This window comes from Rattus norvegicus, chromosome 9, assembly GCF_021556685.1.
Source record: "Rattus norvegicus strain SHRSP/BbbUtx chromosome 9, alternate assembly SHRSP_T2T, whole genome shotgun sequence".
Lineage (NCBI taxonomy): Eukaryota > Metazoa > Chordata > Mammalia > Rodentia > Muridae > Rattus > Rattus norvegicus.
Window position 1 is genome coordinate 59669707 of NC_141542.1, and position 72089 is coordinate 59741795.

The 72089-nt window shown below is 41.5% G+C and overlaps 1 long non-coding RNA gene across 1 annotated transcript; it reads left to right on the forward strand.

Moving 5' to 3' along the window:
• Positions 1-18376: 18376 nt before the first annotated feature.
• On the forward strand, positions 18377-39600 carry LOC120094677 (uncharacterized). The gene is made up of 3 exons (XR_015629114.1): positions 18377-18448; positions 19798-19842; positions 39418-39600. It is a non-coding gene; the product is annotated as an uncharacterized LOC120094677 (long non-coding RNA).
• The last annotated feature ends 32489 nt before the right edge of the window (positions 39601-72089 follow it).

Consider the following 72089-nt stretch of genomic DNA (forward strand, 5'->3'; position numbering starts at 1 on the left):
AAAACCACAAACCTCCTTGGTCCTTGTCATTGAAAAGGAGATGGAGGGAGGGAGGGATGGAGGGAGGGATGGAGGGAGGGAGGGAGGGAGAGAGAGAGAGAGAGAGAGAGAGAGAGAGAGAGAGAGAGTCTGAGCCCTTTACTAATTGGAACAAAAAAGTCTTAAAACTTAGTAATTTGAGAAATTAGCCGATTTTTTTTTCTGTAGATGAATTGTCCTCATCTACGATATACATTTCGGAATGAAACTTAAATTAGCTCCTTAAAGTGGTCTTGTGACTTTAATTATTCACAAAGTACACAAATTTAATGAGTTTTTAAATATTAAAACTCGTCTCCATTGTCACTATGGTGAGCTCTTAATTTACAGAGCAATTAAGTCAGGACCCTCATTTATCAGGACATGTGCATTTGTGGAAAACGTCGTCAGTTTTTATTAATTGATGCTACGGAAAGACTGAGGTGAAATAAATGTGTGTCTTCAGAGGTCGGGCCTGTGATGGTGGGGAGCTGGCAAGGAGTAGGAAGTGAGCGAGCTGAGGAAGGAGCCACAGCTTGCTCACTTGCGCTAGATTGCTGAGTTATAAACAGCCAGCGCAATGGTTACCGCTCCCAGCCAAAATGCTCTCGAGAAAATGCCCCCTGAGTTTTTCTCTGGCAAACATCTGTCGTGGGTAGTAGCTGAGGAACAGGGAGACTTCAAAGTGGTACTTTCTGATTATTAGCAGAGTGTTGAGTGTAATGTTCTTACATTTTAATGCGAACCAAGTGTTGATGAGCTGAGAGGGTAGAATTAAAAAAGTAGCCCAAATTTCCTTTGTTCTTCAGAACGGGGCTGACAGGAACATTAGCAGTCAGGACTGCTCCTCCGCACTTAACCACTCGGAGCTACAGTAATTCTGAAGCCTGAGGTGGGTGCTGGGAGTGGAGCTGAGCCAGGACCTGTGTCTGGGTATCCATCTACCCATGATGCTTCAGTCCACGGTCAGGTGTCCGCTGCTCAGCATAAATTATTGATGGGCAACCTTGTTCTAGAATGTGGTTATAAAAATACTGAAAGCAAGACCCAGTCCAGGTGGGCTATCCCTGACCACTTAGCTAGAGGTAACCCCTTCCTCAAAGAATGAGTCTGCTGTGTAGAATGATGAATTCGCTGTCCGACTGGGGCTGTCAATATAAACAGAGAACAAGAGAGAAAGAGAGGTGTCGGGGTCATTTCAGGCTGTAGTCGGAATGATAGTTGTTCATGAGGAAACTAAATGTGAAGTTAAACTCATGGTGGTTAGGTAAATGCAGGCTATTTCAGTGTGTTCTTATGAAAAGATTTGACAGTTAAAAGCCCCACGAATTAATTTTTCTGGTTTTGTTTTGAGAGAGAGAAGTCTCTTCTCTAGATCACAAGCTAGCTTCGCATCCACCATTTAGGCCTGTCTTCCCTCAGCTCTACAAGCGTCCTGCATCAACCTCCATAACGTTGGAGGCATGTGTCAGATTTTCCAAACATGCTTTAAAATCTAGGAACTTTCACAAATGACCCTCAAAAAATATATATACACACACAAAAATATATCCATGATATGCCACAAATACTTCCCCTGCCTTTGAATCACACCACTCTCTTCTCGCAACTTTGTTTCTACCAAATTCTAATTTCTCACAACCAGACAGGGAGTCCTAGGCCTTTTCTGAAAGGGAACTGTAAGGGAGAGAGTTAATGCTTCCTCCTAGCTCCAGAACTCATGGCCTCCAGAGCAGCACAAGGTTTCCGGAGACTGTGCCAAGTGATTCCCTGTAAGCAGGGGTCGGTTAATACACTTCCATTCCTCCTTCAGACAGGCAGCAGAGGCAAGAGGAGGAAAAAAAAATAGCAGCAGGCAGCAAGCACTGTCTTCTGCAAATACTCAGTAATAAATTGTTCTTTCCACAGAGCGCAAGGCGGATTTTTCTTCCCTACGTTTCTTTCCTTCTTTGCCGGGGCGCCAATGGGAGGCCGGCTTTCCCACCTGGCCCTGGCTGCCTGTGCCCATAAATTTGCCTATGCAATGCCTGTTTACGGGTCGCTGATGGAACATGGAGCTGGTGCATTTTGCAAGCGCTGGGTAGATAATCATGGTAATTGATGTTTGGAGCTGTGTGCTCCTAGGAGCACAGGGTCTCTTTCTCCCAGTGAGGCCCTGCTCTCTGTTATCAGTCCAGCCCATAATTAAATATCACTCTTTTACAATATGTTTCAGGCTCCTTAATGAGTCTAAAGCAGAAAGAGTCACCTCTTTCCCCTCTGAGCTTTATTTGCTTGTCATTAAACAATGTTATTGAGCTGCCTTCTTTCCCTCTGTTACCAAACCCGCATCATTTCCGTTTTATAATTGCACAATTAGAGCCAAGGCTTCGCTTTCATACATCAGCAGGCCCTGCGTGTGCGTGCGTGCATGCGTGTGTGTGTGTGTGTGTGTGTGTGAACAAGACAGAGAGAAGGAAATCAGGTGTTCCTATAGACCACTCAAATGCATCTTATTTTCGGTAACTGCTATGTCTCTCAAAGCAGGAAGCAATCTGCAGCTAGTCATTTTCTTCTATCAGACACCTCCACCAACCAACACGCTGACTTTCGCAGTGACCTTGTGCTGTGGAGCCCAAGGTCCAACGTGCTCATTGTTACTGCCTTGCATAATCCCACGCCCCTCCCCCATGTCTTTTTTTTTTCTACCTACCCCAAGCAAAATCCAGTCATTTATATTCACAGGCTAAATGGCCTTCTTTTTGCCCCCAAAGCTGGCAAGCTGTATAACACCAGTAATTCCCTCTAACAAATTTCCAAAGAGTCCCTCCTTTTACACACGCATCCCCCCTCCTTACACACACACACACACACACACACACACACACTTCCCCAGGCACACACTGGTGTGCACCCCGCCCCCCACTCCCCCACCCCCAAGCGGCTCTAAGCAGTGCATTAAGAATCTGAAGAAAATCCATTCCCACTCTGCTGCGTCGCTTTCTTCTCAAGTCGTGAACCCATCACAGACTTTTCCTAGCTCTGGGTTGCCACGGTGAAGATTTACAATGCCGGTTATTCATACATCTGCCTTCTCTTCTCCCCCCCCCCACCCCCTCCCGCGTTCTCCGTAAATCCCTTGGGCGAGGGCAACCTTGATACTGAGACTCGTAAAATTCACGCAGGCTTATCATCCTTGGTGAAGGCTCCAGGCTGCCTTCCACATCCGTAGCCAGCTCTCGCCATGAAGGCTGTGTAGGCCACAGACTTTTATCTTACCAATAGCTGGGGGCTGGGGGAGCAGAGAGGGATCACTACATAAAACATAGAAGAAAGCACACAGAGATATGCTCTCCCACCCCACCCCCACAGACACACCTAAAATAAAAATCAGTGTTTCCTCAACCATTTATTAATTTTTAAGATTACATTTTGGTCTCTGGTGTCCACCATTCACTAATGTGGAAATGTTGAATTTAAAAATGACCCGAGTTTGAGTGCAGAACTCTTAGGGTGTCCACTGATGAGCAGCCCGGGCTGACAGCATAGACCATGTTCACTCTGCTCACAGAAGCCCAGAAATCTCACCACCTTCTTTTTCTCTTAATTTTGACCAAGTTAATTATCCCACCAGTGAATACAAAAAAGGGGAAAATATCTATTTTAAGAGTGAAGATGTGTTTGAGTGACTGCCTTAATCTAGACGAATGATGTTTTTATTTATGAGTTCAGTAAAAGTAAAAGATTTTTAGTTAAGAAATAAAATAAATGACTATTCTATCATTGAAAAAGAAATTTTAATCATAGAAAGTCTCTCCTCATCTAAAAGTAAATTACCCTTATGGTAACGTAGTATAGAACTCTGTCTTAATTATCACCAAAAATGTTTATGTGATGTCTTCTAAATGTTTGTAACACACTATAAAATAACAGGTTAAAACTGAGTAAGTGTTCCTCTGAAACCCTTTTTTGTTTTTATAAAGTTTACAACTTTACTTTTGGCAAATTTAAATACAATCTTGTCTTATAACTATGTTTTTTTTTAACTTTCTTTTAGCTTTTCAAGAATAAAAACCTATGATCTCCTATTTACGCTTTCTCATGCATGATCTAGATTTCTGCAAAATTTACCTATTCAAAATCAACAGCAATCCATGAATATTAAATTTGGAACAAAGAGTTCACAAACTTTGTATTGTGTGCCATTCTGAGTGGCATAGTAAAATCATGTCACTTCATCCCACCGCTGTCCCCAGAATGAGAATCTGTCCTTTCTCCGTGTTTCTACAGAGAATACACTACCCACCCATGAGTTGTTTACCATTCATGTTAATCATCAGTTCAACTAGCTCATTATCACAGTGCTCATAACATTGATTTTACTTATACAACGGTGCTAAATATGAGAGTAGTGACTCTGGTAAGTTCATCCAAAGGCATTGTCCTAAAAGTTCAGATTTATACTGTTATAGTTTTCACGGGTATAGGAGAAGAACTGAGCCAGGTACTTTTATGTTATACCCAACTTAGAAATTAAGGCCTAACCTAGGTAAACAAGATAGGAATCAGCATAGCCAATCTAGATGTTAGTACTATATATAATTGGGTTCCAGGGTTATAGCTATCTTTGATGGGGGGGGGGGACTTCTTTTTTCATAAGTTCTGTGGTTTTGGTTGTGAATTTATATTCAAGGTGTAAGGACTTTTGTGGGTATTTTCTTCACACCTGAATAAATGCTGCGTCTTCTGTTGTTTCTATAGGTCATCTATAAGCACTACAGGTGCACAATCCATGGAGCAGACAGACTGGGCCATCTAGAGGACTTCTCTGAGGCAGCCCATTAGAAAGATTACTTTCTAAACCATGTTAAATTCTGAGAGAAGCTGCAGACTTTTAGTTTCTTCAAATACTGGAAGCAATGTGCTAGGAAAGAGAAGTCCAGGCCAAACAAGGTGGTCCTGGCTTCTTGAATATGTGTGACTTTGAGCCTTTGTCCTTTTGGCCTACAGTTCTCCTGTGTTAAACACGTACAATATGCTGCCTCATCTTAAGGGAGCTGCTTTAAGGGACATGACCCAACCATAATCGAGTTAAATATTGACAACAGCTAGTTTAGAGCAAACACACTCCATTGCCATGGATATGGCTCAGCTGTGGTCTTCCTCGCCCTGTGCTCTGGACTCTTTGTCCCTCTTTAGAAGGCTGCAGAATTACTTAAGAAATGTCCACAGGAGCATAAGGTCCCCAAAGTGCTCAGAATGTCTAGCATTCTGAACCTGTTGTTTCCAGATGAACAGGGCACAATAAAAGCCTGGAAGTACTTTCAATTTATTTTGTCTTTCCTTTCTGGCTTTATCCAACTCTTTTAGGCAGAAATTTCCTCTTCCAAACCATCTCTTGCCCCACTCGCTTCCATGGCCCATGGTTACCATTGCTTCCCAGATTTAGTGTTTGAACGGCTGAGCCCAGACACCATCTTTGGCTCCTGTATCTCCATTTCCAACCATCTTATCTGAAGAAAACCGAGTAGATACTTTCACTGGACTCTTCCAGAGTCATCTGTGGCTGCTTCCAAATATTTTGCATTGACTATATATATATATATATATATATATATATATATATATATATATATATATATATTGGACAATTCCACTCACCTTTTTTTACTGGGTGTTAGGACTGTGGTAAACAGACTTACCAAATCACTACAATCATCCTCATGCAACTACCAAATACAGGTAGCCATCTCGATCAACTCCTCGAGGCTCCAATGACCACAAACATCAACATGCAGACGCTATAAGACACGCTCGGATGTACCATGTCGATTTATTATTCTCCTTGCTTATCATTTACAATCTGCTAATGACTAATGCAATAGATCTGGTGGCTTTCAAGAGTTTTTGGCCATGAGCTACAGAAATGTATGTCATGTAGTATAACAGGTCACACCTGTGTCATCTTAAGAGACTGAAAACAACACACCCTATCATCTGTGAAACAAGCTGGCATTCTCTGGCTTACTTTCCATTCCTCTGTAGATCCTGTTGAAGTATGAAGGTCATGGGCACGGGTTAGTAGAAAGCACATGAACTTCCTGCATCTCCTAGATTCCAGCCTATAGGTGGTACTACAGAAAAGGGCAGGGTTTCACCTCCTACTTGCACTCAGCCAGAGGCTATCGCAGAACTCTTTACCCACATCTGGCAGCACTAAAGCCTGGGGAAGGTAGGCTATGGAATAAAGAGACGCTGCACAAAACGTTGAAGAGTAAAGCCTGAGGGTGGCAGAGTGTTTTCAGTCTGCACTTACACAAGTCAAAGGAAGACTGCCATGCAGGTGTGGGAAGGCAGGGGGCAGATCAAAATGAGCTCGTTGGTTTTAAAACATGAGAAACTAAATGGAAATGGAGAAGAGGGTTGAAGGGTGTTTCAGCTGTTAAGATTGCATATTGCTCTTTAAGAAGGCTTGGGGGCTATTCCCATCACCTGAAGCAGACGACTCACAGCCACCTACAGCTCCAACTCCAGAGGGTTCAATGTCTCTAGGGTACCTATACTCCTGTGAACATATGCAGGCATATACAACAACTGCATATACACACGCCACATAATTAATAAAACCTTAAAAGCAAAGCTGACAGCAAAGAGTTATGCCTAAACAAAAACAGGTTGCCTTCCTATCCACAACGTAGTTTTGCAATGAGGACAGCAGCCATATCTTATCTCTGACTCTACCGAGAAAACGAAGGTCCATCTTGATCCATTCCCCAAAGCTCACCATCGCAGACTTCAAGAAATGATAACTGTGCAACCCGATAACCATGAAACCTCTGCAGTTTCCCCCCCTGAAGCACTCCATCTTGGCTGCCCTCATCCTGACTCTTCTATAAGGTAGGATGAGCACATGCTAAGGTCAGAGCCTCCCAAATCCTCTGTAGGCCTTACTCCCTGCGGAGTTCATTGGTCAGTCTGTCTGACTAGGGGCCCCGATGACGTGTGTTCTACTAGGCTAACAAGATAAAAATTATATTTACATAAATATTTCCATCTTTTTTCTCAGATCTCTCTGCCCTAGCATGTATGTAGGTAAGCATGTATGAGCGTGTGTGCGTGTGTGTGTGTGTGTGTGTGTGTGTGTGTGTGTGTGTGCATGCACGGGGAGAAAGAAAGAGAGAGAATAGATAGTAGGAAATTTTAGTGTGTGTAAAAGATTAAATTCAAACAGAAAAAATTTATTCTAAATAATTTTGTTAATCTGTATTATAATCTCATGATTTATTTGTCTCTTTTTTTTCTGTTTGTTTTATTTTTACTTGCTGTTTTTAAAAAAAAACAGAAAGTCTTCTTTAAAAATAGTGGACATTTTGATAAATATTGATTTCAAAGCATTTTACAGCTTTGCAAAAGAACTTTATTGAAATGGGTTTTAAAGTAGCTTTTGTAGATACCATTACCCTTTTATGATGGAATGTGGTCATATTTACAACTAAAGGTGGTTTTTTAAGAAGCCAAAACCCTTACGTTCCACTTGATGCAAACAAGTTAGAAAGACTAGACAAACATTTCAACTGACCAAATTGCTCAAGGAGATGAGAACCCTTAACAGGAACACAGGAACACAATGTATCTTCTTCACCCAATGTGTCTACTCATACTGGTCCCTTCCAGCTCCTGGACGTGTGTTTTCTGCCGTTCTCCAGTCTGTGAGCCCACTGAGATGGGGTAGTTACCATCAAAAGCAGCATCTTTGCTGCAGAACCTCAGGCTGTTTTAATTCTGAGGCTTCCTTGCCATGGCCCAACAGCAGCTCTCAGCACCGGACAACATGGTGCATGTAGCCTTATCATACTTTCAAGGCCTTGGGAGATTTTATCCAGAGCAGCACCAGGACCAGGGTTTTCCCATAGCTGTGGTCTTGCCTCTGCCTACAAACAACCTCTTTCAGGGGACTTTTCCATCTGCCTTCCTGTTTCTTCTGCCTAGCACCCAAATCCCCTAATTTTCTAAGCCTATGCTTCCCTTCCCAGCTTCCTTTATAAATTGTTAGGGGGAGGAAAGGAAGTCTATTCGGTAAGATAAAAAGAACTTAGATATCCACTCTGATATCAAGATAGCAATGGGCAGGGGAATACAGTTTCATGCTTGAGTGACACAGTACATGTAGGTTGCCCATTCTGTGGGTTGACACAGCTCAGAGTCTCTATACAACAGTACCACTTGCAACAGAGTAAGGGATGAGTTAAAAACTAGCATTGCTCACCTGTGGGGTTCTAACTATATGGAAGCAAAACCCAGCTCACTCATGTTCTGGGTCAGGTTCCAGACAGCAGCTTAGAGGCTAATCTTTCATCAAATATTCCCACCAAGGCCCCTGTAGGGAAAGCTGAACAGTCCTCTGAGAGGGTAGACACCATCTATGAGCTAGTCATGAGGTATGCTTCACCAATGTCTCTTCAGCCACTACGTAGGTACCATCCCTGTACCGTAGATGCTAACTCCTTGTTGCCTTCGTCACTCCTGTGTGGATGTCTATACTTTGATACTCAGAGCTTTGCCTGGGCCCCATCTTCTGGGTACGATTTTCTTAAGCAAAACTATCATTTTCATTCCTGGAAGCCCTTGCAGATGGCTTTCTCTCTAAACTTGACTGGCACCTACTCTGCCCATCTTCCTGATGCCTACCAGGAAGGCTGCCTTCTGTGACTTTAAAGCTGGAACCTCCTTAGGGATGTTCAGAGGGCTCCCTCTTCTGTGTGCCCACAGCTACACAGCTATAATTCTTAATTTATTTTCACTATATTACATTGTAAAAAAAATACTGATTGAATTTATTACAGTCCCTTTCACATGCCACGCAAAAATAAAAAGTGGGAGTGCTTCCTCTAGTCCTAGAAATAGATGTGTGGATGCTAATTATCTGAGTTGAATCCTTGTTTGTGTAATAACTGTAAGAACGGTGGAAAACTAAGCTGCCTGATTTACAAACTTTATGTGACCAGCTCCTGTGAAATGTTCAAATCCCCCCTCTGTGTCTAATCAACTATCTACCCAAAACTGACATAAACTCGATTATCATTTTTCCAATTTTAGAGAATATTCATTAAAGCAAATATAGATATAAATTCTAAATTTGGAGTCTCAGTCACTGAGAACACCTTGAATTTAACTTAATTGCTACACATTAAATGACCATGTCATATTACAGTGGACCAATTCATGTGGAAAGCCTGTAAGATGCTTACTGTTATTACAGGACAATTTATCTGAAATAGTTAAATAATAAATTAGTGAAAGATGTAAAGTCAAGAATAAAATGTGTACATTGTAAACTAATGAGGATACATATTTTATTTGCCTAGAATTCTCTTGCTGTTGAAAGAGACTTCTATTTATGTACAAAACACTAAGAAGTATTTTCTTATTTTGATATATTCCCTAAATTTTCCAACTCTTTCCAGCTCTATCACATCCCCTCCTCCTCCACCTCTTTCTCCTCCTCCTCCTCCTCCTCCTCCTCTTCCTCCTCCTCCCCCTCTTCCTCCCCCTCCTCCACGTAACTTTGTGTCATTATTATTAAATCATCAAGACCAATTTGTTGTTCTCAAAGATTCTTGGATCTTTGGGCATCCACTGGAGTGTAGTTAACTTACCAGTGGCTATTCTCTCTCTCTCTCTCTCTCTCTCTCTCTCTCTCTCTCTCTCTCTCTCTCTCTCTCTTCTCTCTCTCTCTTCCCCCTCTCTCTCTTTCTGTCTGTCCCTCTCTCTCTGTCTCTGTCTGTCTCTCTCTCTCTGCCTCTCTGTCTGTCTGTCTGTCTCTCTCTCTCTCTGTGTGTCTGTGTCTCCCTCTGTGTCTGTCTGTCTCTCTGTCACTCTCTCTCTCTCTCCCCCCTCCCCCCTTCTCCATGCTGGTATCTGGCTTGGCTTGAGGTCACATGGGTCTTATACGTGATGCCATAACTACTACGAGTTCATAGGTGCAGCTGCTCTATGTCTCCTCATAGCCATGCACCACCTCTGGATCCTACACTCCTTTCTTCCTCTCTGAAGTGATCCCTGCCTGAACCTTGGGAGGAGGGACTATGGTGTTTATGTTCCCTTTGGGGCTGATCATTTTTCAGTTGACTATTCTCTGCATCTTACCAAGCTCCAGGTCTCTGTGTGAACTGCCATTTACTTTAAATGAGACTCCACTGATGAATGCTGAGAGATGGATTAATCTATGAGGATGATGAAAAGTCATTAGGAATTGACTTAATGCCCTGTCCATTTAGCAAACAATAGTGGGTTCTCTGGGGTATATAACCTGGCTGGTTTAGCCATGGGTTCTTGGCCCTATAATGGCTCCATACATAGGTTTCATTTGTGGAGCTGCCTTAAACCCACTCAGAAGGTGTTTGCTTCCTCCTTGATGCTCATACCACCACAGTACCAGTGGCTGTGTTTTCCTTGGCCACCTATTTATTACTGTAGACAGGCTAGCTGCTGGCTAAGACTAATAATTACTTGTCTTTGGTGCTACAAAAGTCAGACGACAGGTATGAAGCTCCAGGTCGGTAGCTTCTTGGTTTTTCATCTTCTATAATTTAAGAATACAACAACTAGGGTCTTGCCAAGTTCTGCAGGGTAACCAGGGGTGCTGATAAATAGGTTGTACTGTTTGGGAGTCTATGGAACCTTTGACCAACAATTCCAAAAGAAGTACCCAATACTGACACTCACCCATTCATTTGTTAGTGTCTGGTGTCTTGTAGGGGCACTGAGAGCACCCTTCTATAGTAATTCTACTTTAATTCATTTTATGTCTGTGTATTCTACTACTGGAAAATCATTGTGTGTGTGCATGCATGTGTGTGTGTGCATGTGTATGTTCATGTGTGTGCATGTATGTATACATATGTGCATGTGTGTATGTGTGTGTATGTGTATGTATACATGTGTGTAATAGTCATTGGCTTCCTTATGACTTCTTCGAATACGAGGAAGTTTACTTTCATGGCTGAAGAAATAAAACTGCCATAGAACATTATGCCACTTCCTAGCCTCTGTCTGTCTGTTTGTTTTGTTTTGTTTTATAATTTCATGCTTTCTCTTGACCCTCTAGTCTAGTCATATTCTTTGCAATGCTACTGCTCTCCTTAGCAAGACAGGGCAATGCTATACGCTGTCAATAGGGATGTGTACAAGAGTTCTGGATTCTGCCAGGGACAAATGCTCTACTGGATGTTCTTCTCTGCAAGCAGACAGCAGAGACTTGACAGCTGCTCATAAGCAGCCATGTCCAGGCTACCCAGCTGAGGTGGCTAGAAGATGTTTGAATCAACACTGTTCTGTCTTCGTGCCACAGGCCTTGTCAAGGTCATTTAATAAACAACACCTCTGGCTTGGGAAGTGTCTCAGTAGGTAAAGGATTTGCCATGAGATCTTGGGAACCTGAATTCAGATCCCGGGTACCTTGGTAAGCCTGGGCGTGGCAATGCACATTTATAATCCTTGTTCTGATCCAGTGAGATGGGAAGTGGAATTGAGCTCCTGTTTTCAGACTTACCTCATCTGATACCCACTGATCCATCTTGCTGGCTCTCTGATTTTGTTTTTTGTTTTAATTCCTAATTCCATGCTTTTTTTTCCATGCTTTATTTTAATATATAGCAACACAACTCACATTTTAAATAACTCTAGATAGAATGATTAGTTTTTGTTTTGATTTGCTTTTTTCAAGGTAAGGCTTCTCTGTATGTAGCCCTGGCTGGCCCAGAACTCACTCTGTAAAAGAGACCAGCCTCAAACTCACAGATCTGATTGTCTCTGCCTCCTTACCACTGCCTGGCTGATAGAATGGTTTGAAACAGTTTTAAACAGAAAAAGGGGAGAATTATCAGATTACAAACCTCTCTGACCCCCCCATCCCAAAAATCATTTTTTTCTAAATGGGTCAGTGCCACAGGTGCATTTCAAGACTATTGGTCAATGGAATTAAAAAGAGCTTCATTCTTAACAAAATAAATAACATGATTCTGCAGTTTTGAGTTTCTTTATCGTCTTAGATCTTGCTTTGAATTTAAAGTTCCCATGGACCTCCAGGAGCAGAAGTCACAGGTATGCCAGAGTGGAGGGGCTCCTCAGAGGGCAACTCAAACCACACTTCCATGCACAACTGGAGGGCTCCAGGTCTCAGCCCACTGCTTTAACCCTAAATCACCTTACACTGTATCTGTGAGCATTTTAATTGATGAAGAACATGGGAGAAATCCCCAAGGAATTTAGATTCGCCCTTCAGAGAACAAAGAACCCACTTCTTCCCTTCCATATCGTTCATAAGGTCCCTGCATTCTAAAGCAGTTAGCTTTAGTAGTGCAGTCTGTCTTTTCTCCAAAGCATATACATGTGAGCTTTAAAAAATAGTTTGGATCAGACACATCTTCTGTAAATGAAGAAACTGAGGTAGAGAGTGACTAAGCAGTTTTCTTGGGACATTCATGACTAAGCACAGGCTCACATGGCCTTTGGGGTTTAATTTATTCCAGAGAAGGGCCAAGTTCCAGACTATGCAACTTGCACATGAAAAAGCCACCCAAACAAGACTACTTTCCTGAATTTTAAATAGAAGACTTAAATTGCTCACAAGTAAGCACAAATTTCCCAAGTTTGACTGTGTAAGATCCTTCAGAATAGGCACAAAATGGACAGAAAACGATAGAGTGGGAACAGAGGCGCACACCGAAAACCTCGCTTTTTAATAATATTACTGTTATATTGTGTAACACTTGGTACATACTGCAAGATGAAGCAATCTTTACCATATATATATATATATATATATATATATATATATATATATACACACACACATATATATATATATATATATATATATATATATATATATATATGTATATATATACTTTACTCGGGCATTGTTACCAATCATTAATGAAAACATAATTCAATACAAATATTTTCCTTTTGAAAATTTTAAGATCAAATCGTATAATTTAAAAGGGAAGTAATCCAGACTTACCCACGAGCCTTAAAATTTGTTTCCTAAAGACCACAGATCTGATCAAACACATCCCTCTGAGCTTGTTACATCGGAGCACTGTACACTTGAATGGGAAGTGATGGCTCAGTTATATTTTAAATTCTAGGTTGCCTCTTGCCAATAGAAACATATGCAACGTTTTACTAGGCCTGGATACTTGAAGGGTCCCAAAGATGTGGCCTCAGTAACTGAGATCCCAGTGACTGTCAGAAAGGTAACATACGCAGAACTAAGTCAGTGGTTGGAAATAAGAAAAGTTTAGAAACTACACACTGAGCAGAGACACAGATGAAAGAAAAGAGTCCCCAGCACGAAGGAAGGGTCAAAAGCTCTTTGTAGAAGGAAGGTACTGCATCGGCCACTTGTGAAGGGCTGGAAGCTAGATGGACAGTCTTCTAATGAGCCAGACGTGAGGAGAGTACGGGGAGGCTCTTACCAGCACAGAAGCGGAAGCTGCTCTGTCATAGTGCTCACTCTGTCGTAGTGCTCACTACATATCAGAGTCCATGGGTCACGTTGCGCTTTTAATTTTTATGTTGAGCTTTACATAGATGAGGTTATGATTTTGTATCTGTAGCAAATCCAACTGAAAACAGATTTGGATGTTTATGTAACGAGTGAAAAGATTAAAAGTTTCAAGGACTTTTTAATTGCTCCCCACTGGCTGTTACTATTTACCTACAAAGGGAGTTTAATTTCTGGTGCAGGCACTGTTATGACTTAATACATGTCATTTTATATTCGGTGTTGGTTTGTAACAAAAACATAGTTCTATATTTTTAAATTTTCTGAAAGATAAGTTAAGCACTATGAAAAGACAAATAGTCTACAAAAGCATAGAAATAAATGCAGCCAAATTGGGACAAATGAACTGAATGCATACGAAAGAGAATTGGACTCTGAAGTTGTGGTTCTACTGTGCACTCTTCCCGGATTTCAGAGAAGAAGGAAAACATGTTTTTCGAGCACTGACCTATCCACAAATTAAAAATTGTCAAGGTTTAACATAATTTTATATTACATGATGCCTTGAAAGGAAAAGAATATATGTATATATTTCCCCAAATAAATATATCACTGAAGGCATTATTAGCAATGGAAAGATTCTCTACCAAGAATTATTTCTTTCCAAAAAAAAATATAGATGAATTAACACCATCTGGTAATTTTATGTTAATCATTTCTACATTTCAGAAGGCATCAATGCTTTGGGGCATTGAGTATGTGTTCTTGTGTGTACGTGCATTTGTGCGTGTATGTGTGTGTGTGTGTGTGTGTGTGTGTGTGTGTGTGTGATGTGTTGCACTCACACGCGTGTGTACGGACATAAATGTTCTTTGTGTGTCTGCTTCTCATATACAGGCAGGGTTCATCTTAGCAAATTCCAAATGAAGAATTAAATGTTCCTGACATTCCGTCTAATAGACAGTGGGTGGCACCATCTTAAGCAGCACATGACGGAGGAGGTTTGAATTTGGCAGTATTTTCTCTATTTGGGCTACAAACTCTACCCAAATTTGAAGGACTTTCTACATTAGTAATTAATAGGGCCCCATTATGCTAACTATCATCCAACTTAGGACATCTTACAGGAAAGATAAGAGATGAATAATTTGAAGTAATTTTCTTGTAATCATGCCAATCACTTGAGCAAAGTAGTTATTAAAGGAAACGGTATTATGATGAATTATAGGACATCTCACATTGAATACCTTTTCTTATCAGCTACTTATAGTCTCTGATGCTTGAGAAAGGGCAAACAAGTAGAAGCCTATTCCGAATAACACTCCTGTTATTGTAAATAGAGGTTTGTTTAGTAAACCCTGCATTTTAATGAGGCACGAAAGGCAGCCTTTACCTTCCTTCTGCCCACCTCTCTGAGAAGAGCCGAAGTTCATGGGCTTCGCTCTCCCTTGGAAGGAACGCATATCAAGCATGAATCACCTTTGATGACAAGAAACCCATCCAGTTCAGATCTGCTGAAGTGATTAGACATTATTTATCTAATTAAATGTTCAAAACACATCATTATTGAAAGGAATAAATTTAGTACATTTGTTGAGCGGTGTTAACTGAAATGTAACTGCACATCATTTGACTTTTTAACATTTTATTATATCTATTAAGTCTTTCTGTGCTTAATTAAATCAACTTATTTTTTACAGTTAATTTAATGTGATTTCATTTTCGTTACAGAGTCTGAATCAGATATTACAGAGAAAGCCAACTGTATACACAAATTAAGCTTTGACTCCTCAGGTGTTCTCCTGCGTCTCATTCAAGTTTGCAGGTTCAGAACGTGCACCGTGATTTCAAATAGATGTTATTTTCCACGCAGAGGAAGGCGCCTTCCTGATCTCTGGCATCATTTTTTTTAAAAAGGCAACCGTTTTTTAAGAGTAAAGAACAATCACGTTAGCATTATTTTGTATCCTAGATCACAGCCACCTCCGGGATCTAGGCCAGGAAGGCACATTTTTAGTACTTGGGCAAGTAAATAAAGGCGAGAATATGAGACTGTGGTCGAGGCTTGCTGCCGCACCGGCCATTGGACTTCTTAGGTGTTCTTCTAGGAACTATGATGTTTAAAGATCAATGCCGCAGCTCCTCACAAGGAGTAGGTAATGAACCACAAAAAAACCACAAGGGCCAGCCACCTGGAGACACAGAGTGCACTGTTTCACCCTGACTACTGTATTCAAATGAGCAAACAGTCTGGGAAGGCATGAAACAGCACTCTCCCTGTCCCAGGAACCCTAAACTATGAAATGGGGCAAGGAGAGGATCAAGACTGAGTACAAGACTGAGGTGTCAATCAAGTACTGTGGATAGTGACACCCAGGGTGGAGGGCAGCATTTTGGAACATTTAAATCTGCATTTATAATCTCAGATGGAGGTTATGGCTGAAAATAAACAGGGAGGAACATTCAGAGGTTGTAAATTCTAATTAAGCATTGAGATCAGCTTGCAAAGCTTCTTATTTTTTCCTTCCCCAAATGTTGGGCTGTTTGGGATTCTGTCAGCTTTCTACTAAGAACACTGAAAAGGAAGGTTTTTGAAGTCACGTCTGACTACCCGGATGGAGAATTTAAAAGGTAGCCAGAGACGTGGTTAGGGGTTCTCTGTTCCTTGACAGAAAATAATGAGGAGTGAAAAAAGTTTTTTTAAAAAAGAGTGAGCTTGTCTGTGCCTAGGTACCCTTCCTCACCCCTACAAGGCCTGGGGGCATCACTGGCCATGAATGCCCCCCTGGACTCCAGGTGCCCATTCTGATTTTACCCCATGGCCACTTGGACTGGCTTTGATTCCCCAGGGTAAGTGTTCATGATCACAAATTTGGCCAAAAGATTTTTCATTACCCTCCAACATTTCTTTTCACCTCCAACCTCTAGGCAGGACCCTGGCTTTCCCTTTGGAGCCAGGAATATAAAGACACGGGGCCATCGGGCTGACCCAGAGGGCCCTGCTGTCAATCACAGTCTCGCCATCTCTGCTGCCTTTCACACCAGGCAGCTGGACCCATCGCTGTCAACCAGGTAACAACCCCCAGACAATAGCGGCCTGAAAGCCTGGTCTAGACACTCTTTTAGCCACTTACTCGCTGCTCTTGGCAGCTGTTGAAGCATAAATAAGCAGTTTGTAATCAGAAAGCTGACATCATCGCAGCGCGGCTGAGAGGGGAGATTGTTCCTGGGCACTGAGCGGGTTTTTGTGTGTGTGTGTGTGACAACAGATTCCGGGGTGGGGATGCAGATTTGTGCCACGCTAAGCTGGTCTTTCTTTGATTTACAGAAGACAATTGGATCAGGTCCCCAGCTCCAGGGAACACCAGAATTATTTTTTCACGTTCAGCCCCTGATGGCCAGTCACATCGAATAATAAACTGGGTACCAGTGGCCCATGAGCTCGGCAAAGGTGGAAACATAGCAGGGTTGGATTTGAAAGTTTGAACAGGGGAGGTTTGCTGGGTCACAGGGTAAACTCCTCAGCCCCTGGCAAGAGACTATGTTCTGGTTTTGGTGGGGGAACGCACAGGAGGGGTTGTTACTGCAGGAGAGTCTGCCAGCCCTGCAAGATGGATGGTTTCGTGAAAAGCAGCGGAGAAACAGAGCATACTTATTTCTGCTTCCTGTGTATGAGTGTGCCTGTGTGTGTTTCAGGATCAAGGTCTGCCTTTCAAAGTGAATGGCAGCTATCCTCAGGAAAGCAGGAGGTATGATCCATCTACCAGGAGCATTGACTCCCCGATCACCTCGACAGCTGAGCAGGACCTCTAGTAGATTTTCCTGTTTTCCCCAAGACTGGCTTTGCCACTAGAAAGAGGAGAGGTAGTCTATGTTATTTGCTTCTCATAACGGATTCCTTATCATTGTTTGAGTTGCTCCCAAAGGAACGAGGGCTTCTTGGGTTTCTTTTAGCACTCGGGTTCTGATTGCCCTGATGTCTGCTGGTGACACTAGACTCAAACTCCGTTGGTCCATAGTGACCGAATCCATGCCAGGACACTGTAGACCTTCCCACCTGAATAGTCCATTCAGATAGTTTTGCCCATCTCCAATTTCCTCTACGAAAGAAAAAGAAAGAAAGAAAAAAGTCCAGTTCTACAAAAATATTGCTGTCCTATCTCCCTGAGGGGCTCTGGTATTAGTTTGTTCTAAGTAGCTCATGATTTAGAATACAAAGGCATTTCCAGAGTGCATGTTTAACAAAATGACATAGCAGATAATTGAAATTTATTTGCAATTTTCAAACTACAATAAACACAATTCTCCTTTTCTTTCATTAATAATCGCACGGCTAATGCATAGCAATCCCTCTGCAGCTTTTACAAGCAAACTTGAGCTGCTGTGCTGTAATAGCTGGAAAAGTTAATGTAGCTTGAACGAGGTTTCTAATTGTCCCTGTCTCTGTCATATTTGTCTACTTGAATGGTCCTAAATACCACAGCGATTAATTACTACAGAGCAGGTATTACAAGATGTTATCATCTTTCCCCAACCGTCTGGGTGAATGGAGAGAAGGGGAGATTGTTACAGTGTTTCATCTCTGCTCTTTGCTGCAAGACACTTTAACCAGAAGATTTAACGTGTCAAAGTTAACAGCGTTTCTAGCAGATATTCACATTCTAATTAAAGATTAAGAACGTAGTACATTACACTGTGATTTGTCATACATGGCTTGTTAAATAGGAAACCTACCGGGATTCCCTAACATTTTATAAACATTATTCAGGGCTTTTAATGTGGGCAAAGTGAAAGATTGTTCGACTGCATTGCAGCACAGAAAGCAGGTCGCCCTCGGTCCCTCCCCCACCCAGCTCCCAATAAATAACTAGATGAGACAACTTAGGCTGTTGGGAGGCTGGCTTGCAGTGGAGGCTCTGTTCCAGCCATGAATCACCTCTGGTTAGTATTTGGTGGTAGAGGGAAGATCTTTATTATTAACCCTAGGCTTCCTTTTTTTCTTGTTCTTTTATTTTCTTTCTTCCTTCCTTCCTTCCTTCCTTCCTTCCTTCCTTCCTTTCTTTCTTTCTTTCTTGGTTCTCTCTCTCTCTCTCTCTCTCTTTTTTTTTTTCACTTTTGCTTTTGGCTGCCAGCTAAGTAGAGAAAGGTAAGAGTCTTTGTTTAAATTGGAGTGCCAAAGGACAGAATAAAGATGAAACAGTATTTCAATATGCAGCCAGGGCTTTCAGCTGCTTCCAAGGAGCCCTGATCGTACCATTTCCGGTACTAGTGGTACAGGACTGGTTCACATTCGATGATTGCCTGCGGAATAAATTAATGAGATACCGAGCATTTGCATATTCACGGATGCTTACTAGGTAGAAAGGGAAGGCCAGGTGTGCTGAATTTGGGGGTTAGAAGATTTGCTAAGAAGTCACATCTTTCTTTTCCTCAGAAACGGGGTGCCCTGACAGTAAAAACAATAGTCAGGCAAAACTCTTGCTTAATGAACACTCTGAGTAATTATAACAGCAAGGCAAAGCAAGGCAAGGAAGGTAAGGAGGATCCTTCTAGCCCACAAGCCCCAGTGAAGCCGACATACTGCCCTAGTTGTAGAGAGGCCTAGGTGCAATAGTTCAGGGGCATAGAGAGAACAAATCCCACTTGCTCTCTCTGGATTTTAGGTTTTAATTATGCTGGTGGTGTGCCATGGTACCTAATGCAAAATGATCAATTGAAGGAGACCTTCACGTTTGCAAACATTATTATTGACTGGTTGCCAATCTAAGTTGGAACAGGGGAAAGCTGTTCTAAGAAAATTACCCAAATGGGGGAGGGGGGGATCTGGGCTGTTCCAGTAAAGAGTTTGGGTCTCACCATTTCCTCTGCTAGTGGCTGCTGGCAGGATGTGGAGAAAGCATATTGTGTAAGGCATTTGTATCTCACTGTGGGGCTAAGTGTCTGTGCAGCTGTGGGTCCTGGCTTGGAGATTCACTCAGAGCTGAAGGGCACATAGCATCTCCTCAGGTCCCCAGGACGAGTATAAGGCAGAAGAGTGACCATCCATGTTTCTCGGAAACATGTACAGTGGGAAAGGCTGTCTCGAATTTTTCATATTTTGCTGTTATTTTAGACAGATAGATACTGTTCCTTTCAAAATCGCTTTTATTTTCTCTTTCAAGCAAACAAGTTGACAGCACTCAACCTCCAGGAACTGATTATCGAAATGAAAGTATAATACGCTATGTATTTTTTTTTAAATAATGATGCATATTTCCTAACTAGTCCCACTCTGTCCTCTTATTTCACAGGACCTCTTCCTGGCCAAGGCGGGCAGTAACCCTTCTTTAGAAACAGTAGGTATATACACTACACATGTACATGCAGCGTAAACAGATACCCACAGATTCCACAATGGGTGTCCTCTATACAGCTGAGCCCTTTTTACTTAATTTAAAAATATTATTGCTGCCATCTAAAGCTCTTTTTGAGGAAAAAAAAAGACTGTCTCCTCATATTTACAAATAGTCTCTGAATATGAATTATTTAAGTGCCTTCCCAGGGAAAAATCAGAGGCTCTTAGTACCTGTTTCAGTGCTGCTTAGAACTTAAGCTTTTAATTTATTTTATCAAGGCTCAGAGGATACAGTAATTGTCAGGACAAGCCCTCCACACCCCTCAAAATAATCTGCACATGTTTGAAAATTCAATTTCTTTTTTCACATCCAAATTCAGTGTGCTCACAAATACACAGAAATCAATTATTTCTGTGGTACAATTGCATCCAGGAAACTACATGTCCTCCTAAACCAAAGGAATATAGATTTATTAATACGTATCGATAATATCACTTAAGGATTTCTGAAAGTGTTTTTCACCTTGAAAGGACCTGCTTGAAGCCTACAAAGCAGCGAAATCACTGGAGTCCAGGGTTGCTTTTTTTTTTGACACACACACACACACACACACACACACACACACACACACACACACACAGAGCACAGATTTTTTTGATTATGTAGATTTCTTTTCCTACTGCAGTTTCATATGCAAAGCATGCATCGGCCACATCCATGCTATCTCCTAAAGCAGTCATTCTGAAACCCAATCTGGGGACAGTGCAGACTAAATAAAATTTCATTTTGATTTGGCCTCCCGCTGCGAACGGGACTGCTTTGTCTCAGCAGACAGAACCAGCAAGCCAGAAAGGTATGTGGTGCTTTGCGTGGCTGGTGGTGTGTCTGGAGGCTCAGGATCGCCTCTGCTCCTGGCTCAGCTCGCAGCTCTCCCACTTCCTGCTCCCCTTTTTCTCTCAGAGCTGGTTGCTTTCTACCTGCCGGGCAGAGCTGCTGCTAACCCGCATCAGTTGTTGACTTTGGCATACGTTTAATCGCTCCCGTGGCTGTTTGCATACCCCCACCCCACCCCCCACTGTCTTTGTTATTGTGCGCTTTGGTTTTTGTTTTGTTTTGTTTTCTCCTCTGCCTCTATTTTCTGGGTTTTTTTTTTTCTTCTTCACATGGTCTTCCATGTTTCTCAAGGTGTTGAATACTAAAATACTGAATGAAAAAGAAATTGTGTAAGTGCTGTGCTGATGCTCCAGAGATTTTACTGGAGAATTTGTCGGGCTGGATTTTATTGTAAATTTGAAGATGCGTTTAACAGCTTTGAAGGACTTTAGCATTCATGGCCCTTTGGAGTCGCCTTGGCAGAGAAGGAATGCCTCATTTTAGAAAAAGAGTGAGACTATAAAATAAAGAATATCTTCCAGGGGGACTGGATTGTTTACCATCTTGGTATGGTGTGTGTGTGTGTGTGTGTGTGTGTGTGTGTGTGTGTGTGTGTGTCCTCAAATACATTGTGGTGCTTGCCTGCGTCCCTTGCTCAATTTTGAACAATGACCTTCACTTGGAGTCATCTCAGGAGAGGCCTATTGTGTCAAAGCTCTTCTTAGGCTTGTCCCACCTTTCTGGAGAGTGGATTGGCGATCAAGGGACAACCTGCTGTGATGTTCTCAGAAGCTTTTCACACAGTGGCAGAGTGCCAGGGGCATAGCTATCCTGGGAACTCAGTTTTCAAGTCAGAAGGTCTCCTTGGAACTGTCACTGCCCTTGACCAATTCATAAGGTGCTGTGAGGGAAAGATGTGTTTCTCCCTGGTTTACATATTGGCATATCATTAATCTAAATTAGATTATAGCAAACTGGTTAAAATGGATACAGAGTAAATGGAAAATAAATTGCCTAAGAGGAGTCCAGGGAGTAACTTCATTGTGACTCAGGAGTTCTGCATAAGTAATTCCACCTAGGAGTTGGGTGAGTGGGTGAAAATACCAAATAGCTTCACAGGGACCTCACTCCCTAGCCTGAAGCAAACACAAAATAGGTCACGCCATATATAACTTTACACAGGGTCAGAATTAACTTTTAACAGCCCAAATATTGAATCGTTCCAGCCAAGGGCCTCCTGCCTCTACTTGATGTGGTATTGACATTCAAAGGTGAGCTCTTTGGCCCTGTAAGCAGATCATGTTTATGCTGTGGCACCTCCAGGCTTACTTCCTGCCTCTGCCAAGCAGGAGTCTTGGGTGCTGAGGAGACACACCCACAGCTGGGTCATTTGTTGTGAGGCTCCCTACTATGTTACTGTGTGCAACAAACAGAACAACAAAGTATAAGTTGAAGATGTTAGAGAAACAGTAGCAGGAATATGAAACCAGATGTGATTTGGTGTAGACATTACCATATATGAAGAAGAACATGGAGATGCTAGGCCTTACTTGAAGGTTTGGCTCCATAGATGTGTGGTGCCTAACACTAATGCGTGTCTTTCTCCTACAGCCTGACTACTACAGCTACATGGTTATTTCATAGCTGTTCATGATAACGGAAAACAAGTTTGGTTTTGTTTCTAAAGGCTGCTTATTTAGGCGCTATATAAGTTTTCTGTAAATTAACAACTACTAAGCAAGAGTGCCTTCTTGAGAAACCAGAATTTAAATAGATATAATTAAAAGATAAAGTATAAGACATGGAAACACAAGTGTTTATATTTTGAGCATGCATACATATATAAATATTGAGGAATAATGTAGCATATATGAATATGAAAAGAGACTGAATTATTTATTTAATGAGAGTCAGCAAGATCATATTGAAGATAAAAGTTAATAAATGCATCTAGTATATCTAAACTCTAGTTCACTGGGTATGTGTAATACGCACCAAGGGTTTGTACTAAGGAACAGAGTATTATTAATTGATATGTTCATTTTGGACTCATCTGGACTCACTCTTCTAGAGAAAATTATTATAATATGATTAAAGCAACCATGAAGTTTTTTTTCCGGGGGGGGGGGGGGATGTCTCAGTAAAGAAGCAGTCAGGGTGATATACCACACTTCCCTTTGTGATATCTGCCAAGCCTGAAGCACATCACCCCCTAAGTTCTTGTGCTCCATAAACGCAGCACTTCTGTGTGTCTGCCAGCCCTAAATATACTCACTGAAAGAAATGTTGACAACTGTAATGGAGTCTATTGTGGCACATTCCTGTTTGTTTTGGGAGGAGCATCATCCAGACTTGCACATTTCATTACCTGGCTCTGTTTTAATACAGAAGGACAGCTAACAAGAGTTCCACTAACAGTTTGGCCTAAGACAGAATTCAAGAAGTCATTTCTTGTACTGTCTGTCTTGGAAATAGTGGTGGTCAAGGATGTTCAGTGAAGGAATATCTGAATGGTACAGTGCTGAGAGAGAACACAGAGGGCACCTGCATCCCACAGTCCCTCTCTTCATACTACCTGGGAGTCATCATTTGTGGGAGAAAGAGATATAAAACTCACAGATCCTCACTTGTGGGCCCCAGAGACCACCTAGACCTGTGTGCTCCCCAAGGAAATTGATTACCATGGTCTGCTTAGACTGTCCAAAGAGAACATCCAATTCACAAGAACCTGTGCATTCTAAGAAGGTCAGATGTAGCACGCACACACACACACACACACACACACACACACACACACACACACACACACAGCCAAAGCAGCAGCAGGAGAATTATGACAGCCTCTGAAGCAGTCAATATGAAAACTATAATAGATGTTTGGCTGACTTACCTGCTGCCACTACTTCCAAGCTACAAAAGAAAACATCCCAGAACAGAAATTAGAGATAGACTGATTTTTTTTCAACCCACAACAGTTGCATAGAATTCATTTTTTTTATTCCATACACAAGACCAGTAAAAGTCAGTGACTAAAGAAAAAGCCAACTAAAATCCTGGTTCTGGGTTCTGGTAAGGCACCACTGAGAAGACACGCTCTATAGAAGTCTCCCTCAAAGCATCACCTGGTCTTACAATAAAGCAAAATACACTATTGTAATATAAATAATTATATTCAATCAAAGATCATTTACTATGACCACCATGACCATCTTGATCTGAAAAGGAACCACAGTGTTTACAAACATGTAATAAGAGAAAATCGTCTAGACTCATTAGCTCTGGGAAGAAGCATTCAGACATTTTCTTTCTTTTTTTTCTTCTTCAGACATTTTCTTTACATTTAGGCAACCTTGGAAAATTCCCACAGTTCAGGTGACTAGGGCGAGATGAGATAAAGCTATTCTCTGAACAATATCAAACTCAATTTTGCACTTGAAGATGGGACTTGTGCTTGATCAATCAGAACAAAAGTGTAGTGAGAGGTTCTGCAAACCACAGCTTAACTATGCCAGGAGATGATCCTAGACCACAGTATTTTATCTCATGGGAATAACCAGCAAATTTTAAAGTCTAAGAGACCCTAGAGATACATGGACATTCTCCACAGGATCTTCTCTAAGAATGGAAAAGTCATCTCTGTCTACATGGACTGAAGAGTGTTCTTACCTCATGGTTAAGTAAGAGAGAAGGCTTTGGTCTGAGTTTCATTGGCTACTCTTGGTTATGTAAAGCATAGGTACTGTTGTTGCCAGGCCAAATGGCCGTATATGAGCACAGTTATGCTGAAATCAGGGCGAGGAGTCAGAGTGCTGTAGGCAGAGGGATGGAGGCCGTGTGTATGAGAATAGTTGCTGGTTTTCCATGGTCAGTCTATCTAATCCCAAGTAAAGGGTCAGAGTCGTACCTACTTGCTACATGATACGCTTCTCTTTTGAACAATGACCTTCATTTGGAGTCATCTTATGACTGGCCATTTAGGTTACATAGCGATGAGAGACAGCTGGAGTTCAGAGATTAAAAACCCTGGCTGCTGGCTGCTCTCCCATAGGCCTTGGGCTCAATGGGTTCAACCTTCATCATTTACATGGTGGCTCACAGCCTGTTTATAATTCAAGTTCTAGGGAATCCAATACCCTCTTCTGGCCTCCTCAGACACCAAGTATGTATGTGGTGTGTGGTGTGATCCCAATATGTATGTATGTATATATATATATATATATATATATATATATATATATATATACACACACACACATACATATACTCAAAACATTCATACACATAAAATTAAAATACAGATTTAGTTTTTTAAAACAAATAAGATTGAGTGGCAAGATTTGAGGGTGGCACTAAGTGAATGGAGGAATCCCTATTTGTTCCTGTAGCCACCAGCATCCATAAACCGCGCACACGTTCCCCACCCTAAAGAACACTATCATAAAGAACAGAAGGAGCATAGGAGAAAAAACATGAGTCTAGGCATTTTATCCAAATGTTAAGAATGAGCACCAACTGAGAAAGACTGTTTAAATTATCAGGCATGACAGCTCGAAACTTGATTGGACATTTAATTAATTTTTCTCCCTATCCTCACTCATGACTGATTGAGAGCTTGGGAAGAAGCCTAGATGAGCTGCAACTAAAACACAGAAAGTCAATTATGTTTTCATCTTATGGACAAGTACTACCTTGACTGAGACTTTGAAGGTCAGGTACATCTGAAAGATTCCAGATTTTCACCTCCATGTCTTTGCTAAAGGACTCAAAAAAAAAAAAAAAAAAAAAAGAGTTAGAGACTGCATATGCCTACCTCAGAAAAAATCAGGAAAGGTGCATGGATAAAAATTGATTGCATAAGGCAAGTTAAACTTCTCAATAGCTCTGTGTAATGTAACTTTAAGTCCCAAGAATCAGATGTCTCTACTGTATGGATTTCTTCCAACAAGTTCCCCCTTCTCTGAAAGGGATACTTAGTGTACAAAAGTGGGGCCAAATGTATTGCCAATGTCTGGTCTCTAAATTCATGGTCCAGTTTATGCACCAGGTCAATGGGGACACAAACTGAGATTCTCTCTCCCTCTCTGTCTCTTTGTCTCTGTCTCTGTCTCTGTTTCTCTCTCTGTCTCTGTCTGTCTCTCTCTCTCTCTCTCTCTCTCTCTCTCTCTGGAATTTAAAACATAAACATAGAGTCTAGAGCTGGCTTGCTGGATTTGTTGGAAGAGGATACACTCGATGACATGGCAGAAGATGCATAATGCATACATTTTACATTTGTTCCAGGAAGCTGGAAACTGGCTGGCTTTCTTCCTCCATAGACCTGTTCGGTCAACTCATGTTGTGTTCTTTGAAATGCCAGAGCATGTCTCAGCCAATTCCCTCCCTTTTGCTTAAATTGGCTAAAGTTTATTTCAGTTGTTTTCAACTAAAAAGAGCCTTGTGGTACCAAAATACATGTGAACAAGAAATTCTTAGAAATTGCTGTAACATTCTAGACCTTCTAACACTTAGCCTAAGGGGGAAAAATAGAGATAGTGAATGGTCACTTAGACTTTGCTCATGCAGTAAGACTGAAGGTCTGTTGAATCTGATAATTGTAGCAAATGTTCCAGATTTCTAGCAGAAGTCTCTAGAAGGTGAAATAAACACCAGGAATGTCACTACCTTAGAACCAAAGGCCACTAAGTTATAGCACTGAATATTGACTTAAAACTGTGACAACAGGCAAAATAGCAGACAGTGTCACTTCGCCCAAGGACCCAGGCCAGCTCAACCCACTAATGAAAAGATTTGGATTGATCAGTGGGAGGGGGACTCATTATTTCTGAAATGACTGTCAGAGAGGAAGTCCAGGACTTTTGAAGGCAGTTGGATGGAAATCTCAATTTTTTTTAAAGCAACGTGAAGGCTTACACCGGAAGCAGTCTTTTTGATTGTAATGTTAAACCAAGCACATGAAATGGTCCAAACTTCAAAGAGAACAATCCATGCTGTTAATAAAGCATAAACCAAATGCATGAAGTGGTCTAAATGTTCAGAGGAACAGTTCAAGTAATCAATAAAGCATAAACTGGGGCTTAGTGCTCTTAAAGACCACCTCGCAATGTTGTATATAACCGCAGGCGATACATGTTTTAGTAGTATTTTATATTGTTATATTATATGTACTATATTATAGTATATTATATGTACTATAATATGCCTGTTAGGTATGTGGTTATTTAATATTATAGAGTACTAAATATATCTGTGCGATACAAGAAGGCATGTAAGATAGGCTACATTAGGGGACAAAAACTTTACCCAAATGGTTCAAGGGTTTGTTCATGTCTAAAGGACAGAGGAAGGTGACTCTAACTAGACCATTATCCCTCGGCCACATTAAGGACGCTTTTATCCCCCTCTAGCTCATTACAAACGGCTGTGCTTTCCATTTATAGACCTTTTCCCTTGTTTTGCCTATTGAGAAAAAAAACTTGAATCTTTGCACGTTAAGGAAACTATTTTAAGGAAAAAACGTGTATTATGAGAACTGACTTAAAAAAAAAACCTATCTGTGGCTTAGCTATGAGATGAATAAGAGCTCTTTCTTTCTTCCTTCCTTTCTTTTTCTTGCCAGCTATTTATAAGTATTTGGAGAGTGTGTAAACAGTAATGAGGGAGAGGAACTGGGTGGAACAAGGGATCAGGGTTGGAGTAATGGCATGAAATTAAGAAAAGGGAAATTTAGGTTGATTACCAATTACCAATTGAAAATCTTCTTAATGCCAAGGTCTATTAGACTGTAGGGTAATCTTGCGAGGGAAGTGGGGGAACTCCCATTGCTTGGATGTTTCGAATTAGAGTGGACAGAGCGCCATCAAGAGCACCCCGTGGCGAGCCATCTACCCCGTTGTGTGAATGAGTGAGTTCACCTTGGATGCCTTTATAGGCTCAAACTTCCATTCGACCTGGGGACAGAAGAAGAAACAAACAAGCCACATAGCTGGGGCTGCCCCCCTAGAGCTCAGAATTTACCCAAAAGATCACAGGGATCATCTGGAAATATTTTTTTCTGCTTCTCATCTGGGGCGGTCGCTGAACACTTTGATGAGAGCTCCAAAGAGACAGTTTTGTTGGCAAGAAACACCTTCCCAAGATATATGCTTTCCACCTGGGAAGCTGACATCTTTCTGAGATTCATAGAAACCAATATCTTGTGTCACGCAGCACTCTGCTTCTTGGTAAAGTAAAAATTAAAGCAACCAGGCAAGTGACATTTTAATAACATGGCTACTGGGGCATGGTGGGTGCGCGTATTCTCTCCTTCCTAAAAGACAAACAGATGAGAGGGAAAGACGATGAGACAGAAAGTTAGGAGGGGAAGGAGAACAGATTTGATTAGCAATTGATAAGCATCCTGCCATTCGTCAGCAGCCAAACAAAGTAGATGTACTTTAAAATGTGAAGAGAAAATGGCCCGTTCTCTTTGTACTTTGTCTGTGGGAACCCATCTTGTCATGTGGGAGATGATTTCAGAGAAAGGTCTTTCAGTCTGTATGGCTATCTGGAGAAGTTAATGTGTCTGTGTGAAGGTGGTTACATCTGCGGATTTTAACCATAGGGATTCTGTCACCCATAAAATATAAACAAATATTATGTGCCTGTGATACCAGTGTCTCTTTTAATGTTCTAGGTTAAATAAGCACCCAGATTCATGAAAACCAACACATACAGTGTGAGCTAATACATATCTTGCCATAGTTTGTCTTCATTCAAAATCACACATTGAAGTTTGGATGCCACGGTGGTGGTAGTGGTGGCAGTGGGAAAGTGCTTGTGTCATTGGGAGAGAGTGAGTTCCTACTCTCAGGAGACTACTTGAGCCACTGCATTGTAAGGCAGAAAGTCTGTGTTCACCTTTTCTACACAACCATTTATCTCACTTCCAATCCCCTCTATGCACTGAAGCAACAAAGGCCTTTGCCAGTACCATGCCTTGGACTTCCCAACCTGCAGCAGGGAGTCGGTAAACCTGGTAAACCTCTTTTGTTTGCAAGTTACCCAGGCTTAGGTTTTCTATTAGAAGAATAGAAAGCAGGTGATGGGTGAAGATTCACCTATGTGCTATGAACGGAGAGTACAGTAAGGGCACGTGATGGATCATAGTCTGGTATCCAGCACGCAAGGCCCTCGTGTAGAAGAGCCTCAGGTGTTGTGTGAATGCACAGTTCCTATTCTGAACATCTGTATTGAGTAGGTCATGTCTCTACCATGAAAATGACACCAGGTGCTCTCTCTCCTTCATCTCATCTCCTTCATCCCTTCATATTCTCCACCTTTCTTGTGGCAAGGCATTGCCTATGGACTACAGAGACAGTAATTAGAAGCAAAAAGAGTTCAAGAGCTGGCAGTGCTGTCTCTGTTCTGAAAAGTGTATATGTGTGGGTCTGTGTATCTCTAAGTGTATACGTTTGTCTCTGTGTGTATTTACCTGTGTGCCTGACTCTGTGTGTATGTATATCTGTTTGTGTTTGTGTGTGTGTGTGTGTGTCTGTGTGTGTCTGTGTCTGTGGGTCTGTGTGTCTGTGTCTGGGGAAGAGAGGGAGAGAATCTATTTGTGTGTGTGTGTGTGTGTGTGTGTGTGTATCTATGTATGTGTCTCTGAGTGTATGGATATATCTCTCTGTGCCTATGAGTATGTGCGTGTGTATCTAAGTGTGTGTACATGTCTCAGAGTTTATGTGTCTATGAATATATATGTGCGTGGGTATTTGCATATGTGTGAATGTGTATATGTTTATAGGTATGTCTCTGAGTGTATATATATATTTGTATATGTCTCTAAGTGTATGTATATCAGTGTGTGTGTTTGTGTATGTGTGTGGTGTGCATGCATGTATGTATGTTTAAGTGTCTGTGTATGCATACATGTGGGTATGTGTGTGTGTCTGAGTGTTTATGTGTACATGCATGTGTGTGCATATGTGTGCATACATGCATGTGTGTGTATCTTGGGTACCTCTTTTGTTCTTCTCAATTCTTTCACATTTTGTTTGACAAACTCTTTGAATGTCTGAGTTTAACATTCTTCATTGAGTTTAACATTCTTCGTAATACCACATGTCCATAGTCTGACTGAAGCAGTAAAATATCTCATTCCTCTGATTCCACATGTGAAATTAATATTTTCTAGAAAAGTATGCCTTTTCTCTCCTTGTGTGATGAACAATTCTTTGAAAACCCGTGTTTGTACACAAGTATGTGTGTATTTGAGACCAGACATTTATAGGCCTTGTCCCCTTACCCCTTTTTTCTGGGGCCAAGGTTTCAATCCAGGGCCTTGCCTGTGTCAGACAAGTTGTTCTTCTAATGAGCTACAGCCCCAGGCCAGTGTTCATGCAATATACTCTTAGCAACCTGCTGATAGAGAAAATGCTCTTATGGTATTGCTCAGGAAAGGTGTTGGGAGGGGCTGTTTTCTCTGCTGTGAGTTGAACTGATGAAAAGTTAGCAGTGTCCTGACTATGTCTGTCCCAACACCCAAAGAACTGACTTGGTCACAGTCAAACATGTAGCACACTTTCTACATCATAGGCCCAGGAGGAAATTAAAGGGGCAACTCACCAATGAGTCACACTGTCTCCATGGGGAAATAAGTGAGCTGATTTTCTAAATGTGAACTACCTTGGTCAAGAATCCACTCTTCCAAGCACATGCTCACAAAATCTCCAACTGCAAGTCAGAGAACTGTGAAGTCAGATTACAGACCCTGTGCACTAACTGTTGTCTATCTGAAACACAAGCCAAATGATTCTCTGCTGAAAGGGCAGCACCTCTGAGAATTTTCCTTCAGATTTACCCAGAAAACAGGACATTAAATTTTCTGGTAATTTTTACTTCTTGCATTTAGTTTAAGGGGATGGCTTTCCCCTTAACCCTGAACATTGCAACTTATATTTACAATGATGAGACTACTCTCTATATAAATGTACTTTTAAACGTTTCCATATATGGTGGTTCATCTGGTCATTTAAGAAATACTTAATTAGGGGTTGGGGATTTAGCTCAGTGGTAGAGCGCTTGCCTAGGAAGCGCAAGGCCCTGGGTTCGGTCCCCAGCTCCGAAAAAAAGAACAAAAAAAAAAAAAAGAAATACTTAATTACCAAAAGCTAAGTTAATTCCATGATAGCTTAGTTTTATTAACTAACTGCTAGGAGAAAAGTTGAGTTGAAGATATGAAATGATAAAATTCACAATAACCTTGATCATAAGAGATTACTGACAGTTATGACCACTTGAAGTATATCTATCATACTCTGGAAGTGTGCTTTCAAATGGGAATAAAATATTCACATTCCATAAAAATTATGACAGCCTCCTTGGAAACAGAGGTTAAATAACCATTCCTTTCCATTTTGCTTTGGTACCTGGAGCCATGTCTGGCGTCTATTTGGGGGGACATGGTTTGTGTGGCAGAGGGATCTTAAATTCTGACTCCTCCAATTGATTCCCCCATGCCCTCTGCAAACAATCCTGGCTGTACCTGGTGTATGTTTGTCCTTGATCTCAACCTAAAGTCAACTGCTAAAGCTTTTAAAGATGAAAACATGAGATCAAACTCAGGTTAAGAGGTCTCTAAAGGCTCTAGAAGCTTCTTTGCTCTTCCTTGGTGACAATGAAGTGTTACACAGTGCCCAGAATGCATCTATTCATAAAGCATAAACCCAGTGTGTTTACAATGGGATCTCTGTCTAACAAAGGTCTAGTGACTTTCTTCTGTGTTCTTAGGTATCGAGTGTGGGGACAGATGCGCCTGTGGAACCAGTGTGGGAACTCCACAAAGCCCCTGATTTGTCTTCACAATGTTCTAATTCCAAACATTTCTGAGAGCAAAAGCCAGATATGGGTACCTTCAGTTTACAAAACCCAAAGGTTAATATAGCTGTCAGTTTAAAAGGTCCTGAGAGACTAAGAAGTAGAAATGGGCTTTTTTTTTCTTTTTAGCTAAGTATCTAACTTCAAGTGGTTGCAGGCTTTTTTGTGATAGTCTATCATTCTACTTTTGATTAACAAGGCAGAGTTTGAATTATTTTTTCAAAAGTAAGGGAGATAGAGGCTGGGTAATGCTGAAGGCCAGAGACAATACCTTACTGAAGTTTTGCATTGCTTCTCTATACTTTCCTAACTGGATGAAGAAAAAATGGTGGCCAAAGGAAAAAAAGAAAACACATAGAAGCCTAAAAAATCCACTTTGGAAATAAAACCCAAAAAGAGTGTGCTTTTAGATGGCCAGATATACATACAGCAACATCATGAATGCTTCCCATCTAAAAATTAGGTAAAATTTTTCAATCAGTCTGCCAACTGTAAAACAGAGCTTCAGTTATGATCAATCGAAAATTCTAAAACGCAACCCAAAATGAAATGGAAACCCCTTGTTGGCAGTTTGCTTTTTGGATTTTAGGTTATTTTGTTGTTGTTTTTGTCATTTTGCAATTTGACACAAAGTTGAGGTCATGTGGAAAGAGAGAACCTCAACTGAGGAAATTACCCCATCAGATTGGCACATAGGCAAGTGTGTAGGGCACTTCCTCCATTGTTGATTGATGCAGAGAATCCAGTCCACTGGGTGAGATAACAGCCCTGGGTGGGTGGTCCTGAGTTATGTAAGAAAGCAAGGCAAGCAAGTCATCAGCAAGCCAGAGAGCAGTGGTCCTCCTTGCCTTCTCCAGCTCCTTCCTCCAGCTTCCTGCCTTGAGCCTTTGCCCTAATTCCCTGAGTCATGAGGTATGACCTGGGAGTTGACAGATACAATTAACTCTTCTTCCCCACGTTAAGTTTGGTTGTAGCCTTTTATCAAACAAAAGAAACCAAACTAGAACACTTTGTTACACAAAGAAGAAAGGCCAAGACCTAACAACCAAGGCACTGAACCAAGCCTGAGCCTGTATTAGTCAGTACACAGTCCCCAGTCCAGAGAGTGGCATTGCCTGGCCTGGTTTTTCCTGTGCCTTGCCTGGTTTTACCTCAGTTATCTGATGTCAAGGGAGACTGCCTCAAGAGCTGCTCACAGAGAGAACAGACTGGTTTTCTTCCAGTGTCCTGGTCATCCAGGGAGGCTCGCCTTGAGTCTGGCAGGTTTTCTGTCAAGTACAGGGAAGGGTGGACGGATACACTCATTAGGGCAGAGCTTGAGTTGTCTTGAGAATTTCCTCCATAGACCAAGCCTGTGAGAATCAGCTTCGAAAGCGGCATCATTCATTAATGTTGGGAATGGAGTCCAGCATACTTCATTTTAAGTGGATGCCCTTACCCTTTGGCACTGATCATTCACACTTGGCATTGGGACCATTTATTAGGATATTATTTAGTATCATGCTATGATACTAATTAATAAACCTCAAAGGCAACTAAGGGGGTTTGGACATTCTCTAGATGTAGATCCCTCATGCCCCTGCTGTTGTTCTAATATAGATACAGGTCGCATCACCAAAGAATTCACATCATCTCTGAGCACGTGTATTTTCATGGATCTATGATGTTACTGAATATGGAGACCAATGTAAGGCAATCTACTAGGAAACAGTTAGCAGTGTCTGTCAGGGCCATAAGGCAAAATGCAAATTAGGGTGGTGGTACTCCTATTACAAGTGGCAGGCCTCGTGAAATTGATCAGAAAAAACAACAATAAAAACAAAACAAAAAAAAAAAAAAACCTTACACACAGCTGATCAGGGCGCCTAGATTCTAAAACCAAAAGCAACAAGAGAGAAGGTGAATCTACATCTTATGTTACTTACATCGTAGTGCTTACTAAGGGAGAAGCAGCACTATCAACTCCAGCATCTTCTAGTCTCATGGAGTGCCTCTGTTTGAGGCGTATCTCTGTGAGCCAAATGTCCCGAGCAGCAGTTATGTTGGTGTGGCCCCTGCTTCCACACAGTTCCATCCCGTCATTCACTAACATTTGCCTTTGCCATTTTGTCAATAAAATAAGGACAGCCTTGGTTTCTAGCATCCTGGGTTTTTGTTGAGCAAAGCAGCACTGTGGCTCATGAAAGGCATGTCAAGAGATCTGACGTAAATGAAAGTCATTGCAGCTTCCTAAGTGCACATAACAGGTGCACAACATAGATGTTCAAAATGCTCTCTATTATTTGGCTTTTTTGGAATCAAATCAGAAACAAGAACAATAGTGGCCATTTCAGATAAATTACTTCTGCGCATTTTTGCAGACTGAGCAGCTGTAAAGAAGGGGAGGGGGGAGCTGGGGGTGCTAGCCATCCAGAAGGTGGATGCAAGTCCATCTGTACTATGTACACGGTATACCCCATATGTTAGACTCTTGCCATTTGTGTGCTGTGATATAATGAGTTCTCCTTCCACGATTGCATGATTCATTAATACCACACTTTAATAATTAAAGAGCAAAACTCTGGAGGTAAAAAAAAAAAACATAGCCAAGATAAAAGTTTGTAGACAATCCATTATTTCTCAGACAGTCCCTCTGAACACTCCGTGGAGATGTGGTTTAATGATTTAAGTTCTAAGACGGGCTGTTTAACTTGCTCTGCAGTCCTCAGGTGCTGTGTTGCTAACAACAGGAGGTGAGTGACTGGCAGCCCTTCCTTGTCCATTATCCTGGACTCTCTGACCATCTTCATGTCTTAGTACTCCTCTTAGCAAATTCTAATGTTTGGCAGGGAAAGGTTTGTTGTTTTAGTCCTGTCTGTTAGCACGTTCTATTTTATTAGACATTCCTAGTAGAAAAAGAGAGGGAGGCAGGTCCTAGTTAAAGGAGACATATAATTGGGTATAGTGGGATTAACCTATTATTAGAGTACACACACTCTCTCATATATTTGTGTGTGTGTGTGTGTATGTGTGTGTGTGTCCCATAAAGAACTTATAGCAAATGCATTAAGAATCAGGAGGAAGAGGAGAAAGAAGAAGAGGAGAAGGAAGAGGAAGAGGAGGAGGAGGAGGAGGCAGAACACCATTTCCATTACTGTAGTTCAACTTAGGTACAAACTGTTTAGCAGACACTTGAAAGGAGCATCAGACTATAAGCACATACGCTGTCCTGGTTCCCCATGTTCCTGTGCCCCCTCTAAGTCTCAAACTTCTCCTCAGTGGGGTTTTTCTTACATTTCTATTGCGATATTTAGTGTTGCTACAACCTCAAGGCTTGGGTCAAATAAATTCTCTCAAAATTTTAGATCTCACATAGAAACAGATATATGTTTATCCAAAATGACCACTTCCTCGGATCTTTTTTCAAAGCAGGATCTCTGGACGCCAATGTCCACAGGTGGTGGGAATAGGAAATAAAGTTAGAAAGCCTATATTTAGGCATAAATCTGCCAAGTTAAAAAAATACATTAAATTCAAAAATTATAATGTGCTTTTATGTTGAAAAGTAAAGCCATGTCCTCCTGCTGAGACCCAGCCTGCTGCTGCTGCAGGTGAAGAAGGGAGGCTCACACTGTGGAGGACAGCACATGTGCTGATCACGGCTGGGACCGGATGTTGAATGGGCTTCTCTTTGGCACGAGCAAACTATCTGACTGATTGCTTGCCACTTGAACTGTGTAAATACACACAGCAAATCCTCTCTTCCAAGGATCCTTCCCCAGTGTTCTCCCTTTTACAGTAAAGCAGAATTTCCCCCCCCTTAAAAAAATAAAACAACAAAACAAAACAAAACACAGTTCAGATCTGACAAACAGAAAATGATGTCATAAGTTTGGGCCACTCCTCTGTTTTGATTTTCAATTCCTATTCTGATCACTTCTTCCCCGATCCCATTTTCTTGGAATTTAATATCGCACCACTCTCATAAACAACATCCTCAGTCCCCGAAGCCATTCTGATTCCCGGGCCTGTTTATCTTAACCGTGTGTGTTAGTGCTGGACATCCTGTCCAACGGTGAAGTTTTAAATACTATTCCTTTATTCAAGTGACAGGTTTACAAACCATTGAAATCCCCCAGCAGGCTGTGTGTTCCTCCCAGTCGCCTCTCTAGCAACTATGTGGAGCTTTTTTTAACTGGAATGAGCAAACTAAAACCAGTGCAGGCCTGGTGGCTGACTGAGCTGCTCCCTTGAAGTAACCAGAGGAAGGGACTCTACAGGGAACTCACCATGAAGGCAGTAGGGTGATGCAGGATTTAACTTGCAAAGATGCAGTTTCTTCTATGTTTGATCTATCTTTTCCCTTGTATAAAATGGGCTTCAGTTCTCATGCATAAACCACTAGGTAGAGAAATGAGAAATCTTTTGCATGAAAAACGGTGAATCTGAAGGTGGATAAGCACTTGATGTTGGAAGTGAATTTTTACTTTCTTTCCATTCGTTTTTATTGCTTTGCAGAATAGAAATTCCACAGCCTCAGAAGCCAAGGGGCCTGCGGGGAGGGAGGGGAGAAACCCTTCACCACTGCCACTCTGGGATCTCAGCTCCAGCCTCAGATATACAGACCAGGGAGGGTCTGTGGAGACAGTTGCTTGCTGCCAGATACAATGTTTCCACTTTTGTTTCCTCTGGAAACCGACACAGGACAAATTGAAAGGGTGATTATTTGAAGGCTCCACAGTCTTCCGTGATCTAACATGGCCATGATTTTCACTGAAACCTGGAGTAGGGAGCGCAGGGAGACGTCAGGCTTGTCAGTGTCTGCTGGGCTCCCTGTCAGGGAGCTCAAAGTTTGAGCTTTTCAAATGAGCTGAAGAATTCTCTGTTCTTTCTACCTCTGAAGCGGAAATGTTAGTTGCCTTTACCTGTCCCTTCCTTGACTTCTTTTTGCTGTGTGATTTTTTTTAAAGGGAGGAACTAAAGAGTAACACGCTAGTTGCATAGGTGGTTATGTGGGGAAATTCAAACTTTGTTCTGTAAATTAACCCTTGAACAATGGATTCCCTCCGAACTCTCTGATTGGTGACTGGCTTATCCAGCTGGAGATTTAGTCCAGTCCTTTTATAAATCTATTGTTTTTTTCTTATGGATTTTCTAAAAATAATCTCTGCTTTTTATGAGTTGTGGATGGGGAGATTGGACTGCAATAGACACAGTTGGGCAAAGCTAACAGACAAACAAACAACAACATGAATTATTATTGGTGGTTAAATACTGAAACTAAAATCTAGCATTATCTTTACATGGAAAAAACTTATTCTGTTTTGCATTGCTAGCATACTTCAGTAGGAAAATGCCTAAAAATCACCTTATTTAAAATTTTAGACTTTGATCATTCAATGCAAGGCAATCCATGGTGTTATTATTTCACGCGAATACATTTTAAAAGACTAGACTACAGCATTAAGCAAGGAAAGGTGATTTCCCAGTTTAGTAAAAACGGAATTCCGTGGTATCCATAGTACCCAGCATCACTATGTTCCATTCTGGATCTTGCATGCTTCCACCCAGTGAATGTCCTCACAGTATTTGGGGGTGCATCTCCCATCCTTATCTTGTAGATGAGAACATTGAAGCTGGGCTATGTAACTGCTGTGTCAGACAGTAATGGTCTGGATGGAATTGATTGCAAACCCAGGGTATCTGACTCGAGAGCACGTGTCCCTAAAAGTGACATCTTTCAGACCCTAACTCACTAGCTCCCAGAGACACAAGGTGGGAAATGGCAAAATGTCATTCATTTCCTGATTGTCATTGTAGGCAAAAGGAAGGTCCCAACCTTCCAAAGGACACAGTGATCTGTGAATAGAGGCACTTGTTACACTGTGGCTAGGTGTTTAGTAGGACAAAGTGCTGCTCACAAAATCCTGCTCCAAAGAAACAAAGCTTTGGTGTGGCTTCTCAGGCCTTGGATCAGCAGCTAGAAGAAAGAGAAGGGGTCTGAGCTGGGCAAGGACAAAGGGGGAGAGGAACCTTTGAAAAAGCTTTCTAAGCTTTTCAAAAGCTAAATCTAATTTTTCTTAAAAACCGGATTTAGTCTACAAATTGTAATCATGATGGTACACACACAATATATACCTATGTCTATACAGTTATACCTTATCTATGAAAAATATGTTCCCAAGCCTCTAGCAGATAGCTCAAAGTATGGTTAGAGTCAAACCTTTCACATTGTGGTTTTTCTCTCCTATATTATACATCTATAATATCTAATCTTTTCAATTAGGCACAGTAAAAGGTTAACCAGAACCACCATGACTCTTTTGTTTGGTGTCATTATTAATTGAAAAAAAATGATTAGATAACAAGAACACACAAACACGGTGAGCCAACTTGATGACCCCTAAGTACTAAGGACATAGCTAGTTGATGAGGTATAATAGGAAAAAAAGATGGTTTATGTTCCTGGAAGGATGGGGGTGGGTGGTGTTAGATGTTGCCCTACTTCTTGGAATGGCACAATGTTTAAAAGGTATGCACTAGTTCAGGAGTTTCCCATTTAACATTTTCAGAATTTGTTTAGGCTCTGAGGACCAAAAGTGAAGCAAGAAAAGCTTCAACAGGGATGGCACAGACATAAGTGTGCCTTGCAGGGGATGGTGTGAGTAGCAGAGGCTGTGATGGTGTGAGTAGCAGAGACTGTGGTGGTATGAGTAGCAGAGACTGTGATGGTGTGAGTAGCAGAGGCCATGATGGTGTGAGTAGCAGAGGCTGTGATGGTGTGAGTAGCAGAGACTGTGGTGGTGTGAGTAGCAGAGACTGTGATGGTGTGAGTAGCAGAGGCCATGATGGTGTGAGGAGCAGAGGCTGTGATGGTGTGAGGAGCAGAGGCTGTGATGGTGTGAGTAGCAGAGGCTGTGATGGTGTGAGTAGCAGAGACTGTGATGGTGTGAGATAGCAGAGACTGTGATGGTGTGAGTAGTACAGACTATGGTGGTGTGAGTAGCAGAGGCAATGATGGTGAGTAGCAAGGCTATGGTGGTGTGAGTAGCAGAGGCTGTGATGGTGTGAGTAGCAGAGGCTATGGTGGTGTGAGTAGCAGAGGCCATGATGGTGTGAGTAGCACAGGCTGTCATAGTGTGAGCAGCGAGGCTGTGGCCTGAGGCAGTACCCTGGCTTTGGGAGACACCATTGTCTAGCTGCAGGAGCTTTGCTGATCTCAGGCTCCCTGAAGCTTGGTCTTGGAAAAAGAACAACAGGAACAAGACTCAAGTTCATTGTACAGTATGAAGCACTGTGGACGGACTTGTCTGCTCATGACAATCTGACAGTGTCTGTGTTGCATCCTCAGTCAACCTGATGAAGCAGGTCAGGTCATTACACTTAGCAGGCTGATGATTCTAGTCCACCTGATCCTAAAGGCCGTGCTCTTCCCACAAAGGAGCAACACCTTTCTTTAGAGGAGTAAATAGATTTTCTTTTATGTGCATATATTATTTTTTCTACTTGAAGGTATTCATCACATATTGGGATGTTGATTATTACTAGTGAGAGAGGAGCATTAGTGTACACATACCCAAGCATGCACAAATGAACACGTGCAGTCACACATCGCAATGCACACACACACACACACACACACACACATGCACACATACACAGGAGCATCTGTGTACATACATACACAAGCATATTCAAATGAGCAGGTGCACACACACACACACACACACACACGTGCGCGCGCGCACTGAGTTAAAAGCTGCTGTGTCTCAACTGGGATACCAAATAAGGAAAGAAATGATAGACTTGTCAATGAACTACTAGGAAGAAAAATGTATCAAAAGTTAAAATTAGATCTCTACCTCATAGAGTTTCAAGAATATCCTGGAGGCAGAAGCGTCTTAAATATGAAAATCAACGCAGACACTTCAGAAGGAGGTGCAGCTTCAGCACGAGTGCGAAGAGTTTCCTGAGGACTGACCACAGAGGAGACACCACCTAAGACACAGGCAACAACTCTATTAAACGCGATCTCTGAGAGACTCGTCTGTATCCCGGTCATCCGTATCCATTTGTCTGTCTTCCTTCCTTCCTTATACTCCCTTAATCCTGTTGGCTTTGTCTGCCTTGTTTTCCATTCCCTTTCTCAGGCATCCACTTCCAGATAACTTTACTGAGCTACCCTCCTGCAGCAACACTACTTAGAGAAAGGCAATCAGGGCAGGAGAGATGGCTCAGCGGTTAAGAGCACTGACTGCTCTTCCAGAGGACCTGAGTTCAATCCCAGCAACCACATGGTTGGTGGCTCACAACCATCTGTACTGGGATCCGGTGCCCTCTTCTGATGTGTCTGAAGACAGCTACAGTGTATTCATATGAAAGAGAGAGGGGCGGGGCAATCAGACTCTGGTCCTCACAATTATAATTCTGTTGCCCAGCAACTACCTATATTTGAACTTTTTCACTTGTGGTTTAACTGTGTTCTCCACACTGCTTGACATATTATTCCATTGACTTTCTTTATTTTGGGCAGCAGAGGAATTTCTGCTCTAGAATTCTAGAATTCGACTACATGTAGAAAAACATATTCAGGGGGAGACAAGAGTGTCTCAGCCATAAGAAAGACTCCCTGGCTAATGACTGAGGTTAGGTTCCCAGCACTTACAAGGTGGCTCATAACCACTGACCGCTACAATTCTGAAGAACCCAATGTCTTCCATTCCATAGGCTCCCGCATGCGTGTGGTACCCATTAACTCATTCAAGCACAAACACACACGTACACATAGAAACAACAAACATATTTGTTTTTATAAATTTTTAAAGTATTCGAGAGGTTACATGAGTGAATTCTAGTGTATGAGTCAGGTAGACAGCATTGCTGTGTCCTTCATACAATAAGAACCAAGGTTGCGAACATCCTAGCTGACCGCAGCCGAGGCAATGTCTCAGAGCACATTATGCAGATTTCAGAGGCTAAGGTAGCCTGCTATCTTAGAATTCCACTTCTATACTCAATGGCACATTTTGGGTATGCTTTATTGGCATATATGCCATATCAATTTCTAGATATTTTGTCTTAGAAATCAGCTGATTTTGCACAGCACTGAGAGGTTACAAAGTAGGACATTGGAGGATCAGAGGTTCTTCTGTCCTGTGCTGTGTCTCCCACACGGGCAATCCATATAGGAGTCCTCCTGCTGCTCCTGCTGGGTATGAGGATAAGGATGGTTCTGGTGGTGGTAGTGGTGGTGATGATAATGATGGTGATGATGGTGGTGATGGCTGTGGTAATGATGCCAGAGATGCTGCTGCTGCTGCTGCTGCTGCTGCTGCTGCTGCTGCTGCTGCTGCTGCTGCTGCTGCTGGAGATGATAATGGAGATGATGATGATGATGACAACAATGGTGTTGATGATATTGAAGGTTTTTTCACTGCAGTGGACCACTTGCTGTTTTTATAATCTATTACTGGGACATATATGATTTTGAATGTTGGTTGGAGAAATGGTTAAATCAACACTGATTCCACAGCACAAATCAACCAAGGATTGGTGAAAACAGTGTGAACACGCACATACAAGCACACACACACACACACACACACACACACACACACACACACTAAACTAAAAGTCATTTACATGCAATGCCACTTCTCATTAGAAAGCTAACAGGGCAATGAAACCAAGGCATTTGTTTTGCTCACTATGAAATTGCAATGCCCATGACCAAGGATGTGTTTGGGAGCTTATATCTTGAGGAGAAAGAAAAATAAAATCTAGAAAGTATTAGAGAAAAGAATTTGTTGAGAAGAGGGAGCCCTTCCAGACTGGAAAGAACAATCCTGATTCTCACACAGGGAATAATCATCAAGAGAGCAAGAGTTTAACTCTCAGGATGTTGTCAGCATCTCAGGCGTAGGTGTGACTTGATATGAGGCATGAACGGTGAATACAACTATGAGGGCATTGTCCCCAGCGTTGTGTGTTCTCGGAGCCTGTTACCTCTCATTCCCACTGAATGTCTTACTGCATGCCCAGACTACAGTTTATACATTCATGGAAGTGGGGTGCAAATGTTCAGGTCATTTCCAGCCTGGGGCTGCTGGGGATAAACTCGGATGGACTTTGACGTAAAAGCTGTGCGTGTAGCTGTTTCCACTGTCCTTTTAATCCATAAATCCTGACTGGTAAGTCTGTGCTATAAATCAGATGGTTTGCCTCTTTGAAGAGGGCCGACAATTCACCCTTCTGGGTCATTTTAACCGTAGCTACCCTCGTGATCATGGAGTCTGCATCTTTGTAGACGGCTGTTGAATGAAGGCCTATGCATGAAAGAGTGTAAAAACACACACTTTGAAGTGCTTAGATTTCTTATTATATTTGGGGATTAATATTCTAGAAATATTTCAGGATGTGAGTCTTTTTTTCTGATACATGCTTCAGGGATATTTTCTGCCAATTCACAGGAGTTTGTACCAACTCGAAGTGTCTTTGAGGAGCCGGAGATTTTAATTTGATGAACTCCAAGTTTGTGGCTGTGTTGTAGCTAAGACATCGAATTATTCCAATGCCTTTTATAAATGTTCCCTTGCTTCGATGCATCCCCGAACATCGTGTAGAGAAAACCCACAAGCAATTGATTGCAAAAGATTCCAAAGCTGCATCTTAACCTCTAAAAACCTCGAGATCAGAGAGACTTGAGGCCCCAGGGAAGGGGGAGGCCTGGTGGCTGGGGAGCACCCTCGTGGAGACAAGGAAGAGGAGGAATGGTTTGAGGGACTGTGGGAGTGGGGACTGACTGGGAGAAAGAGCCAACAACTGGAATGTAAATAAATAAAATAATTTAAAAAAAGAAAAAAGAAAACACATCGAGATCACTGTAGACTCAGGCTAAATCATGAGAAATTGTACAGAATAGTAGCAGAAATATTTGCCTAGTTTTCCCAGGGTAGCGTGTCAGATCAGTGTTAACACATGTGGGAAACTCACTTTGAACAGAGGATAATTTCAGGAACGTGGGTACACTGTCACTGTCTTCAGACACAACAGAAGAGGGCCTCGGATCCCATTGCAGATGGTTGTGAGTCACCATGTGGTTGCTGGGAATTGAACTCAGGGCCTCTGGAAGAGCAGTCAGGGCTCTTAACCTCAGAGCCATCTCTCCAGCCCCTCCCTGCATCTTCTAATACTCACTGTTCTCGCTCATTACGTTCTTGCTTATGGTTCATTTTTTACTTCATTTTTGTAACAAGTCAAAAACACAGGTGAAACTCCATTATTTTGCACTTTTCTACCCAATCAGCCCTATGAACATGTATCTGCGTTTAGTAAGATGTCTCCTCCTCCTCTGAACTGTTGTGAACTAGGTACTTTCTGGCAAATAGAGAACCAGTTTTCCCCAGTGAACTGTCACTGTGTAGCGACCACACTTCAGGACAAGCCCAATGCCTGGTAGTTGGCCAGGAGAAAACAAACAGCATGCTTTGTGTATGTGATGGGGTTTTTGGTCTTACTGGGTTTTGGTTTGTTTTGATTTTCCTGTTTGCTTTGTTTTATTTTGGAAACACATACACAGGGTACCTGAAATCTGGTGGGGAGAATCTAGAAGTTGAGAGAGAGGAAATTATTAAAATATATTATATAAAAAATTAAAGTAAAAACAATAAAGAATCAGTCGGGCACGCACGCATGGGACTATCTTGTGGTTTCTCTGCCTTATTCTATTATGTGTCTTTCCCTGTATTGATTGATACCATATTGTCTGCAATTACTTCAGTAATATTCTCCCATTTTGTTCATCTAAAGAATTTCCTTTAGGTTAGGACCCTGAGTTTCCATGTGAATTAAAATTGTCCATATTTGTAGAAACCACTGCATGAGTTTGATATGAATTACTTTACCCGACAGAACAAATTGAGAATTAATATCTAATAGGTTGGGTCTTCCATTCCCTGAAATACTGCATATGTCTTCATTTAGTCAGGTCTTTGATTTAGCTCACCCGCAATGAATAATTTTCAGCTTTGAAATCGTATATGCACCATGTTAGATTCATAACCATTTCATTTTCTCTGTAATAATTACATATTGTGTTTTTAAGGTTTCCACTCATTTGTCACTATTTCATAAAGTTATGACTTTTTTCTCTATGTTGACTTTGTACCCTAGAAACTTTCTGAACTTGTTAGTCCTGAAAAATACTATTGAAATTACTTTTGCTTTTTATTTAGAAAGTTATGTCAGCTAGAATTAGGGGGTTTTGCCCTGTATTGCCAGGCTACAACCCTCAGTATCACATTCCTTAGGGGTGGTACAGACCAGCAAACAATGCTTCTCATTTCTGACCTTAGTAGGAAGAATCCAGACTTTCACGTTCTACATAATGGCGGCTATAGGATGTCTCATAGTTGGTCCTTACAAAATTGAAACTCCCCACCACGCCCATTTCTAAGTTTTAATAATGACTTACATTGGTATTGGTCAAGTGACTTCCTGCTCTAATAGATATAACCATTATTCTCTTTTCAACTTACTAATGTGATGGACTGCATTGATTGTTTATCGAATGCCAAATTGAATTTGAACATCGAGAAGAAATGCTGTCTGGTTACTGTACATAATTCTTTGAGTTCAAGTCATCAATGTTTTGTTAGAGCTGACTGAGAGACGGTCTGTCAGGTCCTGTGTACCTGACATTAATTAATGATAATGATGATGTTAAAGTAGTGATTGTGTTGTAGAACTCCTGTGTAACTTCTGAGAAGAAGTAGTGAGTTGGTGTTTCTTCTGCTTTGAACGTTTGGTCAGGTTCACAGAGATTTCTTTACTGGGAAATCTTTTAATTTACCAATGCAAAATCTTTAGAACTTCGTGCCTATTTTGCATTTGTTGATTTTTCTTAGCTGGTTGTTCTGAAGAGTTAGGTTTCTTTTTCTTCTACATCACTGACGCCGTAACATATCAGAGACTTTTCACTTATGTCTCCTCATTTTTTACTTTTTCCTTTCCTTTTTTCTCTCTTTTCATTTGTTTGCAGTGCCAAAGAAAGAATCAGCAACTCTGTGTCCTACGTAAGAACTCTCCCACTGAGGTGTACTGTACCTCAGACCCTTGCTCCCTTGTACGCCACTACAGACTCTCTCACAGTGTACGCCACTACAGACTCTCTCACAGTGCTGCCCATTTCAGTCTTGGAGCTGATGGATGGCGTCTGTCCAACCATCTTTCTCAGGATTTCAGAGCTGACTTTTTATCACACCTTTCTTTAGCTTTCTGAGCTTATGACATTTACTTCTGATTTGTAATCTTATGGCATTTTCTCAACTTTATTGTAACTTTCTTCTTGCTTTTCTTGATCCTGTGTGTGGGAATTATGTCTACTAACCTGGGATTTTTGTTTTCTTTTCTAATGCAAGCATTAATTCTATGAACATTTTTCTCAGCAATACTTTACTGATACCTCACAAAGCTTTATATCTTTAATTTTTTCCATTTTGTTTTATTTCTTAGGTTCTTTTCCTACATTCTTTATAAATTGTGATTTATCAATATGCTGGACAATTTTCAGGACCATGGAGTATTATAGGATGGAGAACATATCTGCAGTTTCATTTTCAAAACAGTAGGCATGTTTGTGACCCAGAATTTGGCTAAAGTCTAGAAAAACTCTCTGGGCTCTTCTCAGTCTATAGAGTTAGTTATTCATTAATTCCACATCCAGGCAGATTTTTCTATCTCATGGACCCAGTGATTGTTCATTGAGTCCAAAATTATGATGGTGTATTAATCTTCTCTTTGTAGCTCCATCCATGTGGATGAGGTTGCATGTGACTGATACTTAAGTGTTTAGTGTGATTATGACTTATTTCTGCATTGATTCTTATTTTGGTGTGTGTGTGTGTGTGTTTGTGTGTGTGTACACGCACATGTGAGTGAGGAATATGTGTGTAGACATATGTGCCTATGTCTGTGAAGGTGTGCTATGGACATTTGGGCTTGTGTGTGGAGACCAAAGCAATGCTTCATGTGTCTTCTTAGCATTCTTCATATTAATTTGATGTGTGATTGGGGTTTTCCTCTGAACCTGTAACTTGAAATTTTTCAATTAGAGTAGCAGTCACTCTGAGGAGCCTTCCTACCTCCACTGACTTAAATACCAATCACATGCAATTTCATCTACATATTAGAATTGATGGAGCTACTAAAAGAAGATTAACATATCATAATTTCATGCCTCAAAAGCTCTCTGAACAATCACTGGATCTCTGAGATAGAAAAATCTGCCTGGATATGGAACTAACGAATAACTCTATAGACTGAAAAGAGCCCAGAGAGTTTTTCTAGAGATCTGCCAGATTCTGGGTCACAGACTTGCACAGGACCACATTGGGCTTGCTACCTGGGTGCTGGGATCTGAATCTCTACCCTCATACCTCAAGCAGCACTCTAAACCATGGAGCCATCCCTCTAAATCCCATATACTTTACCTTTTGTTACTGTAGTCACACTTGTTTTCCAAACTAATACTTTCACCCTATCCTTTACAATTCATTTGCTGTACCCTCTCATATATGCTTTTGTATCTAAAATGGGTTTCTTGCAGGTAGTGTAATGTTGGATCCTTTTTGAAAAAAATTCACAGTACCAAGTTTTATCATTTGATTGATAGCTACAGCCAAGAAATTATCATCACTAAAGTAGATATTGATATGCAGTTATAAATCCCTAAAGTTATTATTTTTCAAGTTCTCCTTTGCTTCTTTTAATATTCTCAAGATTCCATCATGAGTTATTAACAATATTATTAACTATATAATTTTCAGAATTTTTAGTGGAGGTTGTTTTACCAAAATTAAGTTTTAATGCATGCTTACCATTTGAATGGATCAAAGAAAAATTAAAATTTTATCAATTTATAGCAGTAATATTTCATGACTAAAGGATGAAATATGGTAAGAAATAGTTTTCTGCACTAAAAACATTAGAAGAAAATATGAACTTCATAGTAAAAAATAAAATTTCAGCAAACAAAATGACAAATTATTTAAAAAGAATCCATTAAAACTTTAGCAATAATGTGCAAAGAGGCAGTGGTATATACAATGAGTTTGATTGAAAGACTGTAAATCATACTTCTCAAGTCAAATAACACATGTACATGTCAATAAAATTTATAACTATATAAAATTGTTCTATAATAATAAAAGCATAAGAATAACCAAACCTATTCAGAATCAGCAAGATAATGAAAGGGGCCTAAATGGCTTCTCCACTTATCTTAAAAATTATAACAATTAAAATATGATCCTCTTCCCTGAACAGCAATATACACTAATAATAAAGATAAATACTCCAGAAAAAAATACAAAAAAGAAGGTAGATTTGTTATATAGACAATCTTACCATTTAATTGAAATTTTCAAAATTATTATCAGAATGGTACATTTTATTTTTATAAATTTAATTTTGAATCTGGTAGCACATATCCCTATTTTGTTTTACCCTCTAGCATTTGGCATGTTTTATCCATGTGCTTTATTTATTTAAAGATACAGTTTTATATTTGTTCACACCTAAACCATTGATTTTTTTTAAAGTCAATAACTTCATTTTCAGAGATTATATTGCAATACATCTTAAAAGGATTATTCTCTGTAGGACACACCCAAAGGTATAATTCATTTTTCTTCTGGGATAGATTATCTAAAAATTTTCATGTTTCATCTTTGTCTAGAACTCCAATGATCATTAAATAATACATAGTATAACATTAGTTGAAACTCTCAGGTATCCCAAGGGCATAACAGTTCTCATCAAGGAATGGTATTAAAAAATTGCATATTATTAAAACTGGACATTTTTGACCCTACAAGAATTTTACATTGTGTTTAACATTAACTGCCCATTTTGTTCTTTCTTTTTATTACTTATTCTTCTCTCATACATTTCATCCGGACCTTAGTTTCCCCTCTCTTCACTCCTCCCAGTCCTCTTCCAACCTCCCTTCTCCTTCCTTTCCCTTCAGAAAAGAACAGGCCTCACAGAGATACCAACAAATGTAAGTTAAAATAAGACTAGGCACAAACCTGCATATCAAGGATGGATAAGGAAAACCAATAGGAGGAAAAGGGTCCTAAGAGCAGGCAAAAGAGTCAGAAACATCCCATTCCCAGTGTTGGAAGTCCCACAAGAACAGCAAGCTACACAACCATAAGGCATATGCAGAAGACCTAGCTCAGATCCATTCATGTTCCCTGATTATCACTTAAGGGTCTGTGAGCCTCTATGAGCCCTACTTAGTTAATTCTCTGGACTACTGTATTATTGTATTCTTGACCTCTCTGGCTCCTACGGCCTTTCCTCCCCCTCTTCCATGGGGTCCTTCTCTTCCATGCTATCTCCTAAGCTCCACCTAAGGTTTGGCTATGGGTGTCTATATCTGCTCCCATTGCAGGATGAAATCTCTATGGTGAAGATCAGACTGTCCTTGATCTCTGAGTATAGTAGAATACCACTAGGAATCATTTCATTGGCTACTTTTGCCAGTCATGTTTGGTTGTACCCTAGGTCTTTGGGCTATCCAAGCCTCTGGTTCCTGGACATCAGGTGTGGGCTCCCTCTTATGGGGTGGACCTCAAGTTGGATATGTCATCAGTTGGCCATACCCACAAGTTCTGTGCAGCTCATTTTGCAAGCAGGGTAGATTCTAAGTTTTGTGCTTGGGTTGGTGTTCCATTACAAGGGAACCATGAGATCTTTCTGTGGGAAGAATATTGACATTTGCTTTGTTCTTAGTATAACCATATCACATTGTTACTAGGTGTGGGACCAAAGAGGTTTGGGACCAGAGGAGAGCAGGCCTGGAGAAAGAGTGGGGTTGAATTGTATCCAAACCCCTGAAATCTCCATCCTGAGATCAGCAGAAGCAATATAGATCCCCTTCTGCCCGAGACCTGCATGTCTAGGTTCATGTAACTCTGCACCCCACCTTTGCCCACTGGAGGAGTCATGTAGTCCTACAACCTGATTAAACTTCCTCTCCCCCTTTAAGATCATATTTGGCAGCACTTGGGATTCCTCCTTATGCAAGTGATGCATCCCCAGAACCCTGCCCCCCCGCCAATGGCCAATGATGTACACTCACCCTGATAGCTCCTACTCACCACCCCCAAAGGTTTAAATAGCATTTTCCCCTCCCCAGTAAATGAGCTGAGCTATCTATCTCACTGAAGCTCTTCCAGAGACTGTTCTCACCGTGCACACTCACTGAGGTCTCTGGCTGAACCTCTTAGCTTTCCCTCCTAGGATCTGTGGGTTCCAAACACAGGTCAATCACACTGTCATGGGTGAGGAGGGAGGCAGAGCCTGAGCTTCAACTGGGCAAATGGTATATGTGATATAATATCTATCTATATATTTAGATATTACATTAGCATTAATTCAGTCAGATCTGACACATGAAAGACTGATAATGTGTATCCAGTTCACTTCATTCTGTGGATTCTCATTCACCTTTTTCTAGTCGCCAGAGGTATCCATTTATGTAATACAAAGTAGATAACTTTGAAATAAACTATTAAAAGCATTATGTTCTTGTGAATATGTGAGTAATATTTAAAAGTCCCTCTCGATTTTGTCATATGCCATTTTGCAGATGTACATTTTCAAAGGTACTCAGAATGGCTGGTGGGACCAGGGAACTTTGACCTATTTTGCTCTTGTGATATACTTGGCCCCTTTGGTAACTTTTTTATCGTGACATTTTCTTTTTATTTGTATCTTTTATTCTTTCTTTTTCCTTTTTGATAATGCAAGCAAGCTGCTGCATTAGTTTTCTTCTTGTAATTTCGAAGGTGAAGATCCTGTTTTAACTGTAGTATTCTGCACACCTCCACCCCTCTCCTCTTCTCCAGTACAAGAGATTGACCTTATACCTGGGATGCACTCTACCACTGAGCTATACAACAGGCTTGCCTATAAGGTTCCTTTAAGACACAGAAGGCTTTGGAATAAGGTCTTGCTATTGACTCCTTCAGGCACCAAGAAATTCCTCTGCTCCTCCGTTCTTCAGCCAAGAGAATTTAGGTGTTATTACTGTAAAGCTGCAGAAACAGATGCTGTGTTTGTAACCTGTTCTCAGTCTGCTGAACGGGGACAATAAGTGTCCAAGTTCTCTACCTACCATCCAATGTAGCATAGTCCTCTTTTCAGAACATGGGATGAGAATTTTCTGTTAACATCTTTTTTAGATAGCTCAACAGCAGGATACCTAACTTGAGGTTTTAAAGAGTCATCTAATGCAATTTAAATTTCCAGAATAATATTTTTCTTCACTTTACTTCCTTGTAGTCTGTTTGCTTGTATTCATTGCTGTTGTTTCTGTCTTTTGCACATCTTAATGAGACTCTGTGGACAGAAAATTGGTGTCTGAGTTCAAGGTTGTTCTTTACCCCGCTGACACTAATTGTCATGGAAGGAAAGCTACAAGGTATTTTTGAAATGGAAAAAAAAAACAGAACAAAAACATCGACTTCTCAAATTACGGAGTTTAAACCAACAACATGCATCTTTGTGTGTATAAACCGAATATGGGATCAACCTAAGAAGATGGATTTTATATGCTGAATATGGACCTAGTTTGTTAATTGTCAGATTTTAAATCTGATATTTAAATATGTGTGGAAGTATTTATTTATTCAGCTTCCTCAGGAAAGTATTCAAACACACAATGGCCTACCCTAAAGGTGTAAACGCTATAGTACGACAGTATAGTCAAGAGTGATACTTCTAGACCATCACAAATATAAATGCCGTTACAATGTTTACAGTTCAACTCTCTAGAACCATTTCAGTGATCCTGTTTCCTACAATTTTTGAGGTCTTTCAGAGGACATGAATACATCTTAACTTTAGAATATTCCTGACTTACGACCTATGTAGTTTACAAAGATAAAGTATCTGGAACCTGGAGGGACCAATGTAGTGATCTTTCAAAATGTCAACTGTTGCAAAAGTTCTTCCTTGTTCTGACAATTTCCTGAATGTGAGTCATAGTGTGGCAGACCAAGGATCCATTGGGGAGTAGATTTTTTTTAAAGAAATGATTAGAATTATTTGAGTTGTTTTTAATAACTACTTCTAAACATCACCTAAATAAAATGTCCATGGTTTTTTTCCGTGCTTACAGCTGAAGCTTAATTTATAGTAGTGCTTTGAACTGAAAAGTAGGAGTTTGAATCCCTTGTTATAATTAAAAGTTTACTTTCCTATCATTAATTCATTCTATAATGGCATGCACCAAATAATACAATAGTAGTAAACCTTGGAAGGAAATTTAGATAATATTAGCCAAATCTTATTATTTAATAAATCTTATTATTTAATTAATCTTATTATTTAATTAATCTTATTGTTAATCATTATTTATTAATTATCATTTAATTTATAATCTTATTATTTAATCTTATTAGTCTTATTTACAGATGAGGAATCAGGTCCCATAGACACAGCATCAATGATTTGTGTAGGCAAAGAATCACAATGTCTCTAGCTTTTGTATTTCCCAACCAAAACAGGATGAAGGCAGAAATTTGGAGTGCCTGATCAAATCTGAAGGTCTGATCAAAGGAATTGGAGGTATCTGAGTTCAACAAATCTTACTGGATGCTTGTCCTTAAGTAATGGAACAAATTCCATACATTCACGCTACTTGCATGCCCTCTCTTTAAATGTCTAATGGATGGTGACTATGTAAGTGTATGAAATACAATATTCCTTTTGCTAACACATCATCTATTTATTATGTATGGACACTGTGGCGAGTAAACTACATATGCCTATAAAAATTCTTAGCTCTTCTCTGTAAATTTAAGTACCATATGCAAGTCTACAAATGTAAAGAGAAAATTTGACCATGAGGAATAATTTGTACATCTAATTGCAAATGGTATCCACCAGGCTTTGTGTAGACCATCGCTAACAGATTTCTCAGACTCTTTGCAGGGTTGTGTGATATTGTCCATCTCTCTTCCTTGCTTGCCATGCATACACAGGGACCTCTCCAATAGGAGAGTGGCTGTGGTTCTTCTTTCATATGCATGTGCAACTCCATTTTTCCTCTAAGTGAGCACATGAAGTCTGACTCACCCTCCAAAGCTCCTAGTGGCTCTGTAATGTCTTTACCTTCTGTTCTCTCCTGGTCCACTCTCCCTCTCTCCAGTCAGGTATTCTTGGGACACCCTCCCATGTACACAGCTTCCCATGCCCTACATCCCATCCATTTCCCAAGAACCTATCTAGAGTTGTCTATGTATCCAATCTGGGTACAGGGAAAATGGATCTGAGTGGAAAGCAATCTAGTCAGCTGCTTTTACTTTCATTGGTCACCTCTCCTTCCTTTGGCCTTCAGAGAAGCTTCCTAATGTTGCCAGTAAATAGTTTGCTGAGAACTTTGGTTCTTTAATCTCCACAGACTAGGAGGCTTATTTGTGTAATATTTTGCAAAGAAACGGTTACATATTGTTCTTCTTCGTCTTTGCTCAGTGAAAGAGATTCCTTATTGATTCACAACATAATTATTTCTGCCATCACTGGAGATAAAACTAGTATTCTTGTTTCCTTTTAGACCAAAGCCCCTCTGAACAGCAGGTACTGGGAATCTCAGGCTATTGCTGCAACAGGAAATGTGTAGGCTCATCCAGCTTATATCTTTCCAAATTTCAGCGGTCCTGAACATGGTTCTATGTCTTGCCATTTCCTGCAGCTGCCCAGACTCTGGGACAAGAACACATTTCTATCTGTGGGTGAGTGATGCTCTCCTGAGCCCTGTCTCCACTTAAGTGTCTGGATTCATCTCTGCTTTGCATTGAATCTTCCTGTCTTCCCCTATTTCAACAGCTTTTCCATGACCTCAGCCAACTGAAAGAGATTTCCTTCCAGGCCAATCTCACCACAGTCACAGAAGAGAATAATTTAGTGTTGTGTTGTAATTCCACAGGAAACCCATTTCCTCCACTGAGAGAACTGAGTCCTGAGCAATCTTCTCCCTTGAGGTGTCTAAATGTCAATCTAAATGTCCAAACTCTATTTAGGGAGAATGGGTAAGCTCTGGATGGACGCTCCCTTTTACTTCGGCCAGAAGAATCTCAAGATCCTGCGGTCAGAAGCCACAGTGTTTCCCTCTAGAAAGAAACCAACCACTCCAATAGCTACTCACTCATATCTGAGTATCTATAACACGCATGGTATCCCTGACTAGGCACAGTCTAATGGCTGGAGTCAGAGGGGAGCTTACCCTTCATAGCCTGGTCCAGCCTGTCCTTGCCTGATAGATGAGCAAACTGAGACCTGAGACTTGGGGAGCCCCTAGGGAGGCCTCTTGTCTTTCTGAGGCATGGACTGGGGACATGAGCAAGGGAACAAATGAGAACAGGAACGGACAGCGCAGCTGATGTTAGAGATGATTAAACCATCGTTCTGTACATAGGACTGCTAATCATCTGATTCTGAGTCAGGCTGAGGAATATATCCCTGCCGAGTTGTGTTGTTATGCCTATGCTTTCTTAAGAAATCATTCGACTACATCTTTTATGAAAACTTAGTTGAAATATCAGCTCTCCAGTTTGAAATGAGGAGGTAAAGTATGTGAATATTGTCCCTGCCCTGCCCTGCCCCAGAGCTACACTGACATTGACATTTAATCAGAATGGGAAACCAGACAGGCCAAGATTTAAAAGCAAATCGTAGAGAGAATAGACAGGAATATAGTAGCTGTTGGTATGGTTGGAGGTGCCGTGGAGCCAAGACCACTGAGTGTAGAGAGGCACCCATTGGTACATTCCAGAATGAGCTCCTATAAGTCACATGTCCACTGGATTTGTTTATGATCTCCTAATAAACAGTTACAACTGCTGGGAGGTGACATAGCTCCTGTGATAAAACCTGGTGTCTTAGTCATGGCCAAGAAGCAAGTTGGGGAGGAAAGGGTTTAATCAGCTTACACTTCTACATTTCTGTTCATCACCAAATGAAGTCAGGAAGGAGAACTTGGGGTCATGAAGGGATGTTACTGGCTTGCTCAGCTTGCTTTCTTATAGAACCCAGGAGCACCAGCCCAGGGATGGCACAGTCCACAATGGACTCTCCTACCCTTGATCACTAATTGAGAAAATGCCTTAGAGCTGGATCTCGTGAAGGCATTTCCCCAAGGGAAGCTCCTTTCTCTGTGGTAACTCCAGCTTGTGTCAAATTGACACACAAAACCAGCCATTTACACCTGGTAGCCACAACATGCCTGGAATTTGGTGTTGAAGCAAAGACTAGTACATTCTGGAATGGTTTTCACCATGCAGGCTCTGATTGTCTGCATATTTTGCATGTACTTGAGACCCTGAGGCAAAGACAACACATGGGTTGCAGAAGACTCCTTCAATACCCTTCTGTACTCAAGTCAGCAGTCTTGCAAGAGAGGTAGATACTGGAACTTCCTCATTTGTAACTCATGACTATCAAGGTTTAGTGGTAAGCATCCCAAGAAAATGAGGACAGGAGAGAAGTCAGAATTCTCCGTGTGCAACAGCATGGCTTTTAGAGCAGGTATCTACACCCTACCTGTGGAGGCACCGTGAGAAGAAAAAGCCAGAAGATGCAGACAGGTGCCACAAGAGCCAGAGGCCTCAGGACACAGGATGGAAAAACCAGCTTCTTCATGCTCAGAGTGTGCCTTGTGCGTGAACAACATAATCCCACAGCTTAGAAAAGTGGATTTCCAGTAACCCTTTACCCTGGTGCATTCAAAAGTGTCGATATGAATTTCTATTCTGTCCAGATAGATCACCAAGGCATGAAAATTAATTTACTAAGGTACAAGTGGTGGATGGGCATTCTTTAGCTGGTAGACTTGGTGGCAGTTGTTTAAAGTGTTAATACTTTGACTTTGGAGCATTGGGCTTGGTAAGGAATTACAAAATAGGTATTTTCAATAATGAAACAAAAGAAGGCTCATACTGATAGGCACCACGCGACCTGTCCCCTGCCAACAGAAGGCCATGTAGAACTTCCTTCCTGGCTTTGCAGCCCATATCCTCAGTTGAATACAAATGAGAAACGAAAGCTTTATTGTGTCAGACATTCACAAATGTAGAATCATTTACCAGTGGATTTAAGAACAATTGGAAGCTTTTCCTGTTTGCAGAGGGATCTGAGACAATACCTCATGATGACTAGAAGTTGTCGTAATTGTCCTAATTGATGTTATTCTCGTGTTATCTGGCTTTATTGTGTATTTATATGCATTTGCTTATCGCAGGTCATGTTTCAACTCCGGCTTTCAGCTCCATTCATATACGAAGCTAACAAATCAATCAAGGCGTGTATGTATATTTCTCAGCCCTGCTTGTTTATGTCAGATGGGCCTGCCATATGTAGTCTCTATACATTTTATGCCCACATGTTTATATCCCACAGATAATCCATCTGAGATTGATTTCCACTTTACTTTTAAGTCCCTGGAACTGACAGTGAAAATATCCATCCTGAAACACAAGCCGAAGTTGCGATTTTTTTTTTCTGCCAAAGAAGAACAAAAAGAGCTAATTTTTTTCCCTCTCTTGCAGCTCTGTTATGGATCTATTTAAAGTAATGTTCCTGTGGCTTGTTACTAGATTTCGCCGGAGAAGAAAGTTACCATCGGGACGCTGCGCTTCTCCAGTTTCACGCTCTGTATTTCCCTCTTGTCCCCTCTTCTCCCCCCCCCCCCCAGCATCACTAAAAGCAAAAACCATGGTGTGAGGGAAACACAAAGAAGGTTCCTTGCAGAGAAACACATTCTGACATCAAGCATTTTCATCACGGCTGACAGAGAAATGGCATGTTCAATTTGCACTTTATTTATAAATGATAAACATCTACGCGCACATGCCTACCTACCTTTCACATCCCTGTATCTGAAACCCAAGCGAGGAAAACGACCAAATGCACGTGAAGCAACCGAGGGGATGTGCCGCTGCTTCATCCAGAGCCTTTATAAACCGGCAAACCACAAACACACCACAGGGAAACGTGCTTCCCTGTGTGCCAAAAATGCCAGGATGTTAATTCACACATAAGTGCAACTGTGCTCTGCCTTTTCTATACCCCAAACGCCGGTGCTGTCTACAGAGGGGAGCTGATTGAAGTTAGCATGCAGAATTCAGAGGCCCTGATACTTTTGTACCCTAAATAATTCCTTCATCTGAATCGGGAAGAAAGCTCTCTTGTACAAGTGGCATTCGGATGTTCAGAGGCATCGACGTGTGGGAAGAACAAAGTACGTACTTTGAGGGCTGGGTCCTTAGAAGTTTCATGGCCCCTGTATTTTACTTGTTAAAGTATCCAAAGGCAAACATCGCCCATAGTGATGGTTTGTAAGCAAATCTTCTGGGAGATGAAGGAGGGTTGCAGTGTGCGGAATAGTCTAAAAAACCTGCCAAAGCTATTAGGGTCCATTGTGTCTTTCCAGCTGCTCCACAGGCTTACTTTATCCATGTGTCAAAAATGCTTACTAAGTTCTTCTCTTAGAAAGAAAAAAAAAAAAAAACAACCCATGAGTAAGTACACAATAGTCTTTGTCTGCACCAAGCCTAGCTAATGCAGGGGCTCTGCACACCGGGATGGCAGGTGCCCTGTTTCTACACCTAATTCTTTAACTAGCACTCTACCCTCCCTGGGTGCTCCACAGTGAGCCAGGGGCCGGCCGGGAAAGCTCTGTGCTGAGAGATCCGCTCGATCAGGCCTCTGTACCCAGTGTCTTGAGAATGCTCCTCCTCCTCTTCCAAGTCTGTGCCCTCAGGAGTCTCTGGGAGCATTCTCTAGACGGAGGTTCACTTAGTCCCCCGATGCTAACGCCCCTGCTCCATGGTGATTCACATGTTTCACTGCTGGGAGGTGCATCAAAGAGGCCAAAGCCTTTACAAACACATGGGTGAGAAGCAAAAAAACAAAAAAACAAAAAAACAAAAAAAAAACCACGAATAAACAACAGACAAAAATAACAAAAAACAAAAACCCAACAAAACGAGGACAGTGTTTTGTTATCCCAGGAAAAATAACCACAGCTAGGAGAAAGCACCCAAACGATATAAAAATAGAAACATCCAGACACAGAGACAGGGGATTTCGGCAGCCCCCGCTAAAAGCAGGATTAAGACACCCATGTAGTTTGCATGTGAAATCACAGAATTCCTGATTCAGAAACAATATGAAGGCCTAGCTCTCTGAGCTCCTAGCCCAGTGCTCTTCATTCCAGGAGCCCCAGTCTGTTCTCTGTGTAGTAGAATATTCAAAAATAGTGTTCTAATCTTACAGGCTTCTGTTATGGGCCTCAAGCTATTTCTACTCATGGCAGAATGTGAAAATACAGTGAATGCTCCTGGAAGAAAGAAAGGGACAAAGCAGGCCAAGCAGTGTATCCCAAAACCTGCTCTCAAAGCAACTACACCATCCACGTGGGAACAGAATTCCTCCCTTTGGGAGAACAGTCTCTAATCCAAGCCCCTGGAAGGTTCCTCTACTACATAGAGGACCAAGCCTCGGTACGAATTTTGTTAGGAATAAGACATATGTAAGCCGTAGCACCATGGTCTACCTGTCTACCACACACATGCAGTTTTTTGATAGAAAAAAAATTAATGGAATTCCAGAAAAAAATTAAACAAATTAAATACTATGGTAATATATGTAGAGATTAGTATATACACTAAAACTCTTTAACAGAATTATTGGTGAGAAGGTAAACGGGTGATTCCCTGTCTGTGACCTGAGACATTTCATTTCTAAGCTTGGCCCACAAGTAATCTTTCGGCTGAGTTGAAACTACCGTCTCCTGCTTTGAGGCTTTGAAATGAATTTCTATCCTTTTAAACAATTTGAGCCCGGTGTGGGTCAAATAACTTGCAAGAGCATTTCTCTGTATATGTGTTCCTTTAAATATAAAATGATTCTACTTCTAGCCTGAGTTTAGGTAATTCTAATCTTTTATTCTGGAATCCTTTGAGGTCAGGGAATCTGCTTTGGGACTAGAACACGGGTGCAAGTCCCCTCCAGAGATGATCGTACCTCCTCTCAGCACGAGAGTCTCAGAAGCAGGGGCCCAGAGTACTATCTATACTTGTGAATGGAGGCTTGCCTTTCTATTGCAAATCTGGGGATTATTTTTAAAATAAGCTCTTTTTCAAAGTTGTATCCTGCTACAATCCATCCTGTATAGCAGGAAACTGGTTTTATGCCAATTTACCTGATTTTAATGAACAGTTGGCAGTGCAAAGCATCAAGGTAAACACAAACCCATTAACATGACTTTTCACATCGTCTTGTTGCTTCCCCATTACTAAGTTGTCTCATGGTAATCGGGATCACAGGAAGTTAGAAGAACATAGTATGCCACCAGATATTTTGAGGTGAGATCGGTCTGGAACGGCCCCATCCAGGTCTGTGTGTTGCTAGATGGCTTTGGTGTGCTGCTGAGGTAATATGTGGGGTGCTTCCAGTGCAAATTGCTAAACGAGTCATTATGAAGTTTTCATTACTGGGGCTTCAACTAATGGCTCAAAGAAAAGATGTGTCAAGGTCTAGAAACTTTGTAGCCAATGAGAGAGCAGAGAAATAATGAGGTAAGCTTGTCCAATCTTTAGGTAGATAAAATTCTAATGAGCATCAGTAGGGGGTAAGTGCTTGGAGTTCATGTTCATTGGCTCCAGGTGGAGAGAGAGAGAGAGAGAGAGAGAGAGAGAGAGAGAGAGAGAGAGAGAGAGAGATTTCATTCCTAGAAAGCATGCTTCTATGTTCTTGTCATGTGCTTGTTTAGACACTACTGAGTGTTATGTTTCTGCAAAACACTTCAGAGTCTGACGGAAGCTGTGCATTCTGCGAATCGTGAAGCAGTACACTGAACTCTCTAATAACAGATGCAATAAATGTATTTTGACATGTGTTTAAGAAGCGTTCCTTCTCTTGACGCTACAATGTAAAGATGTACAATAGGAAACCCTCAGACATATAGATACATTCCCATGCAAGGGGGGTGAGTGGAGAGATCAAGCGACAGATCAGGCGTCAGAGAAGACTTGGTTTAAAAACCTCACTGAAGCAAGGCATTAAATTCTCAACATTGGTGATCTCTAGAGAAGTTGCCTCCTCAACACTGTACTTTGTTCCCAGCCATCTCTAGCATCTGCTGGTGTTAGATTTGTCCTAACATTTAACCCAGATCTGTCCTACTGCACCCCAAGCATACTACACCTTGTTTTGCCCCCATTGACTAGTGATAATAATTGGTCCTCATTCTCTCTGTAGTGCCACTTTCCAGAGGTGAAATAGATATGATGTGTCCAATTCTTTCCTCATGAGTCACATATTTTCAACCTTCTATCAAAAGTCCCCCTTGTTAGTTAGTTCTTCCTGTGAAAGTCAAGATGCCACAAACCCAGGATCCAGACAACCTTCTATCAAAAGTTCCCCTTGTTAGTTAGTTCTTCCTCTGAACGTCAGGATGCCACAAACCTAGGATCCAGATGAGATACATCCTCATGAAGTCAAATGGGATTACCAAGCCAGGTTTATTCATGAATGCCTCTTAGCATAGCATAACCAAGGCTGCTCCGTTTTTCTTGGCTGTCTTCTCGTCTAGCATTTTATTGCATCCTAAATGGCAACCATCACCTGGAGAGAGAGATTAATAGCCTCTCTCTGGGAAGCTCTCCCAGCCCTCTCAGCAGGCTTGTTCTTACTGGAGTCATTCTGCCAACTGAACCCTTGATTCCTTAACAGGGTTCTTTAAATGAAGCTCTTTTGCTGAGTGGTGAACTTTCATTTTTCATATTACAGGATAAAGAAACCCACCCGATGTCCCTTTCTTTCATCTTTTTTCCCTTTTAAGATTTGTTTTCAGTTCACAGCAAAACTGATCAAAAGGCACAATGATTTCCCGTATACCACCCCACCCCTTGGTACAGGCATGCATATGCATTTACATGTGTGAATGCCTACGGAAACATGTACACAGCCACAAGCACCCCCACCAACACCCCTGAGTTTGTGTTGAGTGATGCTCTTGGTGTTGCCCATTGTGTGGCTTTCAGCAAATGTAAGAACACCTTGTTTCACAGAGGGTCACTCATTTGGCCTGAGAGTCATCTGGAGAAACGATATGTCTTCCTTCTACCAACCCCAAGCAGCCACTGATCTCTTTACTTGTACCATGGTTTCTGCTCATCCTGAACTTTATATATTTGGGTCTATGAATTATGTGGACATTTATGAAGATGAACTTTTTGTTCTCAAAAACGAATAAGTTGATAGCATTTCCAGAATCGTCCAATGTCAGGATCATACTCAGGTTGTCTTGGTTGGTTGTTTTTTTCCAATCTAGAATAGACTTTCTCTCTCTCTCTCTCTCTCTCTCTCTCTCTCTCTCTCTCTCTCTCTCTCTGTCTGTCTCTGTCTCTCTCTCTCTCTCTCCCTCTCCCTCTCCCTCTCCCCCTCTCCCTCTTTTCCTCCCTCCCTTCCTCTCCCTCCCTCCCTTCCTCCTTCCTTCCCCCCCCTCTGTCTCCTTTTCCCTCGTCACATTTTTGTTAGTTCTTTGAAAACTCCCACAGTACATTTTGATCATACTTAACCTCCTCCCTGACTTCTTTCAAGATCTCCCTTTGCTATCCAACTTGGTGTCTTCCCCCACACCCCCTGCCCCAACAAGAATAGTTGGTGCTGTCTGTATACTCTTAATGTGTGGCTTTTCACTAAAGTATGCTCTGTACCTCAGAGGCTGCACCCTTAAGGAAAACTGAATCGTCCTCTCTCCGCAGACTTTTCATGCTAATGGTTTACGTGTTGAGTTAGGAAAGAATGTCAATGCCTTTAGTGTAACTATTGGTATGGATGCTAACAGGCACTGCGCAGGATGGAAACCCATAATGTCAATGAGCAAAACATAACAAGAAATGACAAATATCACCAATAGTGAGTCCCACAAAACAGACCCAGGACATAGATGCTGGATTTCAAAGCCTGTGAGTGCTTTCAGAAGAAATCTCTACTCTGCTGGCATTTGCCTCTTTGTATTTATTTAACGGTTGTTTTTTTTTTGGGGGGGGTCTTGCAAGGCACTATCGGAAAAAATACAAACATTCTAATTACAGAGGAAAAAACAGACACAATATGAAGAAGATACCGATTGTAAGAGGCATTACTCACTTGAGCCCTTCCTGGGCTCAGTCCCTGGATTTCCTCAGTCAACCCCTTGGCCACCTTGTGAAATAGACTTTTGTTGCTGCTGTTTTTGACACTGCCAGTAACTTCCAGCTTTGTGCAGATTAAGTACAAAAGGTGTTTATGTCTCATAAGTCATGATTTAAATGAACTTTACAAAGTGTTAAAGCCTGTGCTCTACATAATGTATTCTCTTTGCCATCTGTCAAAGAAAAATGGCAATACCCAGAAAAGCATGTGTTAAGTATATCTAACAATCACAGATGTAGTTCAAAAAAATAAAAAGGGAAAAATGAAAATAATTATAATAGGACGAGATACAATTTTTTTCTCTAAAACTTACGATTAAAATTTGTTACTTTTTCATACATTTGCTTTTGAACAAAGAGACAGTACGGTCTGCTGAGAATCAAGGGCTTCTGGACATAGCCCTGCCTTTGGGCTCCTGAACTTATAGCAGTGGTCAACTGTGCAACACACATACAAGTTCAAGGCAGCCAGTGCTTCACCATGGATAAGGGAGGGGTTCATTAGGACCCAACCGTAGCATAAAAGCTATTGGTCAATGATGGCTGCTGAGGGAAGACTACTAGATTTTACTGTGGTGCTGTGCCTGCTGGGGGGTGCCAATGCTCCGGTTGATGGATCCGCACCTAAGCACATGCACTAAATTGTCTTAGTGAGGGAAAGAGAATACGGTGTGGAGTTGGGAAGGGGAAAGGTTGGGAAGGGTTCTAAGAGGAGCTAGAGGAGGAATGGCTGGGTTTGTGATCAAAATAAATTATATACATCTATGAAATTCTCAAAGAATAAATAAAAAAAGAGAAAAGAAGCAAGTTGTTCTCAGGGGTATTCTGGGTATTCAGAGAGAAGGGAATATTTAAATGAAGTCAAGGTGCAAACACAGAGACCTGAGACTTTCTACCTTTCCATCCACCATTCCAGATAGGACCCTGTATGTGGCTTATTTCAGTGTGAGACAGTTCTACTTCATGGCCTCAGAAAATGGCAAAGCATCTACTGTCAGCCATAGCTCCTACCTTCATGATCTTTCAGCAGTTGCATTTTGGGTTTTGAAAACAATACACACACACACACACACACACACACAGAGAGAGAGAGAGAGAGAGAGAGAGAGAGAGAGAGAGAGAGAGAGAGAGAGAGAGAGAGATACACACAAACACGTGCAGGCCTTACTCTCCTTTTATGTAAAAATAAAATGTGAAATTGCCTTTAAAACTACCAACAGTTATAACCAAAAACATAAAGAGTTCCAAGCTCACCCAGCCACAGCCTCCAATTCCATGGAACAGACAGGCATCCCTTGTACGCCTTCTGAACTCCCTACCACAGAACTGCACGCATCATAAAATGAATGTTTTCAAGGACCTTGATTTGGAGAAATACGCTGGACAGCCATAAATAACTGGACGAACGGTTTTGAAGAGTGTCAGTGTGTGTAAGATAAAGAGATGTTACAATTAGGATCCAAGCAGTTCCTGGCTTCCCAGTGTCGCTAGCAAGACATGCACCAGGGCGAGAGGCGAAGACATATTCACAGTTGCTTAGGAATGTCTGACTGCCTCAATATCTGTGAACTGACTCCAGTCCTGAAGCCAACCTAAAGTCTCAATCAAATCGTAACACCCCAAAATACCTCTTCTCTCTTTCTCCTCCTCCTTCTCTTCCTTCTCTTCCTCTTCCTCCTTCTTCCTTAATGCTGGAGCCTCAGACTCTCTGTCCTCTGCCTCTGGGCCATATATATCCTCAGTCCCCAAACACACCCTTTAACACAACTTTTCTTTATAAAAACCAGTACTAATTCCAAGGCCATTAAGTGCACACCTCATTTTTCTAAAGTGCTCATCCATGAGTTTCAATTGGCAGTTGGGTACAATATTTCATATTTGTCAAATATACACAAACTTGGAATATCGTATTCTCCCAAAATATTAATTTGTATACTATATATGGTGTACATATGTTGAAAACTAATCCTTAGAAACACAATTTTTTGGTTACTTTCTTCTTTTAATTGAAATCAAAATTCAAAGAACAAATTCTTATCCAAATCCAAAGAAGGCCAGCTCTCAGTTGCCTCTGACCACTGCCGTGGTTTTTACCCTTCTACTGTCTTGTAAGGCACACTGAGAAACTGGCCATTTCTGCTTCAATGTGACTCATTAGTGCACTCTGTGTACTCTGTCTCCTTTCCTCACTGGGGAACATCTCGAGCCCAGGTAGTCATTACTGCCCAGACTGGGAGAAAGAGGAGATGGCTCCTTTCACCCTCTCACCTTACCAGCTATTCACAGCTATTCTTCAGGTCTTTAAAGATGTGGTACAAATTCAATTTGGATGGGGTGGAGAAAAAGAAGGGCTTTTCCTTCTTGCTGCCTGTGTGCCTCCTGGTTTCAGTTTTCTAAGCAGTAGAATCTCTTCCGAGCTTGTTTTTTCTCTTCCTTTTCAGATACCTCTGTTCAGTGTGTTGGAGTAACTGAGATAAATGCCAAGCCAGCTCCCTCCTGTGTGTGGTCCGCCACTCCTTGGCCATAGAGATTCCAGCTATTTAAGTTTGGAAATGACATTTCTTCACACTTCTTCCAAGATAGCAATGTGTGTCAATCACCGGGAGCTCTGCCAAGGACAATGCCAATGGATTTGAATTCCCCATTCATGCTAGGGTGACGGGGCTATCTCTTTGACTTCTCTGGTGCCCTTCATCTCACCCAGAAAAGTTCATTTCCCAAGGAATTTTCTTTGTGATCTCAAGCTCATAATGACCTTCCTTTTATAACCACTGAATTTATCCTGGGTTTTATTGACAGGAAGTACTTCCTAGTTGACATGCTTAATACTGGGATTCTATGATCTATTCTAGAGAACCCCGAAACTCAGGGAGAAAATCGAAGAGAATGATCTGGTTTCCGTGTTTGGGAATACCACTGCACCAATGACTTAAGTATAGATGGGAAAGTAACCTGTAAAATGCATATTATAAAAAAAAAACTTGTTTTCCTACCAATACAAAGGTGCCTTCATATAGCAATATTATTGTCGAGTTTTGTGAAATGTTGTGCGTATCATGGGCGCCAGAATGGTGTGGCAACTCTCAGAGGCATAGTGATGCTTTTCTGTGTGTCACTCATGCATATCAGATGACTGTGTCTTTACACGGGCATGGTTGGCAACAGGTCAACTATGGGGGAAGCGAGAGAAAATCTGCATAACAGTCACGTTTCACTCATATTTGCACACACCTTAGCCTTTAGGTGGGCAGAAGATTTTTATTCCACATAAGCAGTTGGCAAATTCGGTTTAAAGGGGTGAGCGATGCTATTGTCATCCAAGGGAAAATAGTTTTGGGAGTAAGCAAGAGATGTGAGCTGGAAGGAACATTCTACCTGCCCTGCTCTTCATCACACCTCAGTGACAAGATGGATACCAGGCTGGCCTCCCCAGCTACCCTCCTGTTGTGGCACAATATCTAAGAACAGTACATGGCTGCCTCCACCCACCGGACCAGCTCTTACATCAAGAAAGAAGAAGGGACAGCTTGCCTAACAATAAGACTTACTGTCCTAGAAGGAACTCCCAATTTTCTCTCCTTGGGCCAGGCCAGGTTTATAGTCCATCCTCACCAAGAGCTATGGCAAAGGTCCCTGGGTACTACCAAGCCCAGAAGCAAAGATTTGGCAATGTTCCTCCGACTAATAATGTCTTCAAAAGAGGGACATATTAGTCAAATTTCTCTTGCTACAATAAAATATTTGAGATGATCAACTAAAAAGAAAAAGTATTATTTTAGAGGTTCTAATCCGTGGCGGGTTAACCATGCCACTTTGGGTAAAGTGAAACCTCAGAGGAGGGCAGCCGATCATAGAGCCAAACCCAAGAAAGGAGAGGTCCCCTTTAAAGGGATGCCTTCATGGGCTTGAAACCTCTTCTAGCAGCAGTGGGCTGGGGATCCCATTTTCTAACCCACAGGGCTTTTGAGGACACCTCAGAATCAAGCTAAGAGTGTTTGAGCAACGATCGTCTTAAGACCGATGTCGTTAAGACTATGGCAGACTGGTTCTCACATTCCTCAGGAAGTGTTCTGCCTCCCTTTTGGGCTTCATTGAATGTGTTCCTAGTGCAAAGTCAGTTTTACAGTATTTGATTTTCTGACTAGTATTTTGGTCTGGTGGTTTAGGGTGGCCACTAAAAACCCCACCTTTCCCTCTGGCCTTGGCAGCTATGAAAAACTCAGAGCAGACAGAAATGCAAACCAAAACGTCCAGCTGCAATGTGACTTCTAAGTTGATGATTTAAGAATCTGGTTTACCTCCTGTCCACACCTGGGCCCTCCAGGTCTGAGTCCCACACAGGCTACTACTGTCATGCTCAGCGCTGACTCCCAAACTCTACTGCCCAACCCAGAAGGAAGGTGGAAAGGTTTCTCCTTTATTTTTCCAACACTGGAAAAGTGAAGCAAAAGTTCCTTCTCTCTAGGGGAAGACATAAAATTAAAACTAAGCAGTACAACCAAAATGCCTAGTCTCCCAGAGTAGACTAGCAATCTTCATAGCTTCATTGTGTGTCTGTCTATTGAGTATGAAATTTTATGGCACCTTCAGATTCCAAGGTATTTGTTTCTAAACAAAATGAGATACTCTGCTTAACAAACTGGAAATGATACTCGGTTTATTAAAATTGCCTGCTAGTTCTTTGGCCTCAGCCCTGGGAGAAAAACTGAAAGATAGAGACATAGTTCCGGGAATAACTAGACCCACTATGTGAGTTCCTATGTAAGTAGACCTGTGGCAGGTTTTTCAGTCCCACTGTGTAGATTTTTGAGCAAGAAAAACTTATATACCTCTGCCCTCGTCTCTCCTCCTTTAGCTCCTTCACAAATGGAATTGGAAGAGAATAATGTAGCAAAATAAAGCCACAGACCACAGTACCTCCTTCCCCCACACTACCTGGAAGCTTCCATGGCAATGGTCTGGGTACAGGATGTCCACCTTATGCCCCACCAGTGCCTACACAGGTATTGCTGGAATAGGCTGATATGCATGCAAACAAACGTGTGAGTAGGCTGTACACAGAGGAAGAAATGGCTTTGCTAAATGCCTTTCAGATGCACAGTTATCCTATATGTCCCTGGAATGGTAATATTATATAAGAGTGTTCTGCAGACTGTGTTAGCATGCTAGCCTGGCTTGCCATAAAAGGGACTGTTTGGTCTCTCTTCCCTCTCTCCGCCCTTTTCTCTCTCTGATCCCTTTCTCCCTCTCTCTCCTTCCCCTCCCCCATCTCCATGTGTTCTCTCTCTCTCTCTCTCTCTCTCTCTCTCTCTCTCTCTCTCTCTCTCTCTCCCTTCTTTGTCCCCACACCCTGCCTCTACTTTCTTCTCAACCCCCCTTCTCATGCCCCAAATAAACTCTACTCTATACTATGGCTGGTACCTCAAGGGGAGAGATGCCTCAGCACGTGTCTGCAAATGCACCCCTCCCACCACACCCTACTGTGCTCTATCAAACATATCACTGGCTTTATAAAACATATTAGACTGCACTGTAATATGCTTGACAGGATGGTGAGCCTTGAGAAATCACAGATACATTGTGATAAAATGTCACTGCTATTATTTCAAAGTTACATTTACTTGTGCGCACGAGTGTGTGTGTGTGTGTGTGTGTGTGTGTGTGTGTGTGTGTGTGTGTGTGTGTGTACTATGGTACCTGTGGAGGTCAGAGACATCTTATGGGAGTCTGTCCTTTGCTCTCACTGTGTGGGTTTCTCAAGTCATCAGATTTTGTGACAAGTACCTAACCATCTCACTGGTCATCAGAGTTCTCATTGTATACATAGATGAAGTGAATTTCCAAGAGTAGAAATGATTTCCTAAAGATTCAATGGCAGTAATGGGGCTGGTTCATATCTTCCTAATTCAGAAGCAGCTTTCATTTTTAAAATTTTATAACAAAGCAGATACTTTGGGGCTATCAAAATTACCTCCAAACTTTATGGAAACAAAAGTTACTGGTGTTTCATTCTTCCTTTTCTTCTTCCTCCTCTTCTTCTTACTCCTCTTCCTCTTCTTCCCCTTCTTTCTCCTTCCCCCTTCCTCTTCCTCTTCTTCTTTCCCTTCCTACTCTTCTTCCCTTTCTTCATCCTCCTCCTCTTCTCCTCATCTCCTTCCTCCTCCTCCTCCTTCCTCTTCCTCCTCCTCCTCCTCCTCCTCCTTCTTCAGTATATATGCTGTACACGTCTGTATTAAACTAGGTCCAGAAAACTCATGGGTTGCCCTAATGGCTGTAGGACAACAGACAGTACACGGGACAAGAGGTTTAGAGCAGTCTATGGCCAGAAAAGAACATCTGGGATCCATGGGTTTTTGGAGGGCTGCTGACACTGGCGAGAGTCATCCTGGCAGAAGGAAGAGTCAGCACCATTTAACCAGAAACAACCTTGGCTTTCTGGGAGTGGACAACATGAGAATGGGGAGTACCAAGGCAGGAGGACCACTTGGTAGAGGAAAAAGCAGTTTCTGAGATGAACACATAGCTAAAAGCAGCCCAGTAGAGCCAGACCCAAGGACAGCACAGGGTGTTTGCAGAAACAGAATTACAGGAATAGGAAGTAATCAAGGATCCAGTCCAAGGATATTGCCTTCATCCCATCAGCAATGAGAAAGCCCGACAGTGCCTGAGATTTTCTGAACTACAATAACCATGCACTGGGAGCAAGAGACAGAGAGAACACAGGCGACAAGGGGTCAGTTATGCCCTGTCATCTGGATCAGTGGAGAACAAGCAACTGTATCTAAGGTGGGCTCATCCATCTTTAAACCGAGTAAAGTTACTGACCATGACAAACAGACACGAACCAATGAGGTCACACACAACACTTACCAAGCCTGTCATTTTAAGATGGTTTTAATTTACCGTTCAATGTTACATGTTGTGGAAGTCATAAACACTTGGGTGGAATAGTGGAAACCATGTATTTTGATTGGTTTGGGTGGGCGTTTTTCTTTTTTCTTTTCCTTTCTTCAACTTGATACAGATTAGAGTCTTCTGGAAAGGAAGAACATCCACTGAGGGATCACACCCTCAGTTTATCCTGTAAACAATTCCATGGGGCATTTATTTTCTTGACTGACAATGGATGTGGGAGGGCTTATCCCACTTGAGGGTGGTGCCATTCCTAGGCAGCTGTTCCCGGGGTATATAAGATAGCAAACTGAGCAAACCATCAAGAGCAAGCCAGGAAGTGACATTCCTTCATGGTCTCTTCTTTGGTTCCTGCTTCCAGGTTCCTGCTGGCTTCCTTCAGTGATGGACTGTGGTTGGGACTTTTAAGTCAAATAACACTCCCTTTCTGTGCTGTTTATCACAGTAATAAAAAGCAAACTAAGAAACCACAGTCTCATTTTGGATTTGACTGCTCTGCAGAGCCGAAGTGATACTTTTTCACAATACTGAGCAGTGCCAGCAAGCCTTGGCTCTCGGTTATCCAGCCATCCTCAGGGGGAGGCAAGCTACCCTCCAGTGGCCTCTGCTGTGCATCCATGGAACTCCATAGATTAGGGGCGTTAAGCATAATTTCCATGAGTTCTGCTTGATGGTGGGTTCATCAGGACAGAGCCTCATCCTGTTAAGGGGATGAGAAAATAAATACAGTTTAAAGTTATGTAAAGTGTACATGAGATCATTTGATTCTGCCTAACATATGAGCAAAGACCTGGTATTAGTTCCTTGAGCTGTGGGAAGAGTGGTGTTTATAAAGACTCGGTATCCTAAGCTGAAGAAGGCTTTCATATGAATACAATAGTTTTCTCCTCTCTGCCCTACTCCTCCCAGAGAATCCAACTTTCCTTTATAATTCCTGATTCCAGAATTTTAAAATGTGATCTAGAGTTTGGACTTCCTTTGGGCATTTCAGTTCTTTATAAAAGTGATTTGGTCAAACAAAAACCCAGGCCAATTCTGTTTAAAATTCCCCTGGCCTCTGTAGAGCCGTCAATTTAAGCTACCTTCTGTCTGGATTTCCCTTGCCAACAATTTGCTGCTTGGTCATTGTTTCCAATTGCTAAAGTGACCCTGAGCTGCATTTGCTGAAAAATGTCCTGATTTAGGCAAGGTGGTGGAGACACCCTAGAACATAGGACTGTTTCATTGACCTGGTAGCCCTTCTAAACACTTAAGTAGCTACATTTTCTTTTGCCCTAGGATGTTACTGATATGGTATTGGGGACAGGGTGTGACATCAAAGACAACATGCCATCTCTGAGGCTATCAGCCTCAAAGGATGCCTTTTGTAGCAGGTTCTTGGCTTTAGCTCACTCCCCACAATATATCAGAAGACATCTGTACTTTAATACTCCTAAAGGAACTTGTTAAGGCTGTGTATGTAAGCTCCTTTCTAATCCACAGGAACACGCTTCGAGGACCTGAGTGGATGTCTGAAGTGATGGGCAGTGTGTAGCCCCATGTCCCGTGATTGTTTCCACGCACAACAATCCATGTTAACTTCCACTTCCACTCACATCAGGTCCATCACAGGCCTCTGTAGCATGTCTGAATTGTAAGCACCACCACATTGTGTCTTTTATGGGTGAAGTAAGGAGTTGAGCACAAGCACATTGATGCCCACCATTGCACGCATATCTGTGAGCGCTAACAGATGATCACTAAGCAGGAGCTATCCAATATGGCTGCGATGAACAGAGAAAAAGTGTACTTCCCATATGGAATGCAGAGAGACAGTAGCAGCCTGTCAATATAATTGAATCCTTACGAATTCTTTATATCTAAATTTTCTACTTTATGTTTCAGGCCACAGTTGACCTAAAAAAAAGCCTGATAACTATGAGCAGGAAAGAGGGTCTACTGTCCTGATTTGGGCATGCTATCTGAAGACTAAGCGTGTGGTGTGGTTTTTCAGTCAGCTCCAAGGGAAGCTCAGCAAAGAAGCTTAAGTCTTGAAGCAAGAGTGAAGGAACAAAGCAGGGTGTGTGACGGTACAGGCATGGGATCTCAAATTTGATCTCAGAGCACGTTGGGAAATTACTACAAATTGAGGCCAGCTTGGGCTGTACAAACAAGACCCTGTCTTGGTACACTTTAAAGATTTAGACATGGGACTCTGGTTTGTTCAATTCCTTAGAAGGACAATTGGTATACAGCCTTGTTCCCTCTCTCCAGCTTCTCTGGCTCTTTGACAAGTGACAGGGATAATGCCGAACTACCCAGCAGCCATGGCCCCTAATTTAGTGGTTCTCTATGATTTGTGACCCCATTGTCGTCTCTATCTCCAAAAGTATTTATACCACGATTCATAACAGTATCAAAATTACAGTTATGAAGTAGCAAAGAAAATCATTTTATGGTTGGGGTCACCATAACATCAAAAATTGTATTAAAGGGCCATCAGCACAAGGAAGGTTCAGAACCTACCTATCTACTTCAGTGAAACACAGGGAGAAACTGACTGTTGGTTCTAAATGTTATAACTGCCCAGAAAATAAGTTCAGAGACAGCATTTCTAAATGTCTCTGAAAGTGGACAGGAAGTTATAATTTCATCTCCTCATGGATACATTCATTCATTCATTCATTCATTCAACAACTATTGAATATCTTCCACATATTATCAATGGCAAAGATTGCTGGAAGGCATGAAAAGAGCAAATCCGGGTCCTGTACTATAAGAGTATCCAATAATTCTGCGTATGTGTGTATGATTAAGTGCACATTTATTTGAATGTTCGTGACTGGGGAACCAGAGGAGAACTGCAGAACTCCTGAAGCTGAAGTGAACCAGCTTTAGGTGGCTATGAATTATGTGACATGGTGCTGGGAACTGAACTCTGGTCCTCTGTAAGAACAGCAAGTACCTCTGAAATTAAGAGGTGGACATGATGCCTACCTAGAACCTTCACCACTAGTGACAAGTGTTCACTGTGCCGGAAGGGACTCCGCTCACTACCAGAGGGGAATGGCACACAGCTACAAACCATGTGATCTAGAGTGACAATCTGCCTGCATGTTGTACTGGTACAATAATGACCCAAAAGTTGTGGAAGTAAATAACTACTGTCTGAATAGAATTAAGGCCTGCTCCATGAGATGAAACCCATGGTTGACATTGTTCAGATGGCAAAAAGCCTGAGACTAGATGCTCATAGATCAATCCTGTTCAGCCACCATCAGAGAATCTCACTTCTGCAGTAGATAGGACCAAATACAAAGGCCCACAACTGGACAGTGTGCAGCAAGTGAGAGACCTTAGAACACTTAATCCTAAGTGGGGTGTTTCCATCAAATCAATGAATAAGGTGGTCCAGTGTTCTGGGCTTTCCAACATCAACCCTAGGCCTCTACAGGCATAAGCACACATGCAATCATGCATTTACACATACATACTAGACACACACATGCACAACATACATGCAAACATGCATACATACATGCATAGTAGACACACATATACACATATATGAAAAAATCACAAAATATTAAATTTAAGAGACAGTGCTAAACATATATCATTAAAAAGGAATTTCTTGAAACATAATTGCTTTAAATTTTACAAACAATAATTGCCATGATTTCAATGTTTCTATTCCCTTCACCCAAGTACCATATGTTGGAGACTTGGTCCACAGAGTAGTACTTTTAGAAGATGGTGATACCTTTAAAGAGTGGTGCTTTGTGAATTACAGGACACTGATGGGACGTCGCCAAAAGTAATTGCAGTATAGTAGCCCTGACCTTTCTCTCTTACTTCTTGACATGAGGTAAGTATATTTTCTCTGTTCTGTGTCCCCACCATGACATCCTTCTTCATCAAAGCCTAAAGCTTCCTGCTAATCTTTAGTAGACAGAAAGCTCTGAAACTGTGAGCCAAAATGATCCATGTCACCAAAATATAAATAAGGTGTCACCAAGGTGATCAACATCACTCAGGTATATTGTTACTGGGGCAGAAAGCTAAACCAGTAACTGAAATACATCCAGTTAACATTACCCTTGACCAGCTCAACATTATTGTGTTCTGTGAGAAACCATGATCGTCACTTCATAAGAATACTGCAGATTCAAGAGTCCTGAAAGCAAAGTAGTTTATTTTTCTATCTTGAAAAGTTGCACGCTAGACTCGAGAAAAGGCAAAACATCTGGTAAAACAATGTAATGCCAGCTGTTTTTATGATAACATAATTTTTAATTGTGAAAAATTCCTGCCCTATTTTTCCCTTTGGCTTGGTACTCTAGAGAGTTAGACTATTTCCTTCTCATCGAGCATAGCACA